This window comes from Hyperoodon ampullatus (genome assembly GCF_949752795.1).
Source record: "Hyperoodon ampullatus genome assembly, chromosome: 2".
Taxonomy (NCBI): domain Eukaryota; kingdom Metazoa; phylum Chordata; class Mammalia; order Artiodactyla; family Ziphiidae; genus Hyperoodon; species Hyperoodon ampullatus.
In genome coordinates, this window is record NC_136915.1 from 9790962 (window position 1) to 9850498 (window position 59537).

Below are 59537 nucleotides of genomic sequence, written 5' to 3' on the forward strand. Positions count from 1 at the left end.
CTATGAGCCAGCCTGTGAGCACGGAAATGGGCCGCCTCTCAAGGATGGCCAGAAAAGTCGGGGCTCAGCACACAGAACCCCCGTCCTTCCTCATCTATCCCTGACCACTGAGATGTGCCGCCCCTAACTTATCTCCTGTGACAGCCAGTGACAGGCACCCGGCCTGTGGTGCCAGGACAGCAGTGGGGAAGGCCATGTCCAGTGGACCCACCCACATTGTGTCCACACGCCAAAGTGGGGTGATGGTGCGGGCGTGGCCCTTGCGGGCCTGACCTCCACGGGCTGGACCCCTTCAGGAGCTTGCCCCCCCACCCCACACACTTTGATGACACATACCCTCAAGGACCAAAATGAAAGTGCCGAGTCCTGGCTTGGCATCCCCATCACTTGCCACAGTAAGTGAGGGGGTCAGGGAGAGCGGGGTTCAAATTCGGGCTCCCGTGCTCACAAGCCCTACAAGCTTGGGCGTACAATTTCCCTGCTCTGAGCCTGTTTTTCTCACCTCTGAAGTGGTCTTTCTAATACCAACCCCCTGAAAGGTCAATGCCTCTTTGGGGCTCTGCTCAGAACCTGGTGTGTACCACCTGGAGGCCACCGCATCCCAGCGCAGTATCTGTCTGCCTCTTCCATCCTCTGCCTACCTTTCCATTTTCCCTTCTATTCCTATGGACAGCTCCTTCCACGGTGTGGCAGATTGCATTATAGCTCAAAATTACTGACCACTCCTCCAGGGGGATTGTATGTCCAGTGACATCCTTGGAGTGCTTGACTACATAACCTGCTCTGGCCAATGGAATGTGAGCAGAAGTGATGCGCGTTGTTTCCAGGGAGAACATTTCAGAGCCAGCGCACGGGTTCCCAGGTGTGTCTATTTCTGCCCCAAGATGACATCATTCCAGATGGAGGCTCCTCTGTCAGCCGGGGCCCTAGAGTGAAGAGGACACAGAGCAGAGCTGCAGCCACCCTCCAAGGACAGGTGGCAATGGTAACACAAGCTCCGTTGTTGGAAGCCATGGACACCTGGGGGTCATATTTTGTCTGATACACATTGTAGCTCTTGGAAGTCTTTAAAGGAGTTCCCGAGAGCTGACTTTTGTCTTCCGCTGCTGCTGGGCGCAGTGGATAAATAACAGTTAAGATGTTAAGCTTCAGGGCTTGGCAGCTACTCAGTAGGTGCTCAATAAACAGTGGATGTGGTCGTGACTTGGCATCTCTGCACACAGACCAGACTGACGACCAGCTGAGCTGCAAGCCTACTCTTCCTCTCGTGTGAGTTGTGCGAAGGTGCAACGCTCCAGCAAGCTTCTCCATTGAATTCGTGCCTGTGGTCTTCTCCATCATCTCCTGGAACCACTGCCTGCACCCCTCCCCCACCCCACCCCCCACCTGCAAGAGCTGTGTGGATGGAGGCGCCTTAGATGAGATTCCATTGTCCACCTGTCCCCCGGCCCAAGGTCAGGTTTATTAAGCTTGCTGCATCAGGAGAGAATGCACACCAGAGGAACGCTGGGGCATCTCTTCCCCCATCTCCCTGGCTGTCATTTTTCTCCATTGACTGAGCCCACGTTAATCCGCTCTGCCATTCCAGACCTCCCTCTCCTTTGCTATTTCACTTCTACCCCCTGCAATCAAATCTGGCCCAGGGGCCCATAGCACCCCCTTAGCACTGGCCTTGTTGTGCTGGTGGTCTTCTGAATTTGGGCTTCTCAGCAACATTCCCCTCTCAGCACCCAGCACATGGTAGGTAGACAGTAGGGGCTCGATAAACCCTGGTTCTGCTCTGCTGAGTTGGTGGCCTGGTGGCTGGTGGGGCTGTGGAAGGACAGAGAGCTGGTCTCTGAAGACTAGGTCACTATGGTCCTACCAGGGATGTAGGAAGGCAAAGTGCCCCCCCAACCTATGGCTGTTGGGTGGGGCCAACAGGCGGAGCCTGGCAGAGCTGGCAAGGAGCCATGTACCCCCAGGCCTGGGCTCCAGTTTCTCTCCCGATCTCTGCCTCCTTCTTGAGGCAGCTGGGGCCCCTGAGCAGACCAATTCTCTCTCAAAGGATGGGGTGTTGTGGTTGGGTCTGGTCCCTTCCCCACTGCCCACTAAGGACCAGAGGTCAAGGATTTCAACAAAGGAATTCGCAAAAGCCATCTCTCTTTATTTTGTATTCCTGCCGTTCAACCAGTTTGCACAAGCTGAGGATGAGTGGATTTTGGAGGGGAAGGAGGAGCGTGTGGGCACAGACCCTCCCGGAAATAGTCTATGCACATTGCCGAGGCTGGTTAGACTTGAGAAGCAATTTAACGATAAACTCTACAGAATCAGAAATGTACAAAAGTGTCAAGGCAGCTGCTGGCTGGTTTCTTGCCTCCCCACGGGGGTCAGAGTTACACCCGTCAGTCCTGTGCAAAGGTCCTGGGGCTGGCCTGGGGGCAGAGCCAGATTCCTCCCCAGGAGAGGAGCAGTCCTGCTCATCCAGCAGAAGTGTGTCAAGGGACAGTCACATGGGCGTGTGCCCAGGTGCCCACGCCCCCTCAGGTTCTGTGGCTTTTGAGCCTGTCTCTGCGTCCTGCCTTTATGTTCGCCCTTTGAAAGTGTTCATGCAGGTGTAGGTTCCTGAGAATTTGTGGATCTCCTCGAGGGCAGCCTGTGGGAGTATGCTGGTGGAGTGGGGAGGGAAAAGAGAAGATGGTTAGTGGGGAGACCAGTGGCCGGGTCACTGGTAGCCACACAAGAGGTTGTAGTAAAGTGATGGTTCCCATAAGCTCTCCCCACCCCTCTCTCCACCACACACCAGCTCCCCTGACAAGCCACCACTACCCACCCCTCCATGGAGGAAGGGCTTTCAAGTAAGTAGGTAAATAGCTATTTACAAGGTAAAGGGTGGGTGTTACAAACTTCCAAAGCCATACTCTTAGCATTTTAGGACCCATACGTATCTCAGAGATCAATTAACTCCAAATGCCACGTATTCAACAAATATTTACTGTGTGGGGCTGAGGAGTTAGGTACTGGGTGTCACCTCCTCTTTTTTTTTCCCTGTATTATTTATTAAGCAGCCACACTGTGCACATGATACAGTTGATACCAAAACCTGTCCTCTCTGCCATCTCAAGATTCTCAGCCCAGTTTGGTCCACTGCATAGTGATGTTTTCCTACAGCTGGGACCTCAAGTTTTACTTCTCACCCTTTATGTCCCTCCAGATAGCAAAACACCTGCATATACCTTCAGGCCTTGTTCTTCAGCATGACACAATTTCTTGCTTCTTGTAGGAAACTTCCCAGACTCACCCCTAGGCCTTTCCTGGGGCTCCCCATAGCTCTATGCTTCCCCAACAACCCCCCGGAGTTGTGCTTGCTGTTTACTTGTCAAGCCCATGGGTGCCTCTGTGGTAGATATTTCATCTCCGATCCTGGCACTTAGCACAGGGCCCAGTATAGAGATGCCCTCAGTTCCTCTGTTGAATGAAATTGAAGGGCCCTGGCCCATTCTAGTTGCAACATGGGAAAGCCTCACTTCCAGCTGGAGCAATCTGGAAGGCTTCCTGGGGGTGGTGGCAATAGAGTTGAGCCTGTGAAGATTTCTCTTGGGGAAAGTAAAAGGGGGCGCAGTGCAGGGAATGGGGAGGGGCTGGCCTCTGCTTCTTGTGGGAAAGTAGTGGGGGATAGAACAGAAAATGGTAGGCTAGGTGCTTACTTGGAGAGTGCTGAGGTGTTCTAGACAAACTAGCTTTTTTCTAGAATGTCCCCAAAAGCTTCTAAGAAGCTCCCTGAGGTGGACGATCAGCTTGGCTTCGGTGAGGATCCAAGTCCCTGCTCTCCAAGGCTCACAGAGGCGGCCAAGTAGCATCTCAAAGCAACAGTCAGGATGGACTGAGGGAGGCTGAGGTGTGAACTGAATGCCCGGAGTCCCCTACTCTGTGTCACTGAACGGGCTTTGAGTTTGGAGGACAGGGGATGGACTGATGTGTTCCCGGGTCCTGAGGTTTCTTGCCTGCAGTTAAGAGTGGCTCCTCAGATGCCCACTGTGTCCACAGCAGCCAGAGAGGAACCTGGTTTCCTGGGGCTTGACATCCGATAAAGGCACTTGGGTGCTTCACCTCCTGAAAAGGCCTTTCAGGCCAGAGGGGTTCAGTCAGCTGGGGCTTGGGGGCCCAGGGGAGCCAAGAGTCCACAATCACTCGGGCTCCAGGGTCACAGCTCTCTCTGCAGCATGAGAGGCCCATGAAAACAGTGTTTAGTGGGGCACCTGCAATGGCCCCTTCAGTGTGGGAGTGGGATGGGAATGGTTTGTTGCCCAGAGTCTGGAAAGTTCTAGGGAATGTGATGCTGGGCAAATTTTGGAGGAAGATGGTCTCCTCTGTAAAGCCTACCCCCCAAGGTGGTCTGCCCTGGTAAATCCCACCAGGGATGTTTCTGTGAATCCCGAGCCTTTGACAACGAAATCCCTGTCTTCCCCATTAATTGATGTTCATTAAAAAATTTTATTCTATTTTATTTTATTTTTGGCCGTGCCACACGGCATGCGGGATCCTAGTTCCCCAACCAGGGACTGAACCCATGGCCCCTGCAGCTGAAGCACAGAACCTTAACCACTGGACCGCCAGTCTTCCCTATTAGATTGAACTTCCTGAAGGCTAGGGCCAAGATTTAGTCTCTAGAATAGCAGTTCTCAGAGTGTGGCCCAGGAACCCTTGGGGGTACCTGAGATCTCTTCAGGGGTCTGTCTGCGAGGTCAAACTATTTTTATTATATTACTGAGATAGGATTTGACTTTTGAAGTCTCATTCTTTCATGAGTGTAGAGTTTTCCAGAGGCTACATGACATGTGACATCAATAGATTAAAATCAGAAGCAGATATGAGCATCCATTTGTCTACAATTAATTCAGATAATAAAGAGCTTTGCAAAAATATAAAATAATGCCATTCTTCTTACTACATTTTTTTTTTGGAAAATGCATTTACTTTTCACAAAAATATCATTTATGTTAACACTGAATGGATTTTTTTCTTGCTATATATAAATGAATAAATGTATAAATCCCAGAAAATATTTTCTCAGTTTTAATTTCTAATACAATAGATACAACTCACATAGATAAAAGCACTTTGGGTTCTTCAATATTTTTAAGATTGTAAAGGGTTCTTGAGACCAACAAGTTTGAGAACCGCCACTCTTTAGTAAGGATAGTATATCCATGGCATACAGGCCACTGCTCTCATTTTCAAGCCCACAGCAGGCAGACATGACTAATCAATCACCTGGGTACTTTCTCTTGCCTGAGGCCTCTTCCCCACCAGGGTCCACGGGGAGAAGGGGAAATGGCCAGCATGAGCCTGACCCAGAGTTTCCTCCCCCAGCCCCATACCTTTTCAAGATAATGAGGGCGTGCATCGTCCACGGGAGGAGGAGGAGGGCCTGATTGAGCTGCACGGCTTCCACCGTCCTCCGGGCCACGGTCTCTGGCTTCAGGGGCGGGAAGAGGTTGGGGAACCTGCAGGCAGGAAGAGACAGCGTGGGTTTCCCCTGAGAAGCGAGTGCTTCTGAAAACCCCTGTGGCTAACATGTCAGGGTCATCCCTTTGGCTTCGCCTGTGTGGGAGACTTGAGACCTGTTTGGAACACTCTCCCTGCCGCCTGGGATGAGTCAGGAGTTCCTCATCCTCTCAGCGAGTCTCCCCTTGAGAATTGAGGGCTTCTAGTCCACCCACCCACCTGGGACCCATCCTCAGAGCACTGCAGAGGGCTCCCCCAAGCCTCACTCACATCCCGTCCTGCCCCGCTAAAGCCCTCCCGGGGCCCCTCGCTCTGCTTTCAGTCCTACCCACGCTGGGCCTCACCTTTCCTCCTTCTCACCCTGCCCCAGCGATCCTGGCCAACCCTGTCACTTAAGATCTTTCCCATCTCAGCTGTCCCATCAGCCTGGCTCCTTCCTCCCGTCCACTCAGAGTGGCCTCTAATCTCGGCCCCCTGCTAAGTGCCTTGACTGAATCGAGAATGGCCTTGCCTGTCCGCTTGTTTCCTGTGAATGGCCTGTCTCCCCCATCAGCCTGGGAGTTCCCCAAGGGCAGAAGTCTGGTGGGTCTTGCTCCCTGCTGTATGCCCTGTGTGCAGTGTCTGGGATATAGTAGGTGCTCAATAAATGCTTGCTGAGTGGGTAGACGCTGAACGATGTGGCATTCCCCTACCACTTGCTGGTTTACTCACTCATTCCCTGATTCATGGATACACTCACTGATTCATTCAAACATCTACAGAGCATTTCCATGGGGTTGATAAATGAATGAATGGCTGAGTAAGCAAACATCAGGGGCTTCTCATGCCTGTTCAGAGACATCTGACCTGAGACCTGTACAGGGATGATGCTCCCTAAGTGCCAGGCCTGTGCTGAGTGATCAACAGGCATCATTTGCTCCAACTGCCAGAGAAGGAAGCCGAGGCTCTGGGGAGGTGGTGGGGACTTGGGATTCAACCCAGGCCCGCAGGAGCCCCAGGCCCGTGCTCTGTCTCCCCTGTCCTTTGCTTGCTGCTTGTCCCACCGCTCCTGGGCCTATAGGTGCAGGACTGATGCTGCTGGCTCTGACCTCAGTCCCACAGAGGGCTGGTGAGCTGCTCCGGCACCAGGGGGACTGAAGGTGATAAGTCACCTGGGGATGATGTCACCCTGAGAAAAAGGCAACTCCTGGGCCCCCAGCGTGGGTTTGGCTGACCTCAGAGAGTCCATGGAGCTCGCCCCCAACCCTTGGCTTCCTTTGCCATCATGACGGGCTGCCAGGATGCCCACGACCCTGGAAGGGCCGGCCTCAGGGTCCTGTGGAGATGGATGCGTGAGATGGCTCATGACGCTGGAGCCCCACAGACACGGTGGACAGTGTGGGTTTCCAGCCCCCACTTGGGCCAGTGCTGCTGCTGGGGGGACAGGAAGACAGGATGGACAGACCAAGCTCCGTGGGCTCAGGGGGCTCTTCCTGGTAAGATCCCTGCGGGAGAACCTGACAGAGGGGATGCCTCACACAAGCCCGCTGGTGGGGCTTTCTCTTTTCCCTCCGTGGTGTGTGGGATGGGTACCCGGGGAACCAGCAGAGCTACGAACTCCCATGGAGGCTGCACAAACCCCTTGAAAGAGCATGCTCAGCCAACTTCTATCTGTGTCGTCTTGGGCGAGTAACTTTGCTTCTCAGAGCCTCACTTTCCTCATCTGAGAAATGGGGATAAGAGCTCTCGCAGGGTTGTGGAGAGTCAAACGCAGAAGCGTTTGTAAAGTGTCTGGTGTGGCTGGAACATAAAGAAGATCAGTAAAGAGCAATTTACAAACAACAGCACCCACCTATATGGCCATCTTGCCAGAAAACCCATCAGTTTTGCCCTAAACATGTCTCCCACCCTCAACCCTGGGAAGCTGCTAAGCATGGTTGGAGAGGAAGCCAATGCTTTGCTTGCTTTCTTTCTTTCTTTCTTTCTCTCTCTCTCTCTCTTCCTTCCTTCTTCTTTCAGGAAATGGGAGTTGGTTAGGTACCAATCAACATTTTACTGCTCTTCTCCCAAGCCCTCGGGGCTCACCTGCAATCCACAGGTAACTAACCTTCACCTAGTGCTTACTACGTGCCAGCTGGCTAGTTGATTCACGCACAGGAGCTCATCTAGCCTGTGACGCCAGGGTACCATTACCAATCCCTTCTTACAGACAAGGAAACCGAGGCACAGGAAAGCGAAGTAATTTGCCCAAGGTCACAGAGAGCTGGGATTAGGTCCCCACAGCTTGGGCCCACATTCTGAGTCACTGTGGGAAAATGATCTGGGGGAGGCCTTGGATTTCCTTCTTAAAGTGATGGAGAGGAAACTATGCCAGAAGGCGAAAGAGGCACAGGGATGCAAGGTCTGTGAATGTCCTGCCCACTTCAGGGCACCCAATTAGAACCATGGGTCGCCACTGTGGCACTTCCATCCAATATGCATTGTTTGAGCACTTCCTGTATACCCAGATGAAAAGAAACCAAACCAAGACATCATGGGGGGAAAAAACCAACATGGAACATTAATAGTCATTAATCCAGCCTCCTCTAAATTCAGCACCTATGATAATTTACATATAAGTCAGGTGGAAATATATACATCTGTGATGACTGAAGTCTGCTAGGAAGATTTATAACTTATGCACTTATGAAGATGTTTATTGTTAGTAAAAATAATAAGAGCAGCAGTTCGTTACTGAGCATCTCATATGCCCTGGGCTTTGCACTAGATACGTTACATGTGTTATTTCTAATTCTCTCAATGATCGTATGAGGTAAGTATTATTTTCACTGTTTGACAGATGAGCAAAGTAAAGCTCGGAGTGGTAACAAAACTGGTTCAAGATTTCGCCACCATTCAGTAGCTGAGGTGTGATTCCAAACAGGGAGTTGTTTTTTTTTTTAATTTTATTGAAGTATAGTTGATTTACAATATTGTGTGAATTTCTGCTGTACAGCTAAGTGACTCAGTTATACATATGCACACACACACACACACACACATATGCACACACACATATATATATTCTTTTCCATTATGGTTTGTCACAGGATACTGAACATAGTTCCCTGTGCTATACAGTAGGACCTTGTTGTTTATCCATCTTATATATAATAGTTTGCATCTGCTAATCCCAACCTTCCATTCCTTCCCTCCCCTGACCCGCCTCCCCCTTGGCAACCACAAGTCTGTTCTTCATATCTGTGTCTGCAAAAGCAGGTGTTTTGATTCTTGATAGCAAAACCAGACTCAGTGATAATCACTAAGGTGTTCTGAGTGATTCCCACCCGGATGCACTACGCTACATGCCTTCCACTCTCTCAGGAAACTCTCACAATGACACTTCCACGCTATCCTCATGTTTGGAAGAAGCTGATGCATATCATTTAGAAAGCAAAATTATCATATGTTGCATTGCAAAAAACAAGGAAAATAGTTTTTTGGATGATGCCACATTTTCATTTATCTATAACCTATGCCCCTTCACGAGCGCACATCATCATAGCACCATTTACTGGGCACTTACTATGTAGCACATATGGTGTTGCCTGCTAGACACCATTTTATCCCTATCACAGAACCCTAAGGGTAGACATTCCCATCATCCCATTCTACAGATTAGCATCAGAGGCAGAAGTGGAAACTAATCGGGCTCAAGGTCACACACACCCCAGGGGCCTGGCTCCAAAGCACAAGCTCTAAACCAGTGGTTCCCATTCACGTTGATTTAAGTGGTCTGGAGGAGGGGTGAGTGGGCTTCAGTATTTCTTTAAACTGAGCTATAATTTGCATACAATAAAAGGCATAAATCTTGTGTCCAGCATGATCAATTTTTACCTGTGTAACCCCCACTCAAATCAAGAAGAGAGAACAGGGCTTCCCTGGTGGCGCAGTGGTTGAGAGTCCACCTGCCAATGCAGGGGACACGGGTTCGTGCCCCGGTCCGGGAGGACCCCACATGCCGCGGAGCGGCTGGGCCCGTGAGCCATGGCCGCTGAGCCTGCGCGTCCGGAGCCTGTGCTCCGCAACGGGAGAGGCCACAACAGTGAGAGGCCCGCGTACCGCAAATAAAAAAAAAAGGAGAGAGAACATTTCTAAAAGCCCAGAAGGTTCCCTGGTGCTCTCTGCCAGGCTATGTCCCCACTCCTCTTGGGGTGGCCACTGTTCTGATTTCTATCACCCTGTCCAGTTTTGCCTGTTGTAGAACTTCAGACAAATGGAATCATGCAGAATGCACTTTTATGTCTCTGGTTTCTTTCTCTCAACATTTGAGATTCATCCATATTGTTCATTTACCAATACTTGGTTCCCTTTTTATAGTTGGGTAGTATTCCATTGCATGCATTTAGCATGGGAACTCTGTACAAGCCCCCTGACCTGCGAAGCAGGACCCTAAACCACTATAGGACCCCACTGCCCTGCAGATGGAGAATCAGGTATGAGACCAAAAAGCCAGAGATAAAGGGTTCTGGGTTATCTTAAGATTTTGGCTCTGTGTGTGTGTGTAATGAGTCTTTCCCCTGATCCGATCTGCTGGAGGGACTTGGCTCAGAGAGGGGGTCCCCTGCCACTGACCTGACCCTCATGCCCTGGAACATCTCGGTACTGGTGTGGAAAGGCAGCACGGTGGTGGCACTGACGCCGGGACAGTCCAGCAGCCCCAGGGTCAGGCTCTCCATGAAGGCGAAGGCTGAGGCTTTGGACGTGCAGTAGTCGATGGCACCGGGGATGGCAGAGAGCGCCAGCACAGAGTTGAGACACACGATGTGGCCGTTCTGCAGCTCCAGCATCCGTGGCAAGAAGGCCTTGGTGGTCTAAGGGTGGGTGGGGAGGTCAGTGTGCAGCAGCCACAGCTTCCAACAGCCCCTCTACCACCCCCCTCAGGGAGAACAGACCAGCCTGGACACAACACACTACACCAGCGACCAGGCTTTCCTGGGATGGGAGGCGTGCAGGCCGAGGGCAACTGAGCCCCACATTTCAGAAAGTCCAGATGCCTCCTGGGGCAGCCGGTCATTCGTCTTGTCCGGTCACCCTATCCTAGGACATCCCCCCTGGCCTGAGCCCAAGCCCTGGCGAGCCTCTCCCCACTCCCCTACAGCTCCCAGGATCCCTGGAGGGAAGGAACATGTCACTGACATGCCCAGGGCTGGCTCAGGCTCAGGATAAACTTACCCAGAACTGGCCCAGGGTGTTGATGTGCTGGGACTTGAGAAGGGCATCATCGTCACTGTCCATCAGGCTCTTCCCATGGACCACGGCGGCGTTGTTCACCAGGATGGTGATGTCGCCCACCTGTGGGCAAGAGGGGGTTGAGGGGCCGTTAGGGCGGGCAGCCCCAGTGGCCTGCAGTTGGAGAGGACGGACCTGGTCTTGGGAAGTCACATCACCTCTCTGAGCATCAGTCTTGATTTGTAAGATGGGGCTAATAACCACACCAGGGTCGGTCTGGGGATCAGAAATAATTTATGGCTGGGAATTCCCTGGCAGTCCACTGGTTAGGACTTTGCATTTTCACTGCCGAGGGCCTGGGTTCGATCCCCGATCAGGGAACTAAGATCCTGCAAGCCGTGCAGTGTGGCAAAAAAAAAAAAAAAAAGCAGAAAAAAGAAATAATTTATGGCACATAATGTACCTGGCACAGAGCACATCTATAATAAATGAGGTTATTGTTACATAAAAATAGTTAACATTTACCATGTGCCAGATATCTAATGGTGGTTTCTGTTCTCTTGGAGCTCAGTGATGCATTCAGTCTAAATAGATGGCTGGAGTCGGGGATTTTCCCAGAGGGCAATGGGACATTTGTCCCCCAGGGTCTAGGATAGAAACTCACAAGATCTAAACTTCCAAAGGGGACAACAGGTGATCAGTCTGCTTACGTAATCAACCTATGCCCTAGTCCCTGCCCCCTGCAACACACACACGCACACGCACACACAACTTGGGCCAGCTTCATAGGAAAGCCCTCCAAGATGCCCTGAAAATAGCCATTCTGCCATAAGCAAAGCTCTCTCCCAGGCCACGTGAGAATGTTCTCTTTGGCCAGCATTCCCCCCCGCCACAGTGTCTGGCAGAGCTGAGGCCGGCCCCTCGCAGGCTGCTCACCTTCTCTCGGACAGCTTTGGCCGTCTGGTACACCTCCTCCCGGTTGCCCACATCGCAGATGAAGTAGTGGCACTCGGTGCCCATCTGCCGAATCTCCTCCGTCGTCTCCTTCAGGCATTTCTCAGTCCGGCCCCACAGAACGATCTGGAAGGAGAGGATAGCAGTACTGAACACGTGGTCATTAAGGAAGCCATCGTGATTCAATGATTGCCATCAGAAATTCAGTATGTAATTTGCCCCAGGACTGGCCTCCCTGATTCCATTCAAAGAGAGTATGCAAAGTCACAATATGATCTGTTAAGGGGATATATATAGCCTACTCTGAAGGGAACCAAGAGTTTCTGAGCCTGTTTATGACCCATTGGTGGATGCGTGATTCACAAGTCTTTCTTACGTATTGCTTCCAGGAGGATGTCTCCCGTCGGCCCAATTCCAATGATCCTACCTAGTTAAAAGTAGTAGCAGAGCTCTTTCTGTACAATGTTCCAGAATGTTCTGAGCTAGAAACAAGCTGGGCTTCTCACCACTGAGGTCTAGAGCCCCACTGATGAATGGACTGCGAGGTTCTGACCGTGAGGTGCCTGGAGGCTGAGCAAAGCCTTCCCTTCCACCCAGCTGTGGTCCGGCAGGAGGGCCGGGAAGACAGGCAGCTGGGCTCCTCTGGGGAAGGAAACACGACCTCACCCCGCAGGTAATAAACGCGGGACTCATTACACCCGGAAGTGACCCTGGCAGGACCAAGACATGAATCCTTATAGGGGGTTGGACAAATTTATGAATGGCTGGCCATAAAGGGCTCAGAAGAGAGGCTGGGCTAATTCTCAACCTTGACCCACAGGAGAATGACACTCCTTCCCACGGTACGGTATGTCGTTGGGTCCAGAGAGGCCCCTGTTGGTAAAAGAACCAGGGTCGGGTGACGGGGAACTAAGAATCCTGAGACCCAGCTTGATCAGCACAGAGGGAGAAAGGCTGGGGGCTGGAGAGAATCAGAGAAAGGAAGAGATAAAAGGCTCCTGGGAGATTAATCTAATGGGTTTCTATTTTTGTTTCTTCTCTTTCTTTAAAAAATTATCAATGAAATATCCCTTTAAAAAATAAAACCTAACACGGAACCCCACGTGTGAAACCAGTAAAAGGAACAAATTTCACGTCCAACTCCATATTTTCTTACACTAAAAGCAACGAATCAGAGTAGAAGGGCTGAGCTGGGAAGGCAAACATTTTCCAGTGGGAGTGAGGGATTAACTCCAGTCACGCCAGACCAGAATCTAACTGATTTCCGTACTTCGCTCTGGACCCGGTATGGAGAAAAGTCACGCAGATAAGTAGTTGTTGGTGATAAACGTTTATCAATTGTTTACCTTGACATCTCAGAACTTTCCCATAACCAAAAAAGGCACAAAATGGGTTAGCTGGCGGGACACACAAATGTGTTGGCGGCTCCCATGGATTTGACTTTTTTATTAGAGTTTTTAAAACTTTCGAAATATTTCTTAAAGGAAAATAAAAGTGTTCTTTCAACTCTTGAAACATCTCTGGGAAAGTCCAGTTTGAAAACCCCACCTTGTCCAACCAGTTTATTTATTTTAATCGAAGTCTTGAAATACAGGAAAGGCTTTACGAGGGAGAATTCCATCAGCCACCCTCCACGACCACAAAAGTCCTTCAGGAGCAAAAGGTCTGCAATTAGACCGGCTCCAAGGGACACTTTCTTGTCTGTTGAACTAAAAACAGACTTAGAATGTGTTCCTCCAGGCGAGGCTGGAGAGATTCCCTTCATGGAGAAGAGATAAGCATCTGTTCAGGCATCTTCCACCGTATCAGATCTCACTCTTGTCTGGTAGTCATTGTCATCCTGGTTTCCTTCCGTCTTCCCTTGTCACCCCATCTGTCTGTCCATCCATCCTTCCTCACATCCATCCATCCACTCATCCATCCATCCATCCACCCCACTCCATCATCCATCCATCTAATTTCTGAGTATGTCAGTCTGAGGTGAAGGAAATCCCTGGCCTCCTTTCTCATTCTCTGCTCCCTGCCTAACCCCATCCCACCTCCATCTCATACGGGGAACAGGACCCTGGGGCTTGCAGAGTTTCCTAGGGCCTGGCTGAGGATGAGAGAGGTGCCTCCGGGACTCTGAGAACTTCTGGACAAGAACAGGGAAGCTTAAAGTGGGGGTAGGGGCTTGTTGGAAGGCGCAGCGGTCCAGGTGCCTGGGAGCACAAGAAAGCCAGCAGACAGGGAACAGGGAAGGCCAGCACGGTCTGCATGGCTGGAAGGACACCCTGGAGAGGGAAACAGGGGCTAGGGTGAGGGAGGCGACATGAAGGCTGTGCCCCACTGTCTTCCATGTCTATACACCCAGGTGGGATGCTGAGGTTTGGCCACGTCCTTTTGGGGGTCTGTTGAGGATGCCCCTGGTGGGCTGGGGGACTGGCCTCATGCTCTGTGCTCAGAGACCCCACCTCTCCCCAGACACTGTGAGGGGTTTGCTTCCTGTCCTCCTCACCCCACCCCTCTGAGCAGGGAGCTCCCGGGGGCCTTGATCCTGCCTTGTTCATTTCATATCTCAGTGCCCAGCAATGCAAGTGTTATTTGTTGAGCGAATGAATGAAAGTTCATGGCCGTAGGTGGGACAGGATGGGAGGTGGTTAAATAGCCTCTCTGAGGCTGAGATGAGCCCAGTTTCCTTGACTGAGCCATTGAGGGTTCCAGAACCTTCAACACAGAGGCTACTTAGTCCAAGAGTCGGCGAGACCCGGACTTTCACCCAGAGCCTCAAAACCACCCAGGACTGAGCTGTGAGGTGAGGCCCAGGCCGGTGTGCGTGTGCCTCACTGTGTGTCTCTCTCTGTGCGTGTCTGAGTGAATGTGTCTCTCTCTGCACGCGTGTATATGTGTGTGTGTGCAGCCTCTGCACTGCTGTGCATTTCCTCAGGCGAGTCCCTGGGGAGCCAGGCTGGGCATCTTCCCGTCTTAGGACCCAGGTGCGTCTCCATGGTGACAGGGAGGCCAGGGCTGGTCACCTTGATGGAGCCTTCCAGGAACTGAGCCACTGGGGGTGGGAGGTGAGGGAGAGTGCTGAGTGGAGGGATGGGGGCCCTTCCTGGCTAGGAGCTGCCCAGTTGGAGCTGCTACAGCCACTGTCCCTCCTCCTCCAGTGCCCTGCCCGGCCCCCTCTGGGGACCCAGAGTCACCGACCAGGAACCTGGCAGGTACAGCTCAGAGGCTGGTCCGGGTGGCTTCTCACCAGAGTCACCTGGGGGTGACCCCAGACGGCTGACAGGACAGGAGTCCCACCCAGTGCCCAAATGCGGGTAAGGACGGGGTGGGCGGGAGGCAGGGGGTTGAGAGGAGCGTGGGGTAAGCAGCCTGGGGAGGGGGTGGATTTATGAGCCCTTGGAACCCAACATGGCCTCGTCTTAATCAACTCCCAGGACAGGGAGCAGCTGGGGAGGGTCAGCGGCCCCGGGATTTACTCTTAAGCCAAGTTTATAAAATAAGAGCTCAGGGGCACTTGACACCCGCTGGCCTCCCCTCCCCTAGGGGGGCAAATGGCGAGCTTCTGTCCCGGGGAGGAGAAGGGAAGGGGGGGTGAAGACCTCTGGCGTCCCAGGCCTCCCAGCAGAGGCACGGGGTCCCGCCCTCCTCTCCCTCGGAGCTGCCCTCGCAGCGAGCCCAGACCCCCGAGCAGCCCCCAAAGCTGAAAGCTATCACGAGCCACTTTTAATGGCTGAGGACACTGGCTCAAAGGCGCTGAGTTAACTTGTCCAAAGTCGCACTCAGTGGGTGGCGGGGGCAGGATTTGAACCCGGACCCTTTGTTCTCCGCAGATGCACCCCTGAAACCCAAGGGATGGTGGGATTCTTCTGAACATTGAGAATTCTGCTCCCAAATCCCCTGAGTCCTCACACCAGTGTTTATCCCCACCCAGACCTCAGCTTCATCTCCCTCAACATCCACAACCCCTTGACAGGACCGCACAGAGGGCCTGCAGTGGGCTGGGTGCTGTGCCTTTGCGGGATTTAATGGAGAGCAAAACAGACACGGTCTCTGCCTCAGGGAGACAGCGAAGGAATGAGAAAAACAGCTGGACACAAACCGCTGTGAGTGGGATAAAGAATAAAAAGGGGAACGTTGTTGAAACTGGGGCATTTCTGTCGTCGCTGTATTATGCCCATTGTATATCTAAGGAAACTGCAACTCAGAGAGGCTAAGCCACTTGTCTGAGGTCACACAGCAACCAAGCGGCAGAGGTGGGATTTGAACTGAGGTTTTTCACCATGATTCCCTCTCCCAGAAGGAGAAAAGCCATCTCCTCTCTTCATGGAGTCTTGTGGGGATGAAGCATGCAAAAGCTGGCACCCACCTACAGTTCAGCACCTGCTCTGTTATTATTTGCCACGGAGAGGAAGAGCTGAGAAAATCACAGCACAGCCCCTTGATATACCCTCTTCTGCAGCATTAGAATGATGAGAGTTCACACCATGGAAAAATGGTCAGGAGAAAAGGGTGCAGCGTTATCCATATAGGATAATCTCAGCTCTAAAAACGTAGTAAGTTGGTGGACGTCACCAGGCTACATAGAACAGGGCTTGTCTTGGATGGGATCATAGGTCTGCTCCTTTGTGCTTGTCTATATGGGAAAAATGTCTCTGAAAGACAAGTTCCATCATTTATGACCTTCGAAAAGGAGGACAGAATAAAAGCTTTCCCACAGATCATTTCCAAAACAGGCCAGTTTTCACACAAGTAACTCAGCACAGCCGGTCCAACCCTGGCTTGCTCCCCAGGTCCCTGGCATTGCCTCTTCATGCCCATCCACTGTGAGGTGACTATCTGCATGTCCCTCCCCACTGCTGAGCGAATGCATGAGGGAGCTCACTGGGGCTCCAGAGTTCTCAGCTTACACTCACTCATTACACACTGTACTTGGCCCTGTGTGTGCTGTCTCACCGTTTCACATCTACATACTGTCTCCTGGAGGGCAGGAACTAAATCTCACCCATCCTGGGTTCACTGTGACCCTACCTAGTGCCCAGCACAGACTGTTTTTCTCTGTTTTAAATGCCAAGGCTGAGCTTCCCTGGCGGCGCAGTGGTTGAGAGTCTGCCTGCCGATGCAGGGGACACGGGTTTGTGCCCTGGTCCAGGAAGATCCCACATGCCGCGGAGCGGCTGGGCCCGTGAGCCATGGCCGCTGAGCCTGCGCGTCCGGAGCCTGTGCTCCACAATGGGAGAGGCCACAACAGTGAGAGGCCCACGTACCGCAAAAAAAATAAAATAAAATAAAATAAAATAAATGCCAAGGCTACTTGTGGACTCTTATTCATCCTGCAAAACCCTGCTTGAATGGCCCCGCAATTCTGAAGCTTCCCTGGCTCCTCCTTCCATCATCCCTACAACAATAACAACACCACTATATACTGGCTAACATTTATTGAACACTTTACATCCAAGCGGTTTCTCCTTTTATACTCACAACCCCACCAGTAGGTATGATTTCTCTCTCCATTCCACAGGTGAGGTGCAGACAGATGAAATGACTTGCCCAAGGTTACACCACTTATAAGCAGCAGCATAGTGGGACTCACAACCCATGTTCCTGAATGCCAACACTAACCCTTGTTTGTTCCGGCACTAGTGCACAGATGTGAGTGTGCTGGGCCTATCTGTGAACAAGCTCCTCCACAAGCTCGGGAGGTCCTCCAGGGAGTCCGTCATCTCCTAACCTCAGCATCCAGCATGGGCCAGGTACAGAGTAAAAGCCAACGAGCATTGTCTCATGGCACTGGCCCCAGGGGGCCTCGAGAAAAATCTGCTGATCAAAGAACAGTGAGTGCCTCTCCTCCACCCGGCCTTGCCTTCCTCACCCAGAGGGGCTCACACAAATGCTTGGCCTTGGCGTTCATTGCTGGAGTTCAGCTGTGGCGCATGGTCCCACCAGGGACATGAGCTGGGTGGCCTCCGGGTGGGTCCCAGGAGGAGCATCTGTTTGTAATTGGCAGCCCCGGAAAGATCTGAGTCCCTGGGCAGGTCTTTGGCAGGCATGTCCCATGGGCTCCATGTTTTGGAGCGGAGTGGTGTTCAGCTGGCTTCTCAGAAGGAAGGAAAATACCCACCAGACCCCAAAGCACGGCAGGGTGGGGAGGGGCGGGAAAGTCACAATTTGGAGGGCACATAGCTCTCCACGCCCAGCACCTCCAGCAGGAGGGTGTGAATAAAAACCTATCCTGTGGCCAGATGAGAACAAGCAAACAGCAAAACTGAGCTGTGTGATACACAGCAGGTCGCCAGCAAGGAGGGGCTGAGTGGACACGCCTGTGGGTGGGCAGCATATTTGAAACACTGATATACACTCTCAGTAGGTCTGCCTATAGGATAAGTTACATTTTGAGCTTTCTCCTCTTTCACATCCCTGTCCATTTCCAAAAAGAGACCTCTCTCTCTCTCTCTTGAGTAGAGGAACCTAGAACATGGGCTCCGGAGCCAGATAGCCTTGGTTCAGTTCTCTGATCTACCAGTTACACAAACTTGGAAAACTCACGTAAACTCTCTATAAATTAAGGTTATGAAGCATCCACTTGGAAGGGTGGTTGGGAGGATGAGGAAAGGACATGACAAATGCTAGCTATTATTTTTATTATTACTACTACTTCTACTATTATTAACCCAGAAACAGAAATAGATTGCCCCTTGCTCGCAGAAGATCCCGCCATCCTCCACAAAACTGGAGTCACGGGGGTGATGGATGCCTGGAAGACCCCAGCTGGGGCTTCTTTGCCTCACCTGTGGACACAGCCTTGACCGGGGTTGAACCCCAGAATCTTATTCCCATCCTTCCACCAGATTTAGAGGACCCTCCTTTGTTCACACCCCCAACCCAGGAAGGAGGAGACCAGCGTCAAAAGCGTCCAGCTGCAAAGCAGGCTGCGAGTCACCCATTAGGAGGATTTCTTAGGAGGGGAGGTTTTCACGCTGAGCTCTGGGGACCCTGTCGGGGCTCTAGTGAGGAGCTTCAGGGGCTGCCGAGGGGTGGGGGGCTTGGTAGACAGGGTCCCAAGCCGGCTCTCCATCCTCCATCATCCAGAGCAGTGGCACTTTCATTGGGCTTCTATAGTAGTCATTTCTACAAAGATTCTGCTGCTAAAAAAAAAAAAAAAAGAATAAAGTTTGAATGCTAACACTCTTGATCACAGCCCTGTGCTCTTTCGGACGGAAGTTTTTTTTTTTCCTAGCAATGAACCCGGGTTGGATGCCTCTAGCTCTCACCCATTGGGAGTGCTGGCCTATCACTCCCACATCCCCAACAAGCCATCACCCTTCCTTCTTCCAAAAGGCAACTGATGACAGAGATCGGGTACCGTCTCCAGCTGTCTCCTTCCTGGACTTCCTTTCTGCCTTTCCTCCTGGGAGCCCCGTTTCCAGACCCCTGTCTGCACCCTGCCCTTTGAGCAGCCTCAGGTTCATTACCTGTGTCCCACTGTTGAGCCGTGACCTCAGCAGGTCACCACGGGGCCTCTCTCTTAGGGACGTAGGCCGGAGCCAGCCTTCCTCTCTGGCTCCTGCACCGCTGAGCTCCCTGAGTGGCAGGCAGGGCCTCCCACGGAGCCGCGTGGTCAGATTGCACAGGCTCATCCCCTGCCCGGGCCTGCAGAGAATGTTCTGGCTACTGCTGGCTCAGCTGTTGGAGAGGATTGTTTTGAAGCTCCTCAAATTAGATTGCCCAGCGGTGTCCTCTTCCCACAAGTCGCTGACCACAGCCTGGGGCCGGCAGAGACTTCCTCCCGGCTGCCGTCCAGACTGGAACCGGTCCCTCAGGAGGCACAGGGATGACCACGAGCGCTCGCTACCTGCCTGCACTGAGCTCAACCCCTGCTGCGGTCTCTCACCTCGTCCTCTGGCAGCTCTAGGAGGGGGATTTTGTACCCATTTCATACTCGAGAAAACCGAGGCACAGGGGGCTATTCGATATACCCAAAGTTACTCAGCTGGTAGGTGGCAGAGCTGGAACTCCAACCTGCGTGGTCTGATGCCCCATCCTGTGCCCTCCGCCTCTGTCCTTCACCTGCAGGAGCAAAGGGACCCTGAAAAAGGATGGATCCATTCATTGCACGGGTGTCCCACACGCCATGGTATGAGGACTGGACAGCGAGGCGTCCACATCCTGGGGAAAGAAGGAAAGATGCCACCCTGTCCTGGTACAGTGCCTGGTCTTGCTGACCGAGTATTTGCTGATGGGTGACAGTGATGATCCTCGCCCCACTGCAAGGATACTGGTGGCCTTTAGAGCGCAGGTTGGCATGGTGCCCAGGGCTGGTGGTTGGGCGTATGCCAGGAGCATCCTTGGTTCCGTCACCTCCTCCACTGCTACCACTCTGGGCCCAGCCCCCATCATCCTTCACCTGGACCACAGCCATGGCCCAAAGTGGTCTCCCAGTTTTGACCTTTGCCCCAGTGCCCCCGCCCCTGCCTCGGTCTATTCTCAACCAAGTAGCCAGAGAGATCCTTCTAGAACGTAAGTCAGACCTTGTCACTCTGCTTTCAACTCCCAGTGGCTCCCATCTCACCCAGAGTGAAATTTACAGTGTTTACTATGACCACAAGCCTGTCCTGCTCCGACGTGCTCCCGTCTCCCCGCCCTCAGCTCTTCCCTTCCCGGGGCTGACTGGTCTCCACCACATCGGTCTCCTTGCTCGCATAATCACCCAGCCGACATCTACCTCAGGGCCTTCCCGCCAGCTGTTCTGTGTCCTCTTTGCCCAAGTGGCCCTCTCCCCACACCCTCTCTTCTTACAGGTTCTGCTCAAATGTCTCTTTACCTGAGAGGCCTTCGTGTAAAGTCCTCCTGACCCCCGCAGATATTCGCTCCCCAATACTATCCCTGCTTTTTAAAAATAATTTTTTATTGGGCTTCCCTGGTGGCGCAGTGGTTGAGAGTCCGCCTGCCGATGCAGGGGACGCGGGTTCGTGTCCCGGTCCGGGAAGATCCCACATGCCACGGAACGGCTGGGCCCGCGAGCCATAGCCGCTGAGCCTGCGCGTCCGGAGCCTGTGCTCCGCAAGGGGAGAGGCCACAACAGTGAGAGGCCCGCGTACCGCAAAAAAAAAAAAAAAAAAATTTTTTTTATTAACAGTCTTTGTTTTTTGGGTTTTTTTTTTTTTTGCGTTACACGGGCCTCTCACTGCTGTGGCCTCTCCCGTTGCGGAGCACAGGCTCCGGTCGCGCAGACTCAGCAGCTATGGCTCGCGGGCCCAGCCGTTCCGTGGCATGTGGGATCTTCCCGGACCGGGACACGAACCCGCGTCCCCTGCATCGGCAGGCGGACTCTCAACCACTGCGCCACCAGGGAAGCCCAATAGTCTTTGTTTTTTAGAGCAGTTTTAAATTACAGCAATTGTGAGCAGAAGGTACAGAGAGTTTCCACTGAACTCCTGCCGCTGCCACATGCACAGCCTCCCCACTATCAACATCCCTCTCCAGAATGGTACATGTGTTACAGTTGATGAACCTACACTGACACATCATTATCACCCAAAGTCCATAGTTTACATCAGGGTTCACTTTTGCTGTTGTACCTTCTATGGGTTTTGGCAAATGTATAATGACATGTATCCACCACTGTAGTATCGGAGAGAGTAGTTTCACTGCCCTAAAGATCCTCTAGGGTTTCCCTCCTTTCCTCCGACCCCTGGCAACCACTGATCTTTTTACTGTTTCCATAGTTTGGCCTTTTCCAGAATGGCATATAGTTGGAATCATCCAGGATGTAGCCTTTTCAGACTGGCTTCTTTCACTTAGTAATATGCATTTAAGGTTCTTCCGTGTCTATTCACGGCTTGATGGTTCATTTCTTTTCAGCGCTGAATAATATCCCATTGTCTGCATGTTCCACAGTTTATTTATCCATTCCCCTACTGAAGGACTTTTTGGTTGCAAGTTTCGACGATTAGGAATAAAGCTGCTATAAACATCCGTGTGCACGTCCCTGCTTTTTTAACTTCCCAGATCTCTTCTTTTTCAGTCGCTGAGACACGTCTCCCTCCGTGATGAACGCCTCATGTCCCTGAGGACAGAGGGCAACCCCCTCAAAACCTAATACCACTACCTGCCAAGAGCTACAGCTCAGAAACCAAGTGTGACAACTCATCTAAGTCCCATCTCATCCTTGAGTGTGATTCTTGGGAACATTTCTGGTTCTAATACTGCTGGAAAAACCCTCCAAGGAAACCGTTTCGAAGGCTGACTCTATGGGAAAGCAGAACAACTTCTCACTTCCAGCCAGAAACTCAAGGGCTGTGCCTCTCCCTGTCTGTCCTCAGACCACCCTTGGCAAAACACAGGGGTGGGGAAATTCGGGCCAGAGTCACTAGCTGAAGCCCCATGACCATTGCCCCAGTTCCCTGCTCTTGACCTTCTGATGGAGAACTCCAGGTGACCTTGAGGTGGGGGTACCGAGGAGGGGAGAGGAGAGGCAGCATTTGCAGACCACTCTCCAGCCTGGTGCAGGCCTTCAGTATTACCATCCTGAGAAATGGGACCATAAGTCCAGTGCTCAGACAGGCTGAGTAACCCGATCAGGCTGTACAGCCAGAAGTTTCAAAGCAACACTTGAACCCGGACTCCAAAGCTAAGCTCTCTCACTACTCCCTGTCCTGCCTCATTCACTCATTTGTTCATTCACTCACTCACTCACTCAAGGAGTATTTATTGGGTGGTGACTGGATTGTCAGACACTGTTGGAGGCCCCGGGATACAACAGGAAATAAATTCATCCCACTCTCCTGGAGTTTGCTTTCATGTGTGTACCGGGAAGATGGGGGCCAACGGACAATAAACGATTGACCATATAATATATAAAGGTGGTCAAAAATGCATGGGAGGAACAGGAAGCTTTGTAGGGAGGCTGGATAGAGTGATTGTGTGGTGGAAGTGATATTTAGATGGGGATGGGGGACAGGGAAAGCCTCTCTGATTTGCGTAGAGACTTAGGGGAAGTGAAGGAGGAAGCCATGCAGACATCTGGGGAAGGAGCATTCCAGGCAGAGGGAACAGCCAGTGCAAAGGCCCGGGGGTAGGAATGAGTTTGGTGTGTTCAGGGGACAGCAAGGAGGCCAAGTGGAAGAGCTGAGTAGGAGATGTGAGGTTAGGGGCTGTAGCCATGGGGGGGGGGGTGGGGGTGGGGGGGTGGGCTTTGAATTCTATCCCCAGTGAGGTGGAAGTCCTTTGGAGGGTTGTGAACTAGAGGAAGGACAGCTCTCCTTGGATTCTGGAACGAGTCCTGATCGCAGCACTGGGGGTTTGGAATGGGGGCGGGAACCAGGGAGGTGGATGAGGGCCCTTGAGGAGCTGCTGCTGCACCCACAGGTGACGGATGTGATAGGTGCAGGTGAATGGGGCTGGGGCACTTGGGGGGAGGTGATGGAGGAAGATGGATTCAGAGGAAGAGGGGTGCCAAGAGGGCCCTAAAGGGTTTGGCCTGAGAAAATGGAAGAACAGGGTTGCCATAACTGAGGCCCTGGGCCTCCCTCTCCTGGGAAGGCGGCCTTTGGCAAGTTCCAGGTATGGAGGAAGAGAAAGATCCTGACTTAGATTCCCCAGGTCCCTTCAGCTTCCAGAACACTCAGCCTAAGCGGAGGGAGGGGCGGGGCGGTGAGGGAGGAAGGAGTTCCAGGTGGAGGGTGCCCGGATGCGGGCCAAGCAGGCCAGCTACCCACCTAGCGTGCCCGGGTAAACACACCAGTTGCCAGTAACAAAGTGGCCGGCCATCGCAGCCCGCTCCGTGCAGGGAGGGGGGTCCCCGCTCACATGATGGGGTGGCAGGAGTCGTCGCCGGGGGAAACCTCAACGGATCTGGCAGGAGGCTCCAGGAAGTCCTTCTGAAAATGGGCTCAGGGACGGGCGGGCGGCGGGTGGGGTCCTGCGGTGGTCCCGCGAGGGGCTGGGGTGGGACTGGGCTGGAGTCCCGTGTGGGGATTGGGCCGGGTTCCCATTGGGCGGACGGGAAAGGGGTGGAAGGGGTAGTGGAAGCGGGGGGGGGGGGGGGGGGGGGAGGTAGATGGGGAGGGTGTGGGCGGGGCTGTGGCTGGAGGTGCCGGGATGAGCAGGGGCTTCACAGGTGGGGTCTCGGGAGGGTGAGGAGGGGCGTCGTGTTGGGGATGGGCCGGGGATGAAGAAGGGGAAGGGGCAGCGGGGAGGAGAGTGGGGCTGGGGGCGGGGCGAGGATGGGGAGGCCGCAGGGGCGGCGGGCGGGGGCCAGGTTGGGGTCGGGCGTCGGGGTGGGGTGGAGGGGGGAAAGGGTCCCCTCCCTCTGCGGGGACCGCCCGCGCTTCCTCCCTCCGGCCGAGCGGTAAACAAACGCCGTGATGTCACCCGCGCCGCTGACCTGCGGCTGAACCCGGAGCTGTAAATGAGATGCAAGGTGCCAGCAGCCTCCAGGCCGCGCGGCCTGAGAGCCACACACGCTCCTCCGCGCCGGCCCGAGGTTACCCCAGCTGCACACACGGACAGGATGCTGCAAACGCCACCAGACATTGCAACACGCAGCCAGTCTGCTGGCCGCAGCGTGAACCTTCCCGCCGCCGCCTCCGCCGCCCCCCGGGCAGGCACCGGCCCAGCTGGAGCGCGGCCTCCCTCCTCCGGAGCATCCCTGGAGCCTGGCAGCTTCCACTCATCCGGGGTCAGCCTCTCCACTAGGCACCCCATCCCCTGCCTCCCCAAGGGGCCCCCAAACCCGAGAGTTGGGCCTCTGGGGTCAGCTTTGGGCTTTCTGCCCAACAGACTGGGGAAGTGCCTGCTTTTGCACTCGGCTTTCTGGGAAACTCATTGCTCTTCAGCGAAGCCAGGGGCGCTGGAGGCCCTTTTTCCAGGTGGAAGTGGATGCCAAAGTGTCCCGGTGGCTGCCCACCAGCCACTCCCCCACTCCACAGGGCAGGGGGCTACTCTTTCTTCCAGAGAGCTCCCAGAGCGGCCCTGGACTGCCTACCCTTGGCAGCCCCAGGCTCTGAACTGCCCTTGGGAATGGAAATCCGCCTGACTGGGGCCAGGCCGAGCAGCACTCTGCTCTGGAGTTGATTTGCTGTGTGACTTTTGGATGAGTCACTTGGCATCTCTGGGCTTCACCATCTCTCACCGGGGAAGTGGGGAAGTTTGAAACTGGCTTCCTTCTGCTGGTGTGGGGAAGGTCAAAAGTACAAGAAACCCTCACCAGGCTGCCAGGGCTGGTTAGAAGCCTCAGGTGTAGGGGCCGGGCCTGTGAGAACTTGGAAGCGCTCAGAGAAATCGGGGCCAGCCCTCTCCTGCCCCGCCCAGCCCCCCCAAACTCAGCCTTCTGTGTTTACTCTGAGAAGCTGGGGCTATGGGAACATATGGGTAAATAGTCTCCAGGGACCCAGGAGCCCCTACACTGGCTCCCCTACTTGGACCCCACTAACTCAAGTCCTTTTAGGAGTTGGGGAACCTAGAATGACCCCAGATCTTTAAAAAGCACCCCAAGAACCCAGCTTATAACACCAGAGCCCATTCCAGCTTCTCTTTCACTGAAGTTAATACTTAAGTCCCTCTCCCTCACATCACCCTGTTTTATTGTCTTCCCAACATTGTGTCACTATCTGAAATTTTAAGTTATTTGTTTGCTTGTTTATTGTCTGTCCCCTTCCCCCAATGCACACACACTCTAGAATGTAGGCTCACCATGTGTTCCCAGCACTTGGCTTGGTCATCAGGTGCCTGGGGAATATGTGAGTGAATGAATGAAATCATTTTGCCTCCCCTGTGCAACGGATGATAACACCCCTGGAGAGGATTTTGGGAGGGAGAAAGCTGACAACCCAGGCAGGATGGCTGCCACGAGGACCAGCCACGTCACTCGCTGGGCCCGTGACAAAGGAAAATGTGTGGCCGCTAGTTGAAAACTTATTGAGAATTTCACAATGGCGACAGCAGGGCATTGACACGTACAGGGCGCTTCTGAGCAAGAGGTCGTGTGTGACAGCTTGGGTCGCACACCCAGGAAGCTGGGCAGGGTGATCATACACAGTGCTTAGTAGCAGTACCCAGGGTGGGGGACAAAATGTGGGCTCTCGGGCCTCCCACGCCTTCCCTGGGCTGCAGGAAACTCGCTCCAACCAAGTTACTCCCTGCTGTAGAATGGACAACACATCCCAAACAGACAGCTGACAACAGCTAGCTAGTTAAGGGCTGTCTGTGCACCAGTGGACACATGCAAAAAGCAAAAGCAGGCAATACGGAGGCATATTAGATTTCAGGGCAACAGTAGCCATGTAACGGTCATTGCCACGGTCAGCATTTATTCAGGGGCTTCTCAAAGGTGCTACAGTGAGGCCCACAACCCCTTAGCCTCACTTCCAAACTCCAGAAAGCTCTAAAGTCCTTTCCCCCCCACTTAATTCGACCTATACATTTAGGCAAGTCCTCAAGGGGCTGTGGACCTGAGCTGTGGCCCACTTCAGAGATGAGGCACTGAGGTCCTGGAAATGTCAAGGGCACAGCCAGGGAGCGGCTGAGCTGGGACCCTGGCACCACTTCTGGGAGCTGCTGGCGAAGGTGAGAATATAGCTGTTGTTTTGGGTAAAGAAAGACAGCTTTTCTTATGGGGGTAGCTCTTTCAGCATCTCCTTCCCTCCCCAACCTGAAGTTCAGAGGCCCTTGAGCTGGTGTGTCCCAGGGAAACCTTCAGCTAATTAAGCATTATTTATGGACCGGCCTCCTGAAGACAAGCTTTAAATTACTTGCAGGCTGTACCAAGGTAACTGTCTATCCTACAGGCTATTAATTAGGAATCAGTTTAATCTCTGCTGGACGAAGGTCAAACGGTATGGGGTTGACCCTTCAGGCTGGCTGGCGTCGTACTATCAGGCTGGGGATCTGGGCCTGGAGGGCTGGGGGATTCAGGGGAAGTGACAGGACATTGCAACGGGAAATGACCTGGTCAGCACATCCTGCAAAGGCCAGGATGCTGAGAGCAAAGCCACATGGGCCTCGGCCCAGGAAGCCAGGCGAGGCGGGGTTTCCCTTTAGCACCAGCCCTGCAGAATAATGGATTTCAGCGGTCCTCAGAGAGTGCCCCAGCCCTCCAACATGAGAGAATTCTGCTGGAAATTCAGGCTTCCCTCACCTGCCGTTACCCCAGTCTGGTCATGCACCCTGTAGAAACCCTTCTGTGGCTCCCTAGCGCTCTTCTTTTTTTTTTTTTTTTTGCGGTACACGGGCCTCTCACTGTCGCGGCCTCTCCCGTTGCGGAGCACAGGCTCCGGATGAGCAGGCTCAGTGGCCATGGCTCACGGGCCCAGCCGCTCTGCGGCATGTGGGATCTTCCTGGACCGGGGCACGAACCCATGTCCCCTGCATCGGCAGGTGGACTCCCAACCACTGCGCCACCAGGGAAGCCTCTCCCTAGCGCTCTTCTAATCAAGTCCCAATTCTACCCGACGGCCACCAAGCTCTATGAGCTCTGCCCTACCCATCTCCCACCATTCTCCGCTCACACTTCTGTTCTGGCCAGGCCAGGATCTCTCATCTCCCATTTTCCAGATGTGCTCTTCCCCTCTGCCTGGAATGTTCTCCTTCCGTGGCCTCCACCTCACTGTTGATGCCTCACCTTAGCCCCTGGTCCTAGCCATTGCCAGCCTTCCTTCCGCAGAAGCCGGACTGCCCGGATTCAGATCCCACGACTGTGTGTGCTGTTAGGCAAGTATTTAACCTCTGTGAGCCTTAGTTTTCTCATTTTTAAAATGGGGACAGTCATAGTTCCTCCCTCACTGGTTTGCTCCAAGGAGCACATCAGATTGTCCCTGTAAATCACTTAGTGTGTAGGAAGAGCTTTATTAACAATGGCACAGACTGGTTGGAAACCCTGCCCTGTGCTCAGAACTGCATCCCACTCCATTAGAGTACCCACCACACTGTGGTGTCACTGAGAGCCATGGGTCCTTTTTCCCAGCTAGACCGAAGATGGGACCCGGAACGCTGTGTGTTTTTCTCCTGCAATGCCCACCTTGGCCCTATGACCTAGGAGAGCCCCCTGTACACCTTTCTGTACTGTCAAATCTACCCCCATAAGAAGCCTTCCGGGATGACCCAGAGTTTTCTTTTCTGTGGAGCAGCTACCAACCCAGTGTGGGGTTAAGTCAAGTCCCCTGTTCTGTTTTGCTCTCCAAGGACAAACCCTACAGAAGACACTTTACTGCCCTAGCCACAATGCCAGCCGCTCTGTGGCAGGGACTGTGACGTCTTCCATGCCTGGTGACTCTGGGTGGCACCTGGAACACAGTTTTGCATTCAGCAGGTGTTCAGGGCAGATCCAACCAGCATTTTCGGAGCCCCTGGCTGGAATGTTCGACAGTCTTCTGGAATCCTCCCAATGGCCTTGGAAGGTTGAGACTGGCATTGTCACATTATAGATGAGAAAACTGAGGCTGACAGTGTGGCTAGCAGAATAATGGCCTCCCCTGGGACACCCATGTCCTAATCCCCAGAACCTGTGACCATGTTAACTTACATGGGAAAGGGCATTTAAGGTTGCAGATGGAATTAAATTTGCTAATCAACTGACTTTAAAATAGAAAGACTGTACTGGATTATCTAGGTGAGCCCAGTATAATAACAAGGGGCCTGAGAAATGGCAGGAGACAGAAGAGAGAGGGAGATGTGACCGTGGAAGCCAGGTCAGGGTGATGCGATGCTCCTGGCTTTGAGGATGGAGGAAGGGGCCACAAGCCAAGGAATGTAGGCGCCTCTAGAAGCTGGGAAGGGCAAGGAGATGGATTCTCCCCTAGAGCCTCCAGAGGGAACATAACCCTGACACCTTGATTTTAGCCCAGTGAGACCGTGTTGGACATCTGACCTCCAGAACTGTGAGAGAATAAACGTGTGCTGTTTTAAGCCACTCAGTGTGTGGTGTGTATTAAGGCGGCCACGGGAAGCTCGGGCAGAGAGGTGGAGGGCTGGGACCGAAACCCGAGTCTGTCTCTTCAAAGTCTGTGGGCTCTCAGTGGCACAGCGCCCCTCCCCACACTAACCTATCAGCATCACTTAAAACAAGCTCTCTGTCATAAAGATATGACCCAGAGGCTTTTGCAGAGAGTGCACGAGAGGGGTTGCAGTGGACCGTCAAACACGATTCATAGCCTCACCGGCATGGCCAGGACTTTCCATACAGTATCTCATTGAGATCTCATTTTACAGATGAGGAATCTGAGGCTCAGAGAGGTCTAGTTACTTGCCTAGGGCCACTCAGCAAGTGAGTGGAAGAGCCAGCATATGAATTTTGGTTTGTTGACTCCTGAGCTCAAAATCTGAATCACAATTGTATACTGGCTCCTCAAGAAAGAAATAAAACTAAACATGGGTGCACACACACACACGCACACATACATACACACACAAACACACACATACCTGCCAACATGAAGGCTCAAGAGGTGGCCCCCAAACCAGGACAACTGGTCAGCCAGCCAAGGAGGCGTGAGCCCTGAGGGCACACAGTGTTCCCAGCCCACACTTTCCCATGCTCCTGGTGGGCCTGGAGGGCCCCCACCACTTCTGCTGCAGGTTCACAGGGAAGTGGCCTGGAGAGGTGAGGCGAGACTGCCCCCTTTGCCATGTGAGACATGAGGACATGGCATGTGGGAGCCAAGAGTGGCCTGAGTGCATGTGGGTGTGTCTGGCAGGACTGCCTGCCTGCAGGAAGGTCACACTACCCTTCGTGGTCACGCTGGTCCCAGCTCCCCATGATGACCTGCTACAGGGCCTGTGAGAGGTCAGAGCATGCTGGGCTGGCCAGCTGGGCTTGACTGTGTCCCCCAGGCCCTGGGAGCTCTAGAGGCACCCAGAGGCTCTTCCTCCCACCTTGGAAGGACCCTGCATCAGAGAGCTGGCTTCTCACACCCCGGGAAGCATCAGTATTAACAGTGACCTAGCAGAGGGGCTTCCTTTACTCTCCTATCCAGTGGCCTTAAATCTTCTGGAAAAAGTTACAAAGAAAGTCTGTTGACAACCTGCTGGACCACCTTAAGTGGCTGCTCAAGTTGCCTCTTTGAAATACAAACTCCCTAAGGGCAAACAGCTTTCAGCTCAAGCCGGAAAAGTCTATTCTGTCTTTTTAGCTGGTGTCAGTAAATGACCTGATAAGGTCTGCAGGACTAGATCTGGGAGGACCGGCTAAGAGAGGCCTGGAGCTCCTGGAAGTTTGTGCCTGAGATGACAAACTGGATTGGTCCCTCTACAAGAAGGAGTACTATACGTCTGCTCCTGACCCCCTTGCTCCTTGGTAATAGCAGCCCAATTTCCCCCACAGAAGCCCACCTTGCCATGTTCACGCACTGTGGCTTGGCTGGAGCCAGTACACTCCTGGCTCAGAGTCAGGCCTGAGACCCACAGCCAGCCAGCCAGTGACTGCACCACCGCCAGTGATTGCTTCGGCCCAACCCAGTCACAGCCAGGGAGACTCAATTCCTGGAGCCTCCGGAAATGCTGGGGGGAGGACACGGGTCCGCCCGCCCCCCCACTTGACTGGGAGCTTGGGGTTTAAGGCAGCATGGGGCAGATGTGAGCAGCCCCACCTCAGGGAGTGCCTGCCTAAGAGGACACTGAGTCCTGACAACACCGGGAGCCAGGCCTGGAGTTAGACCTACCCAGGGACCTTCTGGTCCCCCGAGTCAATAAACCAAGCTGAAGGACACCTCCAGACTCACCCCTGGGAGTGAGTGCTGTGCTTAATGTTGGTTGACCCATTTAGACTGCCGGCAGCTAAAAGCAGGCACTGTGCTGATGCTGCTCGGGGCTGTCAACATGATCTATTCTGTCCTGTAGAATGATTAACTGAGAGGCAACGAAACTCACTCGTTCAAGAGCAGTCGCCCTGGGTTCAAATCCCACTTGGTCATTCACAAGCTGTGTGATCTTGTTATTGACCCTCAGAATCTTGACCAGTAAAAAGAGGATGATAATAGTACTCACACTGGAGCTCACTGTGGGAAATAAATGACTTTATTACATGTCAAGTGCTGGCACATAGTATCAATAGGCGCTCAGCAGTCACGGGCTCTAAATAGCTATGATGGATCAGTCATGCCTTCACTCAGGCAACAAACATTTATTAAGCACCTACTGTGTGCCAGCTACTGTGCCAGGTGCCTTGGACACTTGGCGAGTGAGAGGACACGCCCCTGCCTCCCAAGGATCTCACAGTCTTCTGGAGAGGACGCATGGCAACAAGCAGCCACAAGCATGGGGAGTTGCCATGGTAACCCATGACTCTGGCCTCACCACAGCCCAACCCTGACCAATTGAGCTACTTGGACACAGAGATGAAAATGACTAATGGGGAAGCTGGGTGGTTGTCTGGGGAGTGGGCAGCCGGGACCACAGCAGAGGCCCTGGTCTTGACCAGCCTCCGTGCCTGGGCTGGAGAAAGGCCTGCATTGGACCAGCCCCTGTCCATGAGGAAAGGGGCCATCGGCCTCCAGTGGGAGGGAAGATGCCAGGCTCTGAGCCCTCCCTGTGCGGCGAGTGATTCCTTCTTACTGATTTCTAGAAAGGGTCAAGAGCTAAAGTTCCCAAGGACTTCTGTGGCAGGGGCAGAATCCTCCTTTCCCTGCAGAATCCCAGAACCAGGGTGACTCTGGCCAGCGGGTTCTTTGCCTTTTGCCCCTGTGCCCAGCAGAGCACCTGGCCCAAGAGCAAAAGGTGCGGAGCCAGGGCTGGAGGGTGTCCGCTATACTCCCCACCCCGACCCTGACCGGAAGGAGCCATCATTTCTTGCAGATGCTCTGGTGCTGAGCTAAGAGGTTTACAGAAGTTATTTCACTGATTCCTCATACTTCTCATTTTTCAGACGGGGGAAGCCCAGAGAGATGGTTATTTGTCCAAGGTCACACAGCAGCTTGCTGGGAGGCCTCTTAGGATTTAAGGGATTAGGAACTGGCTCCCAGCAGCCCTGGCTGGCATTATGAATTGCAAGAGCGCTCTAGCCAGTGGGCTGGTCTCTACTACTTGAAAGACCTCAGCGGCTGTGACACTGCCCACGGGCCAGCCCTGGCTTTGGGGCTGGGATGGCCAAGTCACCTTCTCCCAGGACTGGGAGCTGAATTTGGGCCGGGTGCCCTTTGGGAGGCTGTCTCAGTCCTGCTTGAGTAATTAGGGCTTCTAGCTCAGGGGTTGCCTAGTGGTGGCGGAGGGGGCCTGGCTGAGGGCTGAGCAGCGCCTGGGGTTCCACGAGCCTGGGGTAGAAGTGGGGAACCCTCTCCTGAGGGGTGAAGGCACAGGCTAGGAGGAGGACACTTCTGTTCATGAGCTTCTTCACCTTGGAGTAGAGAGCCAAAAGTTGAGGACCCAACGAGTCCAGTGAGGAGAGCTGAGGAGAGGAGTGTGTCCTAAGTAATTTCCTAGAACATTTTACTTTCAAGCCTTATTTTTTTTCTTCTCTTTGAAGTAATGGCATTCTTTCAAAATGCACACAAAAATCTTACACAGAATTCTAAGCTACAAGACCTAAGTGAAGCTGATCTAGTTAAATGGAGGTGAGGGCCCCTCGGAACCTATCGGCTCCACCTCCTATGGGGTCCCACCTTCTTGGAACCCCTTGGGTGCTCTGGAACCCAGTCTGAATACTTGGCCGTAGAACCTCAGCTGGTGTTGGGGTCTGCCTTGGGGCTGCTGGGGCTCAGACGGGCCAGAGGTCTGTAGAAGAATGACATGCAGACAGGAGACAGTTATCTGTAAACACTTTCTAGGAGTATGCTTCGGTGTGGACAAAATAATCCTATGGTTCATTGCTCAAAATGCTTTTCTAGCCACTTCCCTGAAAGGCTACTGAAAAGGGAATTCAAGATCGAATTCCCCAAAGCAGGGTGCGGCCAACAGAATCAGGAAGGCTTGGGCCCAGTGTCCTTTGCCAGGCTGACGCTCATTGGCCACAAATCTGTACTGTCCACTCTGGCTTGACCCTGGCTTTGGGTCGCAGGACCCCAGAGTCTCCTGCCTCTTACATAAGCTCCAGTCCTGGGCCCTGAATCTGAGCCTAAAGGAGTTGGATGGGTTTTGGTTGGATCTAGTCCAAAGCTTCTTAACCTGATGTCTGGGATAGGCATCGGGGGGCGGGGGGGTGGTGGTGGTGTCCAAGGACCCCTTAAAAGTATAAAAGTCTGCCTCTTTGTGCATTCTTCTTGAGACATCCTCAAATGGCTCCACAACCAGAAAAAGACGAAGACTTACTGCAAACCCTTCAGTTGCCACCTCCTTCAAGAAGTCTTCTAAGATTTCCTTAATTTACAGTGATCTCTCCCTTCTCTGAATTATCAAAGCTGTCGGTCACTTGGGAGGATCTAGCTTGGTGACCTCAGGTTTAGCTGGAAGGAGCGGGAACCCACTCACTCCTCAAAGCTGGCTTCCAGCTAGAGGTGCCACCCTGGTTGTAAATGAATGGAATACAACTGTTCTGTTTTCCTGCTTATCAGTTAGTTGTTCAAAGCAAGCCCTGATAACCAATGACTACCTTAATCCTTTGGCAAGTATCCCACTCATTGTATGCAAATACTGCTGTTCAGTGCTTAAAAAAATGTTTTGGTGAAGGCAAACTTAACTACATCCTGTTGACTCTTGGACTGCTCACCAATCCCCTTTCCAGAACCCTCTGTGTATGAGGTAGTTTCCATTATTAAACAGCTTGTCTCTTGACCTCTCCATAACCCTGAGTGGGGTAGGCCAGGCCAGGCTGATATTATTTGACCCAGGGGAAAAGGGCCTAGTTTTGAAGCTAAAATTCTTGGTTCAGAATCTGCCTTAGGCCAAGCATCCTTGGTGACTCACTTCACTTGCATCTTAGAAATGGGCTGCCGATCACCATTGTGGAAAACAGGACGGAGGTTTCTCAAAAAACTAAAAATAGAACTACCGTGTCACTCAGCAATTCCACTCCTGGGTATATATCGGAAAAAAACCACAAGCACTAATTTGAAAAGGTACATGCACCCCAATGATCATAGCAGCATTATTTACAATTGCCAAGATATGGAAGCAACCTAAGTGTCCATCAACAGATGAATGGATAAAGAAGATGTAGTATTTATACAGTGGAATACTACTCAGCCATAAAAAAGAATGAAATTTTGCCATGTGCAGCAACGTGGATGGACTTGGAGGGCATTATGCTAAGTGAAATAAGTCGGAGAAAGACAAATACTGTATGATATCACTTATGTGTGGAATCTAAAAAAATACAACAAACTAGTGAATATAACAAAAAAGAAGCAGATCCACAGATATAGAGAACAAACTAGTGGTTACCAGTGGGGAGGGAGGGGCAATATAGGGGTAGGGAATATGGGAGGTACAAGCCAGTGGGCAGAAGATAGGTTCAAGGATGTACTGTACAACATGGGGAAGGCAGCCAACATTTTGTAATAACTGCAAATGGAAAGTAACCTATAAAAATTGTATACAAATTTTAAAAAAAAGTTTTTTAATTGGAAAAAAAGGAAAAAAAAAAAAAAAGCAACGGGCTGCTGATCACATCTGCCTCTGGGCCTGGGAGAGACAATGAATGTGAAAAAGTACTGTGCAGTCCTGTAGGCTACCACAGTCATGTAAGGTATGGACCAATGTCACATGTTGTATGAGGAGCCCAAGGACACTGTCAGCATCCAGTTCGAGTCTAAGTTATGAGTGATGGTCCAAATGAAGGATGTGAACATGGGCCTGGCCTGCACCCTCCCTCCTCCTCCTCTTCCTCGTCTCCTCTCTCCAGCACCCTGAAAAACCCGGACAAAGGAATGACCCAGTCACTGAAGGACCCCGGTGAGGTCAGGCTGAGCGGAGTTGTCTTCTTTTAATTTTTAAGCATTGGTTGATGCTGGTGGCCTCTCTTCCTCCCAGCCCCTGACTCTGTCCGGGTAACTGTCCTCACTGCTATCACGTTGGTAACGATGATTCACAAAATCTAAGGGGTGGAAGGGACCCGGGTGGTCGTCCAGAACCCAATCTCTTCTGAGGTAAGAATCCACAGCCCCCTCACTGCAGCCTGCTGACTGCAGAAAAGCTCCAGAGAGTGGGAAGGTGCTCCTGGTGCAGGGCCCCAGCCTCATGTGGCCCTCCATCCACCTGGAAGGTGGCCAATACCATCTCCAGCACCTGAAGCGGTCAAGCAAACGCGCATGGATTTGCCGTCCCACATAAGTCGTGGCTTCTTGTCCTTGTCATCCGGAGCCTGATCCCTGGGCGCCCTCCAGTTGCTCAAGGACCCTCTCAAAATGTTGACCAACACTGACCACAATGCACTCAAGCTCCTTCGACAAAGTGGAACCTTAAAGCGTCTCCTTTGCTCTGGGCACCAATACAGTTGCTTTTGTTTGCTTTTTAGAGGAAGTTCATCTTTGTTACCACTAAAGTCATCTTGCTGGAGCTCACTCCTCTTTCCAAAGTGTCAGGGGCTTTATCTGGAGATGACCATCGCACCAGGACGTAAGTGCCACCAGAGAGAACCTTGTTTATGTGGTTCCCCGCGGCAGCTTCAAGCCTAGCTGGCTGAATCGATGAATGAATCTGACATGGTCACAATTCCCCCAGAGCCATGTCACCCTCAAGTTGGTCGACATTTTTCACCCAGGGACCAGATCACAACATCACAACTGTCAGCAAGAACAGATGGCAACGTGCTGAGCGTGGGTCTCCCCAGCAGACTCCGAGGCCTGGGTCCTGGATGCCTCGCACCCACCCCTCTAGGGGTGCACCAGCCTACCCAGACCCCCCTTCAGCCCACACACTTCCATTTGAATCAAGATGTCAGAGGAGACGGGCAGTGTCTTCTAAAATCCAAGTGCAGGGGAATTCCCTGGCGGTCCAGTGGTTAGGGTTGTGCTTCCATTGCAGGGGGCACGGGTTCGATCCCTGGTCGGGGATCAAAGATCCCATATGCCACGCCACGGCCAAAAGAAACCCAAAAAACAAAAATCCAAGTGCAAAGCTGAGGGCAGGCCCCGAGCTTTGGAACGCTCTCAGAAGGATGCCCAGCAAGTCTGGTGCCATGACCTTAGGGGAGCCGTGCAAGTGCCCCTAATCCCTCTCCTGCCTCTGGCCTGACCCCCCTGCGTTCCTCCCCACCCCCACCAGGGTGATCTTGCCAAGACAGGTTAGATCATGTCACTTCCCTTCTCAGAACCTTCCAACAGCTCCCAGCTTCACTTGGAGCCAAAGCCACAGCCGGTTCTAGAGATTGCTGGGCCCCATCTGCCCTGCCTTGCTCCCCACACTGCCGCCCTCTTCCTCTTGCCCCCTCGCTCCAGCCACATTGGCCTCCTTGAAGTTCCCCAGGGACATGCTCCCCTCTGAGACCCTTACTCTTCTCTCTGCCTGGAACACTGCTCCCTCCATTCCTGCCAGGTCTTCTTTTGTCTACTTTTTTTTTTTTGCGGTACACGGGCCTCTCACTGCCGTGGCCTCTCCCGTTGCGGAGCACAGGCTCCGGACGCACAGGCTCAGCGGCCATGGCTCACGGGCCCAGCCGCTCCGCGGCATGTGGGATCTTCCCGGACGGGGGCACGAACCCATGTCCTCTGCATCGGCAGGCGGACTCTCAACCACTGCGCCACCAGGGAAGCCCCTTTTGTCAACTTTGCCTCATTTGTTTTCTGCTTAGCACTTAGATCCTTACTGCGATCTAACGGGCTTAGATCCTTACTGTACCCTGTTTATTATCTGTCTCCCTCACCAAACTGTCAGGCTCTTCGTGGGTGCGGACTGTTGTCTGCTTTGCCCGCTGCTGCATCTCTGTGCCAAGAATACAGAGGGTGCGCCATAGATTTGTTGTATAAATGAGTGAGTTCCCCACCAACCACTCATTTGCTAAACTGTTCTGATATTTGGCGCTCTCTTTTTGAGAATCCAGAACTCTTAAGACGGCACTCATTTTAAGGGGCCTCACTCACCCCACAGCAGACGAGCGTGCATTTGGGGATGCTAGCATCTAAACAGATTTGCCTGTCTCTTTTTCATTTGGCTTCAACTCTTTCCTGACCTTCGTGGTTCATACGAATATTACGTTTCAAACGTTTCCCTTTCAGATATCTTATATACCTGGTGTATCTTTTAAAGTGTGTCTTCCGAAGGCAGCTGGGAGAAAGTCTTACAACATTCTAGGTGTGGTCGTGCGTCTGCCCCAGGATACAGAACAGCAGGTTGGATCTGGAATTCTTCCTGCGCTCGCACCCAGAACTAAGTGGGATTTTGAGGGGGGCAGGTTGGGATAAGGCCTCCAGGGAGGTGTAATGACTGCAACAACTAGAGCTCTTTCCTGGGTTGGGGGGGCGGGCGGAGGATGGCAAACGGCTCCCTTCTCAATAAGGCAGAGGTCATTTTCTCAAAGTGATGAGAATCATTTTCTCAACAAATCACCAGATGGAGATGGGACAGAGAAAGTAACCATCTTGACAAAGAAATCGGAAGGGCTCTGTGCAGGGATAAACCCATGGCCCAGGCTCTGAAAAGCAGAAAGTTCAGAAGAGCTTGGGAGTCTGCACAAGAATGAACAGATGGGCAGGTGGACGGACAATGGACTTCCTGACTCAGGGTCAGTATTTCTAGATCTGGGGAGCATTCTCTGATTTTAGGATAAACACTGGAAGTTCCGCTTGACATGCGAATTGGGAAACTTGGGCCCTTTGTTCCCTTGAAAGCTACAAGTTGAAAACACTAACATCTTCTGCAGGAGTTGAGATAAATCAGGCAGCCGGCTACCTGGTGGCTGTTAAGGCAGTTTTAGTAATGGGTGTGGGGCCTCCTACAGACTGAGGACATATCTTCCAACTCTGAGTTGCTTCTTTTTCATTCAGTGGGATCTGATGTGTAGCGAGAAAGGCTGAGATCTGCAGTGATGAGGACAAATATCTTTTGCAGAGACCTCGGCACTCGGTTGCTTTCCTGGGATGGCTGAGCCATAACATGAGAATTTTAGAGCATGCCAGGGTCTTAGGGGTCATTGCATCCCCTCTCATTTTATGGGTGTGCTTCTTAGCTGCAGCCTAGAGAAGGGAGCCACTTTTCCAGGGTTTTAGCAAAGTCAGGTCTAGAACCCAGGTGAACCAGGCCACAGGGGGCATGGCCCAAGATGTGGGCACCTTTGTTCCCCAGGGGAAGTAGGTGGGACAGTAAAAAGGGAGGTGTGTGTCTATTCAGGTGACATTCCAAATTGTAAAGCCCATTATTTGAAACCCAAGGACCATATGCTGCAAGCTGAAAGAATTTTCCTAGATGCCTCGGGTAAAACAGGTAGCCTACTTTCCTGCTCCCAGGCTGCATCAAATGAGAACCTGGGGCTTCCCTGGTGGCGCAGTGGTGAAGAATCCGCCTGCCAATGCAGGGGACATGGGTTTGAGCCCTGGACCGGGAAGATCCCACATGCCGTGGAGCAACGAAGTCCGTGCACCACAACTACGGAGCCTGCACTCTACAGCCCGCGAGCCACAACTACTGAGCCCGCGCGCCTAGCGCCCATGCTCCGCAACAGAGAAGCCACCAGAAAGAGAAGTCCGCGCACCGCAACGAAGAGTAGCCCCCGCTCACCGCAACTAGAGAAAGCCCACACACAGCAATAAAGAACCAAAGTAGCCAAAAATAAATAAATAAAATAATTAAAAAAAAAAAAAAAAAAGAGAAACTGGTACTTTTCCTAAACGGTCCCAGCAAAGGCTGCATTCAGGGTGAGGATGGAGGAGGTGAGCCACTGCTGTCTCCCATGTCATCCCGGCTTTGTGACTTTCATGACACATCAATTGTTTAATGCAGCTATTTTGGCCTGATGACTCTGGGGCCCAAGACTACCTGTCTGGACCCTTCTCCCTTCTTTCTCCTTTTTCCTATTCTCATCAATATTGGCCTAACTCAGAGTCTGAGATACAAACTGCTAACTTCTCCTGATACCTAATCCGCTCTACATCCTTTCCTTTCATTGCCTTCTTCCTCCCTTCCCCAGGTTCAGCCAGGTACACAGTCTTTGATCGGTGGTTTCTTGAACCTGGGTTACCCTTCCCCCATCCCTTCTGGTTGAAACTCTTGACCTTCTTTAAGCCTCACTCAAATGCCACCTCCTTCAGGAAGCCTTCCATGCACGCTTGTTATAGATTAATAGCTCTGAGCTTCTTCTGCTTAGCATCCTCCGCCACCCCACATTCACGTCTACCTGGGACCTCAGAATGTGACCTTATTTGGAACTGGGATCTTTGGAGGTGTAATTAGTTAAGGATCTCAAGATGAGGTCATACTGGATTTAGCGTGGGTTCTAAATCCAATGACTGGTGTCCTTATGAGAAGACGAGAGGATGCACAGACACACAGAGAGACAGAGAAGACAGCCACGTGAAGGGGGAGGCAGAGATGGGAGTGACACTGCCACAAGCCAAGGGACGCCAGCCAGGAGCCACCAGGAGTTGGAAGGGGCAAGCAAGCATTCTCTCATAGAGTCTTCAGAGGGAGTGGGGCCCTGCCAGCACCTTGATTTCAGATTTCTGGCCTCCAGAGCTGTGAGAGGATACATTTCTATTGCTGCAAGCCACCAAGTTAGTGGTCCTTTGTTATGGCGGCCACAGGAAACTAACACACACTATAATTTGTGCCTTGACTGTAAGCACCTGGCCATGTCTCTGCCCCTCTCCAGGCCCAGAGCCGCATCGAACACCTGATAGGCATCTCAGGTAGGTTTGCTGGACTAGGTCTCTCAGAGATGGTTGTCAAGGGACAGTTGGGCCTCAGCCTGCCCCAGTGCCAGGGTGGGAAGGATATGGGATTTGCTGAATGGATGTGATGGAGAATAGGATTCACAAATCTACGTGAAGGGCTAATTCCTGGCGAGCTGCTTTAGGAACAGGGCTACAGACCCATGGACTGTAAATTCAATAGTAGCAAAGCAGGTGCAACTCAGAGCCAGTTCTTATACTGGCTCCCTGAAATGGGTCCCTGAGTCCCGACTCCACCCCTCTCCATGGAGGGATTGGGCCCTGGTGTGTCGCCCCTGCCTCTATGGTCCTACAGTCGTGGCCCAGGGCTCTAATCCAGCCACTTGGCTCCTACTGGACTAGAGGCTGGAACAGCCCCTGCAAATCCTTCCAAACAAACAGTTCACTCTCTCCTCCAGGGGACTCCTGCTAAAACCACGTCAAGGTCAAAGACTGGAGGCTGGGCCTGCCACTAGCCTGCCAGAAGCCTTGTTGGGGAAGGGGTGAGCCCAAGCTCTATGAATGCTTTTGTGGAAGGAAATCCAGGAGGACATAGAAAATCTAAAAGGATTGTAGTGGGCAATGAGCAGCAAGAGTCTTTGCCTTACAGACCCGGACCATGACTGGCCCTACCCGGGTTAACCTTGCACATGGTGGCTAAGCAGAGTTATCTCCAGGTGAGGAACTTTCCAACTCCTGGCGCCTTTGTGTTCCTTTAAGAAAAACCCTCATTTGGGTCACCTTTGCAGCCTAAGGTGCACTACTGCTCACAGATATTGCCAAATCCTGTTTGACTCAAGGTCGTTATGGGAAACTGGGTTGTCACTCCCCCCAAGAATAAACGGACCTTGCTTGGACTTGCCAGCTATTTGCAGAGACTCTGGTTCTCCTCCCTGCTTTCTCTTTAGGGGGCCTTTCCCCTCAGGTCCAGCCTTCACTTCCACCAAGGGGAGGGGAGTCATCCCCGTCCACCAAGGTCACCTGTCTAACATTGCTGCAGGCTGCAGCTGGTGCCACGCTCCCCAGCTCTCTCCAGCTGCTCCAGGACCACCCTGGGCCCACCATCCACACAACACTCTCAGCCATCTCCTCCAAAGTCCCCACTCCACAACACTCGGCCGGCCCTTTGTCCCCAAGCCCACCAGCCCCCAAACGCTCCCAGCTCTGGGAGTTGTCCCAAGGTCCTCTCACTGGGCCCCAGATGGACTCAGACAAGAAACCTTGATTTCAAATTCCCCACTGTGACAGCAAGCGGAAAGTTCATTAAAAAGTAGCCCCAGTAATTGGTCAGATGATTATGAGTTATAGGTAGGGCTCTTGGTCATCCTGACTGGTCCGAGGACTGATCCTAGGGCGAATGGCACTGGAAGTTCCATAGGCCCCATGGATCCTGTTTCTGGTGACCAGATACCAATTTAAGACATATTTCTCATTGGCCCTGGATTTATTCTTTGGAAGAAGATATCTATTCCTAGTTAGGTGGGGCATGGTTCCCAGTGAAGGGACTTACAGGGTGCCGCTCTATCCCCTCCACCCCCCAATGCCACATACTTCTTTCAATTTAGGCGTGTTTATAGTCAGTCAAGTTTTTCCAGATTGACTGAAAGAGTTCTTCATATGCCTACTGCAGCCAGTTACAAGAGCAGTGAAAGAGACCCAGGACTTGGGCCAGCTGGAAGAGTCAGAAGAAAGTTTCTGTGGGATGCAGACAGCTAAGGAATGACAATCACACGCGATTGTCCCAAACCCTACATCCTTCTGCAAGGGCACCCTCATCTGCCACGCCTCCACAAAGGGGGCATCACCTCAAGGAAACGAAACTGCTGAGAAGAACTTTTGCTTCTCCTTTTTCCGTGTGTCCAAGGGTTAAAAACACTTCCAAACTCCCCTTCCAACTGCAAGGTCAAGCAGCTGTCCAAACCACCCAAGGAGAAGCTGGAGCCCAGGACAGCCGACCCCAGCTAGCTCAGCCTTGATAGCCGCCAACCTACAGCTGCTTCCCCACCACCACCCCTAGACACCGCCTGGGGAAGGAAGAGTTAATCGGCAATCGGCTTTGGCTGATGGTTCACGCTCCAAAGTTCAGTCCCAGTCAGAGCCACCCCGGAGGAATTGTAAATCTCAGGGCAGTATTTAACAAAACAAAAGCAACCTGGAATTACATGCAGGTTTGGTTTTCTACAGTACATATTTACTTAATCCCCTAGGTATGTGGCTCCATGTCAGATCAGCTGGCTTTGCTGGCCCTTTCACCCCCTAGCTCACAACAGTTTAAATTTCAATCTAATTCCCTGTTTTTGCTCTTCCTCTTCACAGGGCTGGCTGGAGACAGCCAGCCTCAAATCTCTCTCTCTATTGCTCTAGTCACTGGGTGAGTCAGCCTGGCTTGGGTCGGAGCTGGGTGACAGCTGGCTCACCCTCCACACTCTTGGGCACCAGGTCTGGGATAAGTGGGGGGAGAGGTGCTGGGACTACCAAAAAGTTAAAGGCAGAGCTTGGGTGCTGGGGAGGTGGGGTTGCACCACAGTGCCACCTCGCCCCTTAGTGGGGAGGGATCCCCTCTGGGGCTGTATTTGGGGGTGGGGGTCGGGCGGAGGCAGCATTGAGGTGAGAACAAGGGCTCTTTATCAGCTGCTGGTTACCCTTGTCCCCTGTTTCCAGATTTCCAAACACCTGGGCCTCCGAGCGCCTATCAGGCTAGGCTAGACATCCACCACCGTTTCTTCCTTTTCAAACCCAAACCAAGTATCCCCTCTTTTCTTGCCTCCAGAGCTGCAGCCGCCCAGGTTGGGGCTGGGAAGCGGGTTGCCAAGGAAAATATGAAGCGCCAGCTAACAGGCGGCTCCCAGCTCTACCCAGGAGCGCACACACCCTTCACTCACCAGGGTGGCGGCAAAAGAGGGAAAGACGAGAGGGAAAACACGACACCTTCCTCTGGGAGGGAGGAATGTCGGAAAGGGGGGGGGTCTGCTAAGTTTCGAGCTGGGGGTGAACAGCCAGCCACAGATCCCAGAGGAGCGGGTCAGCTCCGGACCTGCCAAAAAAGACAGTCGGGTGCCCGGGAAATGTACAAGGTGAAACTGACTAGCTCAGCACTCACGGGTGGCGCGGCGACTTTCAGACCCTGGGCGCCGGTTCCGGCAGCGGCAGCAGGTGGGCGCACCCCCTGTCCCCGCGGTCCCCCTAGCCTTTGGCCCCCATCCCCTGGAGTCGCGGTGTCCCGGTACCTTTCTGGCGCCGCGTTCCGCGAACTCGCGAGCGAGCTGGCGCCCGATGCCTCTCCCGCCGCCGGTGATAAGGACGTTCTCCCGAGACAGGTCCCGCAGCTTGGCGGGCAGTACCAGTCCGACGGCAGCCTTCACCACCAGATAGATCATCTGCAGAGGGAACACCACCAGCGCGCCCAGCCATTTCCACACCATCCTCCGCGCCGCGGAGCCGGGCAGGGGTGGGGGGGCGAAACTCCCCGGACCGCACAAAACAGGACTTAAAAAAGAAAACACCCCCAAACAATAATAAATACACCGAATAAGGGGCAGAGAGGCGTCCCACCTGGCCACTCTTGAAATCACCTCTTCCCAAATGCAAAGCAAGCACCGGGTGAGAAAAAGGGCGGGGGGGGGGGGGGTGAGGGGTGGGTGGGTGGGTGAGATAAATCCTCGGGAGGAGAAAAAGCGTCTCAGAAGGTTGGGACAGTAAGAGGGGTGGAGGGGAAGCCGGAGGTGGAAAGTTCTAACAAGAACTTTCGTGCCCCAGCAGCCGTTTCGGCTGGGGAATTCTCAGGTAATGTTTACAGGCTGACAGAGGAGTTTAGGCAGGGGAAGAAAAAAAAAAAAAAAAAAAAAAAGGCACCAACCACACGCGCGCACCCTGCTACAGTCCCGCGGTTTCAAAGTGCAAGATTTAAAAAAAAAAAAAAAAAAACTGTTTCCAAATTGGAGCGCCTCCCCCCTTCTCCAGGAAAAAAAAAAAAAAAAAAAAGTAGGGGGGAAAAGTGCTTGGAGCTCCCAATTTCAGCCCGCGAAAGTCTCCCGACTCATTGCTGTTCTTGGGCTCAGGAAATTGCTTAAACGCGATCTGATTGCCAGCAACGTGCAGGAGAAGTGGGGGGTCCGGGTGTCAGTTTCTTTACGTGCATGGCTCGCCCTCGCGCGCGCCCGCTCTCTTCGGCTCCCTCCCTCCCTCTCTCTTCCAGCAGAGGCTGGGAGTTGCCGCTCGATCCGGCTCCCTCTCTCTCCCTTGTTAGCATTTATTGCCTTCTTTTTGTCCTTTCCAACTTGGAGAGGGCCCGGGTGCGGAGCGCGCGTGGATCGGACGCCCTGGTCTGCGCCGCCCTATGCATTCGCTCCCGGGGCAGCCGCGGCTGGCTGGGAACGAGAGGGCGGCCCTTTTTTCCCCCCATTTTTTTTAATACCCCATTAAGTCTGATTGACAGTTAAAGTTGTTCCGAGGCTTCACTACCGTTCCTCTGAGTGGCTGCCGCGAGCTCCCCTCCCCCTGCGCAGTGGCGGGGTGCGCGCGCGGGCGCGCACACGGGCTCGCTGCGACTCCGCTCTCCCGGGGCCGGCTCCCCTCGCTGCAAGCCGGGGCTTGCCGGCGGTATCCCTGAGGGCTCGCCGCCGTAACTCGCACACGCTGGAACCGACTCCTGCGAACCGGCTCTCTCCTCGAGACATTCCTCCTGGCCCGGGACGCGGTCTCCCCGAGCAGGGGAACCTGCGGGCCAGGTGACCGCCCCTGCATGCGGGGCAGCCCGGGAGAGCTCGCGCTTGTCTTGATTCATCAGGTCGCTCAGGGTTTATTTCAGGTCATTTGATCATTCCCTGCCTCCATAGGACCAGGGAGCCACTTCTGACCCTTGCCCGGACTCCTCCAGTCTTTTCACTTAGAGTGCACTTTCTAAGCCTGCCCCGAGTCCCTCACGTTGCTGGGGGGAAACAGCTGGGAGCAGGGTTTTGCTTTGAGGGGTGGGGGTGGGGGTGCAGGGTAAAGGAACCTCTGCCCCCAGAGTGCCAATAAAATCCCTGTACGATTAGCTGGGGGCATATTTATTGCTCATCTGGGCTAGAATTACCTTGACTGACAGCAATTTCCTTAATAACAAACGCCTGTAAACAAAACGTGCTAAACCCACGCGCTCCCTCCCCCCTTTGCTGTATAGGCAGCAACTTCTCTCTTTGGGTCTCCCTGGGCTGCCCTAGTGGGACCCCCACCTTGTAACCTCCTGCTTTCCCCCAACAAGAATGTCTCCCCTGCTGGAGGGTGGGACCCAGCTATTTAGAGTTGTCTGTTGCAGGAAGTCTGGGAGGTGAGTCACTGAAAAGCAGGCCCAGTTAAAAGTGCTGATGGGACTTGCCTCCTGCCGCCCCTGATGGTCCCAGGCCTGGAGGAGAGAGGGTGAGCCAGGGAGCTGCCCTGTAATCTGGCGCAGCAGCTCTCCAGTGAGAGGCTTGTTCAGACTGGGAGTGCTGGGCCTCGCCCCCAGACCTTCTGATTCAGCAGGGCTGGGTGTGCTGGAATCAGTACATTTAATGCTCTGCTGAGCATCAGGCGAGAAAATCACTTTGAGAAGTGCTGGTTTGGGGAGGGGGTGGCTGGAGTTTCACTCCTCCCTGGGCCGCAAAGACCCTCTAGTTCTGGAGGGACGTTCTGCAGGCGAGGATCTTCCTTCCAGATGAATTTGGGAAATCGTTATCTGGACCGCTGGCAGAGCAAGAAGAGTTTGGTAGAGTGGGGCTGGATGAGAGACTGTCCTACACTGAGGGCTTAGATTCTGAAATTTAATCCTCCCACTGACCTTGCAGGGGGTTATTATTATCCCCATCTGCCAGGTAGTACAGAAGGGAGGAATCCAAATCCAGACGTGATTCCTCATCCCACCACCCCACTCTGGCAGGACGGGAGGAGAGAGGTGGAGACCAGGTTCCCTCCAAAAGTAGGATGGAAAGGCAGGCCATGGCTTTCATAGACTCCCAGGCCACGGCTAAAGGCAGGGCTTCGTCAATATGACGGCCTCCTCCCACCTAGGAGGTCTGTAAAAAATGGAAAAGAAATCCCAACCCTGGAGAGACAGGCCCTTCCCACCCAGCTGTGGCCGGTATCTGCCGGGCCAGCCAAGAAGACAACTGGGAAGGTCTGGAACTGGGAAGGTCTGGAACTGGAACCCCTGTGCTCAGCCTGTTCTCATCTGTTATCCTCGACGCCGCCTAGTGGTCTGGATGCAACACTGCGCCTCCAAGCTGCCGGAGCCTCCAGCGTCCCGTGTTCCTGCTACCCTACCAGCGAATCCTTTTTCTTCCAGGCTTTTCTCCCCACCTAAGGCTAACACTCCAAGCCTAAAAGGCCTCACAAGGATCATAGCTCCACTCCCCCCCACACCCGCTACCGGGTGGAGTAGGAAATTGAAGCTCAGGGATGGGAAGTAACTCGTAAACCCGGCACCATGTTCACTAAGTCCCCTGATCCTCGCCAGCTACCCAGCCCTGTTCAGATGCCAGACCAGCTAGGTGACCCCATTCGCCATGGATGTGAGTTTGAGTGGGAAAGGGGTTGAGAACCCAAATGAACCTTCAGCATATCAGGCCCTTTACGCATACTATCCCTTCATCTCCATAACCGCCTTTGCGGGTGGGCGTCACTGTGCCCATGGAACACGGGGCTCAGCAGTCTAAATGACTCACTCAAGGCCCACACAGGGGGCTCCCCTTCCCTCTTCCAAACATCAGGTTTAGAGTGAAATCACAGTAAAAAGGAACATGTCAGGCAGCCCTAAAAGGTTTGGGTTTGGACTGTGGTTGGGAAGCGGACACCTTTTTTCTACTTGTTCCACCTTCAGGATGTGGGTTTTGTGGGTCCGGCATACCGCGAGCCTCTGGCCTCTTCCATCATCAGCTGCCCAGAGAGGTTCTGTCTGTTACCTGCTCTATGTCCCCCAAGTTCCCCAGGAAGATGACGGCGAGGGGGTGGTGCTGGGCTAGGGGATGCACCGTCTAGCAGGCTGGCCCAGAGGGTGCCTGTGACCTGGCTTCAGTGAGAACTACGCGGGACACGGCCCCTCCCCCTTCTCCGCCACTTCCTCTCACCCGTGTTTTTGGCTCTCGGTACCCCCTCCTCCCTTAGCTGGGAGCAACGGGTGTGGAATTTAACTCCAGGGTGAAGTTTGAAATTTCACATCCCAGCCTGGGAGACGGCCCCACGGTTTTCTCCTGCGCCTGGAAACGTGAAAGGAGCCTTTGTGGGCTTGATGGAGGAGGGAGGTGAGCGGCAGCCGGAAAACTAACTTTTTCCATGACTCAGCTCTCCCGGTACCGGGTGGGCACGGGAGGTGCGACGACCCAGAAGGGCAGGCTGGAGCCACCTTCCAGCCCAGAGCCGCAGCTCATGCTTAGAGGTGGGCCCCCAAGAGAGCCGGCCCTGTGACCCGCAAGGGAACTTGCTGGCCCTTGATGGGCCACCATGCTGTAACCGCCCCTTTCTGCCAGGGCTGAGTCCCATCTTTTTTTTTTTTTTTTTTTTAACCAGGTTACACGTTTTTTTTTTTTTTTTAAGTATTGTTGATGTTTCAGGTGTACAGCAAAGTGATTCGGTTACTATATATGTATATTCTTTTTCAGTTTCTTTTCCATTATAGGTTATTACAAGATATTGACTATAGTTCCTTGTGCTCTATAGTAGGTCCTTGTATTTATTTTTATGTTTATTTTTTTTTTTGCGGTACGCGGGCCTCTCACTGTTGTGGCCTCTCCCGTTGTGGAGCACAGGCTCCGGACGCGCAGGCGCAGCGGCCATGGCTCACGGGCCCAGCCGCTCCGTGGCATGTGGGATCTTCCCGGACCGGGGCACGAACCTGTGTCCCCTGCATCGGCAGGCGGACTCTCAACCACTGCGCCACCAGGGAAGTCCAGTCCTTGTTCTATTATCTATTTTATATATAGCCGTGTGTATCTGTTAATCCCAAATTCCGAATTTATCCCTCGCCCCACTCCCACTGCATCCCCAGTGCCAAGCACACGAATGCCCTTTTCTAGGCCTTTTACCAGGAACTTTCCTTATCACCATCTCAACTGAGAGCTGGAGAAACAAACAGGTCTCAAGCCTTGCCTTCTACTTCTCTGAGGCTTACAGAGTTAAGAAAGTCACGTAAGATCACATAGCCAAGAGATGGAGGTGGGATTTGAACCCCGGTCAAATGCTCAGCTCTGTCTGCTTTATCCATGGAGGTCTTCCAGAACGTACAGGTTGGGCTGGGGACCTTGTCAAAATGCGGACTCTTGGGCTCCCACCAGCATCCTAGGGTGGGAGTCCAGGAATGTGCATGTGGGCCAGTGTTCGAGAACCCGCCAGCGCTGCCTCGTCTCGGCCCCTGGTTCCTCACAGCCCCTGCACGAAGCCTTCCTCGCCTCTTCCACCAGCAGGCAAGCTCTTCCCTCCTTTACACTTAGGATGCGTCACGACACTGAGCCCTCACCCTCGGGTTGTTCTGGGCTGGTGGCTGCACAGATAACCTAAGAGGGAAGAAAATGGAAGCTGGAGGAACAGGGCGTGCCTTCAGGCGGCCAGTCAGTCAACCAACGGTCATGGCGTCTCTCCCTGGGCCACCGCCACGGGGTTGGGGGGTAAGGCAGGGTGGGTCAGAGGGGAGCCGTAGGGTGATGATTCTGGCTTTGGAATTGGGAAGCTCTGGTTCAGGTCCCAGCTTTGCCCTTCCCCTTCCCATCGCCAGCTTCTTCATTTGCAAAGGGAAGGCATTAATGAGGATGGGATTAGCGACTCATCAAATCCCATACCAAGGGCTCAGTAAACGCCAGCTCTCATGTTTACGGTGGCGTGGTGCCTGCTTGCTGAGGGACCAGCTCAGCCACCGGCAGAGATGCAGGGCTTAAGTTAGCGGTGTTCCCGGACGGCCTCAGAGCAGGGCTTCTGGCCTCAGCTGGGTACCTCCTCATTTCACTCGGTTACCTGCCACCCTCTCACCTGCCAACACGCTTTCTCCAGGACCTTTTCTCTGGGGCCGAGGAAACCCCTATTCATTTTGCAAGGTTTCCTTTAGCTCATGTGGTATTTTTTCCAGGAAGCTCTTTCCAGCTGCCCCTCGGTCCCCAGTGTCCCCTTCCCCCAGCCTGGGCTGGCCCAGGGGGTTCTGTTCTCGGCCCCTGTATGACCCTGCCCCTCAGCACAATGACACTGCACCGTAACTGCTGGTTTTCCCCGAATCTCACAGCACGCTGGGAGCTTCTCAAGGGTAGGGACGGGGCCGGCTTGGTGGGCGCGTGGCCTGTGCCGTGGAGCACGGGTTGGCGCTCTGCTGTCCCCATCTTGAAATTGGTCATTTCATCTTTACCCTGTGTTTTGTGACAAAACACAAGGTGACCTGCTGTCCCCCAGTGAGGAAATTGAGTGGCTGACACAGAACTTTGGGGGCAAAGGCAGTGAAATATTTCAGATGTGTGCCTTCATTCATTCATTCATCCACTTATTCATTCACTGGATATTTATTGAGCAGTGACTGTGTGCCCGGCTCTGCGACACTGCCAGGAGGCGAAGGCTGCCAGGAGGAATACAGGCTCGGTGTGGGAGAGAGAGGTGGGGACAGAGATGACAGCGGGTTGGGGACGGAGAGATGGGGCTAGTCGGGCAGCGGTTTATGTAGGGTGGCTGGGGGAGGCCTCTCCGAAGCGACCCTGGGGCAGAGGCCCGATTGGAGTGAGGCGTGAACCCGAAGAAGTCGGGGTGAAGAGCTGGGCGGGGGGACAGGAAGTTCTGCGGTGGGAGGGGGCCTGGTGGGCCGGAGCAGCCACGTGGGAGGAGGAGGTGGGTGGGAAGGGTAGCTCACCCGGGGTCTCCACGCTCAGGGCGGGCCTGGACCAGCAGCTCAGCATTGCCTGTGAGCTCGTGGGAAATGCAGAGTCCCAGGCCGCACCCCAGACTCGACATTTTATTTAAGGCAATTCCCAGGTCTATTTTATGCACACTGTTGGAGGAGTGCTGAGGTATCAGGGTCCTGTAGCACAAGAACAACTGCGGCTTCTGTTTCCCGTGTGACAGGAGCAGCGGGAGACGCGATGGGCCCTGTGCTTTAGAAGCAGCGTCCAGAGCCAAGGGTGGGCGCAGGGCGAGCGGGGAGGAGGCTCTGGGATGCTCGGCGGTGTGGTGGCTCCCGCTGCCAGGTCAAGACAGGTGGACAGTGACACCTGGAGGTGCTGCTGCCGTGAACACCCGGCACGGGGACCTTCGGTGAGGTCCCTGCCCTGCAAGGGCCACTCCTCTGAGCAGGTTTTTTTTTTTTTTTTTGCAGTACGTGGGCCTCTCACTGTTGTGGCCTCTCCCGTTGCGGAGCACAGGCTCCTGACGCGCAGGCTCAGCGGCCATGGCTCACGGGCCCAGCCGCTCCGTGGCATGTGGGATCTTCCCGGACCGGGGCATGAACCCATGTCCCCTGCATCGGCAGGCGGACTCTCAACCACTGAGCCACCAGGGAAGCCCCTGAGCAGGGTTTTAAAACCAGTCACTTGGTGCATGGACACACGGACACACGGACACACAGACATGCATGTATGGAGACATACATAGGAACACACACAGACAAACACACGCAGACACACACACAGACACACAAAGAAACACAGACACAGAGACACACACACTCACACAGAGACATACACAGAAACACACAGACATACACACAGACACACACACAGACACACACAGACACACACACAGACACACACACACACACAGGGCTCTATCTGATGATTGGTGACTTTGCCCCAAGCAGAACTGCTGGCAGTGTTGACTGAGGGGGCTGGATCTGGAGAACCATCTGGTCGAACAGAAACCAGTGTTCCATGAAGTTAAGATTGGCTGCCTTGGGGGGTCTTCGTGGAGACAGACACCCCGGAGGACAGGAACTGGGTGATGTGGCCTGCCGTCTGCCAGACCAGAGGAAACCAAGAGGGGAAAGCAGGCTTCAGACAGTGGAGCATCTCTGTGGGGAGGGGACACACGGTCTCAAAGGCTGGAGACGTTTAAAAACCTCATAAAATACCTCCCCTTTCTAATACAGAGCAGTTGCCAAGAGGACCCTTTTCTCCCTGGCGAGGCCTGGTTAATAGGACAGGATACATTAAAAAAAACAAAAAACAAAAAACAACCAGGTAGAGTGGCTCCTTTCGGTCCAGGAAAACCTCCCCGACACAGGTGAGTGTTTTGTGTGGACTCCCATCTCCCGTCCTGCCCAGGGCCACCGTCTGCACACACCCACAGGTTTTCCTTTCCGTCACTCTCCCGAATCCCAGGCTGTGGTGCAGGGAGGCAGGTTCTGGGGCTCTGTGTGAGTGGATGCTGGGGCAGGCCATATGTATTCTGGCCGCCAGGGCTGGGTGGAAATGCACGCCAGAGCCAAGGCCGGGAACATGGCAGGAACACAGGCGAGGTGGTGGTGGTGGGGGTGTAACCTGAGAAAGCTTGGGCCGAGGCCAGGGGGGCGCCCAGCAGTTATCACCTGCCTCCTGCCTCCTGGTTGGTTGGTCAAATAATTCTAAATCAGGGTGTGGGGTATTGATGTGAGGATGGCTCTGGGGTTGGCAAGGCTGTGCTCAAACACAAGCTTTGCCACTTATTAGTTATGCAACTATGGGCAGGTTATTCCCCTTTCTGAGCCTCAGTTTTGTCATCCCTAAAATGGGAATTTTGACACCCACTGAGATGATGTCTTTGAACGGGCTGGCATGTGGCAGGGGAAAGATGCTCAGTGGGTGTTCTTCTTCCTCCTGTCTTCATGTTCCCAAGGAACACACTATCTGGGGTGGGGTTGGGGCAGGTAAGGAGCCTGAGTGACAGGGGCACTGTCTGAGGGGGAGGTAAAAAAGGTGAGGGAAACCTGAGTGGCCTGGGTATAAAAAGTCTTCCCTGGAACCAGAGCTAGGGTCTTAGGAATGCTAAATCCTTACCCTGGGCCAGGAGTTGATGAACTGTTTCTGTAAAGGGCTTTGCAGAACATATAGTATCTATTGTAACAACTCAAATCTGCTGTTGTAGCAATAGACAGTATGTAGATATAAACAATATGTAAACAGTATGCAGATAACATGTAAATAGACAACATGTAAGGAGCTATAACACACCTCCTCTAGTGACCATGGCTGTGTTCCAATAAAACTTTATTTATGGACACTGAATCTTGAATTCCATATAACTTTGACCTGTCACAAAATATCATTCTTGTTTCGATTATTTCCCAACCATTAAAAAATGTAAAAACCATACTTAGACTTGAAGACTACACACAAAAAGGCAGTGGGCCAGACCCTGTCTGTGGACTACAGTTTGCCAATTTCAGTCCTAGACCACCACCATCAAGCAAAATCAGTCTCTCAAGACCTCAGAAATAAATGAAGCATGAGCCTCAGAAAAGCAGAATCTGATTTTTGCCCTCTTTCTGGAAATGTATTCATAGGGACTGACCCAAGTTTACATCCACTGTAAAGAAGTAGAGGGTCATTGGAGAAACCGAGTTCACTGAAAAATTTTTTTAAAAAGCAATAAGACTTGAGGGCTTCCCTCATAGCACAGTGGTTAAGAATCCGCCTGCCAATGCAGGAGACACAGGTTCGAGCCCTGGCCCGGGGAAGATCCCACATGCTGCGGAGCAATTAAGCCCGTGTGGCACAATTACTGAGCCTGCGCTCTAGAGCCCACGAGCCACAACTACTGAGCCCATGTGCCGCAACTACTGAAGCCCGTGTGCCTAGAGCCCGTGCTCTGCAACAGGAGAAGCCACTGCAATGAGAAGTCCGCACACCGCCATGAAGAGTAGCCCCCACTTGCCGCAACTAGAGAAAGCCCGCGTGCAGCAACGAAAACCCAACACAGCCAAAAATAAATAAATAAATAAATAAATTTTTTAAAAAACCAATAAGACTTGAGAGTCTAATGATAGATTGAAGTCATCCCAACTAACTGGCATTTACTGAGTGCCCACCACACCCTGGTGCTGTTTCCAGCTCATTGAGTCCTATCCGATGGGACACTGAGATCCCAAGTGTTAGGTCACCTGTCTGAGGCCACAGGCTGGTAAACATTCCAGCAGAAGGCAGAACCTACAGGGTCTAAGTCAGGATCCTGGTGCACACCCTTCATTGCCTCTCAACAATGAAACTCCCTTGAGGTTTATCACATCTCTGCCATTTATTATGAGGCCCCCCAAAGATGACAAAGAAAGGTCAGATCCCGCCTTCAGGTGGGGAGACAGATGGGAAGACCCCTGGTTCTGCACATGTGTCCAGACACTCAGGACCCCTGGTTCCTTTGCCGCATCTGGTCTGCTGTCTCCCAGGGGGCAGATTCGCACAGAGGGGATGCCTGCCAGCCCTGGCTCTGTTGTTGAAAAGCCCTGCTTGGGCAATTATTTCAACGACTTATTGCATGTAGCCCTGATCAGTTTATAAAAACAAGTAGGAAACAGATTAATGGAAGTATATATACATATAAGATAAAGATTATGACTCTGAAATGTAAGAAATTTAATATTTGTTATCATTTTATCTTTTACTGAGCACTTACTAGGCACTGGGTCCTGTGTCTCACATGGGTTTTCTCATGTAGCTGTCACAGCCACCTGCTGGGGGGGGACACCGTTGCATCCCCATTTAACGGATGAGGAAACTGAGGCCCAGAGAAGAGGAGTAATTTGTCCAAATCATGCAGTTTTTTTTTTTTTTTTTTTTTCAGTACGCGGGCCTCTCACTGATGTGGCCTCTCCCATTGCGGAACACAGGCTCCGGACGCGCAGGCTCAGCGGCCATGGCTCACGGGCCCAGCTGCTCCGCGGCATGTGGGATCTTCCCGGACCGGGGCATGAACCCGTGTCCCCTGCATCGGCAGGCGGACTCTCAACCACTGCGCCACCAGGGAGGCCCCCAAATCATGCAGTTTTAAGTGTTCCTGGGACACAGGCTAAATAATCTGATCTTCGGTCATTGAGAATCTGTGGCCTCAGTCAGGTGCTTGTTCAGCGTGTGGTGGGTTGTCAGTTAGAAGGAAAAGATCAACAACAAAACCTCAAAAGCACGTGCACAATATTGACAATATACTATGTCATTAAAAATTTAGCCTAAAGAGCAGGGTGTAATTGGGAATTTTATATATATTTCTTTTTTTTTTTTGGCCTGTGGGAAGTCTGTTTTCCCACAGTTATAGCAGAAAAACCGTTAAAAGTGTTAGGATACAAATTTGTGTCACCAGGATGATTCCACTTTTGGAAAGAAAAAGCCTTAAGTCCATGTTCATACTTATTTAGTTACCATTCAGTCGGGATTTACTGTGTGTCAGGCGGCATACTAAATGCTTCGTATTGATTTAATTTAATCTTATGTAAACAAAACAGCTCCCTTGAGGTAGGATCTGTATTTCCCATGTACATCTGTGGAATTAAAAAGGTCAAGCAGCTTGGCCAAGGTCATGGAACCCAAGAGTGTCAGGTACAGAATTCAAGTTTAGCTCAGTTTTACTTCAAAGCCCATTCTCTCTGCTTCTTTCTCTTTCTGCTCTGGATCTTTGTCCTTCTCTCTCTGTTTCTTTCTCTCCACACACACACATACGCAGGCACACATGCACATGTGCAGGTGTGCACACACAGAAAGAAGACAGAAAGGGAACACATCAAAATGTTAACAGTAACTGTCTCTGGTGATAGCAGCACATGTGATTTTGTCTTCTTTTTATGTCTTTTTACATATTCCCAGTGTTCTATAATGATTTTATATTAAGAAAACTCCACTCAATGATCTTTTTGTACAAATATGCTTGTTTTAGAGTCAGCAGGATATGGGAGTTCTGGTGTAAGGCTGCAGAGCCCCTGACCATGGGCCTCTTTAAAAAAATCTGCGAAAAAATAAGACAGGGGAGCCGGTACCTTTGCTTCTTGGAACTCTGTAATCCGTCCTATAATACCTTGCTTTGTAGGAAAGTTCTGTGCATAAGTCCCATAAAATCCCACAATGTGGAGCTGACACTGAGCCTACCCAGAGCAAAATCTGCTAATGATCTCAGCTTGCCCGAAGCCTGCAGAAGGATCAGACATGTCACAACCCCCATGCCTGTCTCCCGCCTAAGCCCTTTCTAATAAGGACCCTTTTCATGAGTTTATAAAAATACTTTGTTTGGATCACGTTGGGTCTTTATTTCATCTTATTTGAATGTTGACTGTCTGGGGGCTGGAAGGCGCTGAGGCTGGCCCTGAAGTTTTGGGACCCAGAGAAAACCTTAGGTTTGTAAATCCAGCAACGATGACCTACCTCCCCCCAACCCTCTGCCTCCCTGCGGGACTGGACCTTCTCTGCAGCTGCTCTGGGTGATGAAGGTGGCAAAAGTGGGCCGGAGTGGAGTAAATACCAGCTGCCCCCCTGGTAGTGGTCCTTGGAGTGGGTTCTGCCCTACAAAACCTGAATTTGGGTCAGGCAGTTAAGCGCTCTGTGCCTCCATTTCCTCAGATTGAAAAGGAGGGTTATATTAATCACCTTGCAGGGCAGTTGTAAAACCACAGAGGCTGCCTAACACTTGATCGGTGACCTTCCGTCCCTCCCTTACCCCCACCAGAGTGCCCCTGAATGGTTACCTACTGCCTAGGTTGTCATAGCTCTGTGTTTAAAAGTTTTTAAACCATAGGTCTGAAAAGACTTACAGGAAAGTTGAAAAAATGGAACCAAGAATTCCTGTGTACTCTTCACTTATGTGTTAACGTTTTACATTTGTTTTATCCATGAGTGCATCTGTCTGTCCATCCGTTCATCCATCCATCTATCCACCTATTCATTATCTACACTTTTTTTGGGGAGAATACACGTGGACCTGATTGCCTAACAGTCCCAAATATTTCAGCATATACTTCTTCAAAACAAGAACTTTCTATTACATAACGACAGTACTTTTTAATCAAAATCAGGAAGTGGACACTGATACAATACTATTATGTAATCTACAGGCCTCATTCAGATTTTGCCAGTTGTGTCACTAACATCCTTTACAACAAAAGAAAAACAATCTTTTCTGGTCTGGGATCCAGTCCAGGGGCACACGTGGCACTTACTTGTCATGCCTCTTTTGACTCCTTCAGTCTCTGGTCATCTACCTCTCTTTGTCTTTCATGACCTTGACATTTTTGAAAAGCACAACTTGTTAATGGGCTGAATGGTGTCTTCCCTAAATATGTATGTTGAAGCCCTAATCCCTAGTACCTCAGGATGTGATGGCATTTAGAGACAGGGCCTTTCAAGAGGTGATTACATTGAAATGAGGCTGTTAGGTGGGTTCTAATCCAATCTGTCTGGTGTCCTTGTAAGAAGAGGAAATTTGGCCACAGAATGAGACCCCAAGGATGCATGTGCATGGGGGAAAGATTGTGTGAGTACACAGGGAGAAGGCGGCCATCTGCAAGCCAGGGAGGGAGGCTTCAGGAGAAACCAAACCTTAGTCTGGGACTTCTAGCTTCCAGAACTTTGAGAAAACACATTTTTGTTGTTTAAGCTGCCCAGTCTGTGGTATTTTGTTATGGCGGCCCGAGCAAAGTAACACACTTTGTAAACATCCCTCAATTTGGTCCTGCCTCATTCTTAGTTGTTTCTTCTTGTATCCGAGATACTCCCTAGATGGTTCCTTCAACTTCAATAAAAAGCTCTTCCTATGTGCCAGGCTGTGCTGAGGGTATTACTTCCACAATCCTCAGAACAACCCATTGAGGTGTGGGTTGTATTGTACCCACTTTACAGATAAGGAAAACTGAGCACGGACAGGTTATGGTCACATAGCTAAGAGGTGGAGGAGCAAGGCAGTTTGGGCCCGGAGTCTGTGGGCCAGAAAATGTAGGTCCAGGAAAGGTAAAACCAATTGAACTACATGAAGCACAACAAAGAAGGTGAATTCACGACCACAGGTTCCTGTAAATCAAGGGCAGAAGCCTCATAGTTTGTCTCTGTTTGTAAGGAGCACACATCTAGCTGTATCTCAAGGCTCAGTTGACCCAACACCACTTCTAATGAAGTTCTTAGAGCAACTCCCCCCCAACACCCCCGCCCCCCCAGCCAACTGGCCCTTCTCCCCTTTTTGAACTTACTGGAATAATAATAGTTGTTATTTATTAAGGATGTATTATATACTGGTTTCTGTTCTAGTAGATTTATCAGTATAATCCATCTGTTAAAGAGAAAACCAGAGGCCCCAGTGGCATCACTTGTGCTAAAGCTTATGATACCAAACCTAGACTTAATATCTGACTTCGTTGCAGTTCCGACCTTCCCCAGAGATGTAACCTTAATCAATCAGTTTGGAATTTTCTGGACAGCACCAATGAGGTAATCTGTCATGTGGGCCTTCTCCACCGCCCCCTGGCAAGAACAGGCAATCTGCATGATAAAGTCTCCCGCTCTCTCCCCCCACCCCCAAAGATGATGTCTTGTCCCCAGATAACCCTTTCATTCCTTTTGCTAATGACTTCCTTGCCCCACCCTCCTTTCTATAAAAGCCTTCCACTTTGTATGCTCTTCAGGGACCCCTTCTAGTTGTTAGATGCCTGAATCATGAATTGTTGAATTAAGTCAATTAGATTTTCAAATTTACTAGGTTGAATTTTGTTTTCATAACAATTTAAGGCTCACAACAACCCATTGTAAGAGGCAGACACAAACCCGATTTACAGAAAAAGAAATGGACAACAGAGGTGAAATAACCTGTCTAAGTCTTACATCAAATTGAGAGCTTCTTGAGGGTATGGGTTGGGCCCGCTTTGTGGGCATGTGACCTATGCAGTCACACAGGGTCTCACACTTGGTTGAATGCTCTACGGTTACCATCTTGAAATCCTTAATAGTTTTTTTTTTTTTTTTTTTTTGCTCTACGCGGGGGTCTCACTGTTGTGGCCTCTCCTGTTGTGGAGCACAGGCTCCGGACGCGCAGGCTCAGAGGCCATGGCTCACGGGCCCAGCCGCTCCGTGGCATGTGGGATCTTCCCAGACCGGGGCACGAACCCGTGTCCCCTGCATCGCCAGGTGGACTCTCAACCACTGTGCTACCAGGGAAGCCCCCTTAATAGTTTTTGAACAAGGAAAATAAATTTTCATTTTGCGTTGGGCCCTGCAAATTATGCAGCCAGTCCTGTGCCTGGCTCCCGAGACCTTGCACAATTTGGGCTCTGCAGCCATTGAAGACAGCTATCAGAGTGCCAGAGACATTTTATTGCATGTGTTTACCTACACCTTGGTTTCCATCCCCAACCTGGGGACTACAAGAGGTCGGGTGGTGTCCTCAGCACCCAGCACAGAGCCTGGCACAGTAGGGATGTGCAGGAAATGTTTATTGAGCAAATTGACTGAAAAACGAACAGATTATTGATTCAACTCTAAAAAAGGAATATACAGAAACCTCAACTGAATAGAGCTAAGAGACCAGAAGGGGGAGCCCTCATGCCCTGCAATGATAGCAGAGCCCAAAAGGAAGAGGAAAGACTCTTTCCTGGCACCAAATCAGCCAATGAAAAGCCACAGACTCTTTGTTTATAACAGCCCCTCCCAGCTTCCTTCTCCCCTCCATCAAAGCGGTCTCCTTCCTTTGCAGTGGGGGAGACTTGCATGTGGCCCACCATGGTTGCAGACCCTGAGTTGCCATTCTCTGTTGATCCCGAGTAAACCCTCTTTGCTGGAGGAATATCTGACAGTCTATTTGGTTTAGGTCAACACAACCAAGACAAAAGAGGGCCGGGTGCCCAAGATGGGCAGCAACTGACCACATTCTGCCTCTTTCCTGCCCCCAGATTCAGACTTTCAAATTAGCCTCTCGTCTTTGGCTGTGGCAGACTGGGGAGAAGGGGGAGGAGAATGAGCTGGAAAGAAAGGCTTCACCCCTGAAGGAAACAAAGACCCCTGATGTGTGCAGGGGAGGGGTGTGGAGCAGGGAAGTGCCTGCCGCTTTGCGTAAAGACTCAGCTCACCTGAGCCTCAGGCACTCCCCAAAGGTTGCTTGGATTCAGAAAGCCTGGTCAGTTTCCTCAAAGGCTCACACAGATGGTCCTTTCAGAAGGTGCAGGAGCCACCCAGGGAGTTCCCGATGATCACGGGCTGGAGGGCAGCCAGTCCCTCCTCATTTCCACCCACCCTTCAAGCTCTTGTCGAATGCCACCTCTTCCCGGAACTGTCCCCCCCAGAGTGTCCCCAGGCAGAGTAGTCCATCCCAAACTGTGTGCTCACACCTTGCGCTTCTAAGGAATTTAAAATTATGCTTTTGGGCTCCCTTTACAGGAATTGATTCCCAAGTTGGTGAGGACGCCAATAATCAACATGGCTGTATCCTCCACCTCTCAGGCCTCAGTCCCTCATCTCCTCTGGGTCTTTGCTCAATGTCACCTCCTCAGTGAGGCCTTCCTGGGAGCCCTTAACCCTGCGACATCATCTTGCCTCCATTTTGCACCCTCCCATTTCCTTCTCTGCCTTAGTTTTCTCATCTGACTTACTGTATTTAAATTATTGTCTGTTTATTATCTGGGTCTCTCTTTTGGGTGTCAGCTGATCACTGTTGTGTCCCATGTTGTGTCCCATGTGTCCTAGAACAGGGCCCCCGCCCATAGTAGGTGTTCAATAAATATTTATTGGGTGGATCCATTCCCATTTTACAAATGAGGAAACTAAGGCTTGGGAAGGTCAAGCCACCAGGCCAAGGTCATGTGGCTGTGAGAGGCAGTCAGTCTTTCATTAGAAACCCATAGGGGGCCTCAAAAGGTTAAATATGGAATTTCCATATGACCCAGCAATTCCACTCCTGGGCATACGCCCAAGAGAAATGAAAACATATGTCCACACCAAAACTTTGACATGAGCATACGTAGCAGCACTATTCACAATACCCAAAAAGCAGAAACAAATGTCTGTCAACTGATGTTTTATCCATCAACTGATAAATGGATAAAACAAATGAGGTGCGATCCCACAATGCAATATTATTCAGCCGTGAAAAGAAAGGAAGTACTGATATATAATGCTACAACATAGATGAATCTTGAAAACATTAGGCCAAGTGAAAGAAGCCAGACACTAAAGACCACATATTAAATGATTTCATTTATGTGAAATGCCCCAAGTAGGCAAAACCATAAAGATAGAAAGTAGGGCTTCCCTGGTGGCACAGTGGTTGAGAGTCCGCCTGCCGATGCAGGGG

The 59537-nt window shown here is 52.3% G+C and overlaps 1 protein-coding gene across 3 annotated transcripts; it reads right to left on the minus strand.

The window, feature by feature from the left end:
* Positions 1–2164: 2164 nt before the first annotated feature.
* On the minus strand, positions 2165–43590 carry DHRS3 (dehydrogenase/reductase 3; the record flags this gene model as incomplete). 3 transcript variants are annotated; one of them, XM_079696461.1, is made up of 7 exons in its annotated part: positions 2165–2648; positions 5361–5486; positions 10081–10319; positions 10681–10800; positions 11614–11757; positions 42569–42718; positions 43474–43590. In XM_079696461.1, the coding sequence occupies 7 exons, from the start codon at positions 43588–43590 to the stop codon at positions 2564–2566; spliced, it is 981 nt and encodes a 326-aa protein (XP_079552587.1). In that variant the 3' UTR covers positions 2165–2563. The 3 variants fall into 3 exon arrangements, with proteins under 3 accessions (XP_079552587.1, XP_079552588.1, XP_079552589.1); XM_079696462.1 differs by lacking the exons at positions 10681–10800; positions 43474–43590 and having other exon boundaries at positions 42569–42763; XM_079696463.1 differs by lacking the exons at positions 5361–5486; positions 43474–43590 and having other exon boundaries at positions 42569–42763.
* Between the last annotated feature and the right edge of the window lie 15947 nt (positions 43591–59537).